Genomic DNA, 72,089 nt, shown 5'->3' with positions numbered 1-72,089 from the left:
CGCCTGATAAGGTGGGTGTGTATGATAGATGGTTGTGGAGATTGAGATATGTAACAGGATGTATGTCACATGTTTGGAGCAGCGCAGGCGTTGCTCAATTAGACTGCAAAACAAATACCCTGAATGAATGATGCACTTCTGACTCCCAAGTATTCTTCCCCCTTACATCTTGAACAGTACAAGACCAGAGAATAAAAGTCTAAATGATCAAGATCCACAGCAACCATCACAAATCCCATACGTATTCCCTGTCAATCACCAATCGTCGAGGGTTCTACAATTTCATCCCACTCCAATGCATCAGGTACGTTTTATGTACCTTTTGTTATCAAAAATAGACCACATTTTTTTCTATAAATACATCCTACTGATCCAATGACCTAATCCCTGCCCACATAAGTCCCTCTGCTAAGTAGACCTGTAAGACTGTCTCTGGTAAATGTAAGGTCTCTTTCTAATAAGTCATCTTATTACCTAATCCAATATAGACTGTTAAATCTTTACTGAGACCTTGTTGTCTCCTGGTGACCAAACCCAGTTGCTTGAGCTTTGTCCATCCAACTATGAATATCCAAGCACTCCCAGGGACAATAGCTGAGGGGGCCATAGCTGTTGTTATTAAAAAAATGCTTCTCATTACAATAATTCATTCTACATATATTATCATTGATGTATTGTTTTTTGATAGCCTAAAGAAGGTTAAATCAGTGAGGAAATGAGGTGATGCTGGTGAAGTTTCTGAGCTGTAATGTGTCAATGCATCCTCTCTCTCTCTCTCTCTCTCTCTCTCTCTCTCTCTCTCTCTCTCTCTCTCTCTCTCTCTTTTTCCACAGGGCTGTCTAAGCTCTTTGGGTATTTCTCTCTGATTTCCATCTTTGCATCATCTGACAATGCAAGCCTGTCTCAGACACTGGGATCAGCTTAGTTCTCCACTTCACAGGCAACTCTGTCAGTGTGTATGTGAACCACTAATGTATACACATTTAGAATATGAACACAAAGATACACACATGTATTAAGTCACCCCTGGAGCTTCACAGCAAGTTACTGCTCTGAAAATGTGAGATGTATGACCACAAAGTCACTCACAGAGCAGAGGGAGACATTAAAGAGACAGAAAAGAAAGTAAGAGAGAAAAAAAGAATCACGCCAGAGTGTGTGATAGAAAAATGGTCCATTAGAACACAAATTCTTAACCTGGGGGTCCAAACCCCACAGGGGTCGCATAATATAGTTTTGGGGGGTTGTCAGATGCTTGTGCAGAAAATAATTTATATCATATAGTCATATTGAAATTACAGATTTTAGTTTGGGAATTGTTTTGAAATAAAAAGTCTGCACTGGATTACAATAGAATGGATGTTATTGAGTTGTTTGTTAGAGTTTAAGTTTGTGTCTGACTTGTATTATGCTCCATAATTATATATCGCCCAATTCACACCGTGTCTGGTGTCTGTTTCTCCCTCTTGGAAGGAGTTTTTTATGCTTCTATTCTGCAGTTGCCTTGAGATCATACATGTTGTGATTTGTCACACTACAAATTAAATTGAAATGAATTGATAATTGGCATATGAATTCAGCTGAGCTGAGGGTTTCATTTGGAGAGATTTTTTAAAGAGATGGTTTAGTGGTGGGACTGCTATAGTGTGAGCGGAAGCAGAAAATATCCCTGTGCTTTGTTGGTAATGTAATACAATGTGCAGAGTTGCTGCAGAGAGCTGGGTACTGTGAGACATTCTTTACATTTGCTCCCCTCTAGGTGAGCTAAAATTATATATCAGTAAAATGTACACATTTCCCATTAATTCAGGATGTTTCCTAGCAATGGAAATGATCAGAATGTCTTCAGGACAAAGGGCATTGAAAATATGATTGTTTTTTAAAAAGTGGTCTTGTGTCTCACTTTACCCCAGCTTAGGGGTAAGTGAGACTAACCAGAGAAATCAAGGGGCTAAAGTGATCCACTTACTTTTTCCACTTTAAAACTACCATAACAACACATGTTGTAATAGTTAAAATCCTGGCAGCTAGATTGACAACCACACATTCCAAAACTAATATCGGACTATAGGGCTGCTCGATTAATCGAAATTTAATCCAGATTACGATTATTGGGTCAAACGATCTCTAAACCTCTACTATAATCGAGTTGAAGCGATTATTTGGCTTTTTTTTTTTTTAAAAGACGCGCATGCACAACTCAGTCCTTCCCCCAAAGCATTCAGGGGCCCACCTGACTGGCACTCACTCTCTACGTATTCAAATGCCAGTCCACGGCACTTAACTGGAGCAAGGCCATGGAACTGGTCAGCTAGTTGTTTCAAGTGTTTGGCAAGCTCCTCCTCCATCTCATCTGAATATTCTCTTTACCTCAGCTACTGCATCCCTGGCTACTGATTTTACTTTCCCTTTCTCTTTTTTCTTTATGAATCTTTTGAGGGTTGTCTTGTCAATATTTCTATCCCTTCCAGCTTTTCTTAAGGACTTCTTTCCTTGCATGACCTCAGCGGCTGCACTCTCCATCTCTGCGAGGGGTGTTTGGCCCCAGGTTGTCTTCCTGGTGTAGTTTCTTGGCATGATGGCTTTTCTACAATGTTTATGACATTAAATATAAAACATATGTAATGCAATAGTACACTAAAATATGTTTAAGGTTAAACTTAACTTTTGCTTCATGTCTCACTTTACCCCACAGCATTTGTCTCACTTTAACCCACAGCCACCATTCTAGATAAAACAACATCTCTTAGCAATTCAGGCTAATCTTCAGCTAGCATCAATCACATGGTTTTATATGTTGGAAGTTCATCAACGTGTATGATATATGTTTTGACACAGTTGATTAAGTTCAAAGCAAGAAAATTTACTTTTACATGCAAAAACAATTTTTTTGTGAAAAAACATTCTAACCACAGCACCAGCACCAACTTCTCCTTCATGGCAAGGGGGGAATGGGAGGGGCTTGAAACCATAATGATCACATAACCACAAATGTGTTCCGTTGCCTAGATACAGGGGGTGTCTCAAATTACCCGATATCTCACATAACCCCGCTCTCCCCTAAGACTGTTTGTATTAAATCTGGGTTAAGGAACAAAGTAAAAAATGAAGCTAACAAACTTACCCTCGGTTTGGTCCTTTGGGGATACACAACGGAACTATTCTTAAAAAAAATTGTCCAAAACAGAGTAAACACGGACATGGTGATCACGAAACTTGGTGGTGTTTGGTTTGATGAGCCAAACCAGTCGAGCATAATAGCAGACTTTTAGGCTAAAAACATGGTGTAAATGATGCCTTTTCGATTAGAATTTGAATGGGGGTATACAGACACTTGGATGACACCACAGGAGCAGTATGCAGGCATGTTTTTTTTTTTCTGTTGTTTTTTTTACGTGTGAAGAAGGACTGCCCAGATACTTCTATTGTATTGGATTTGCCTGAAACACCGTTTGAGTCTGGTTCTGCCAGTTGTTTCTTCCGGTTAATGAGGGAGTTTTTTCTATCCACTATGTAAAGTGCCTTTAGAAATTTAATATTATGATTTTGCGCACACACACACACACACACACGTCACACCCATGTAAATAGTTGTAGAGTTGCACTTGTTGCAGCATACGTACATACAGAAAACTCTATCTGTAAAAAGAGCCATATTATTCTTGCTTCTGTATTGTCTGATGGATTTGTGCATGTTAACAGACCATTTAAACATCTTTCAGAAAATGTTAATCTCATAATACACACACTAACTGCACTTTCTAAAAGTCGCTGTAGGCAATGTTTTGCCTTCTGCAGGAGGATGGGGAAATAAAAGGAACATTAGTAAACACTGAGCAACAGCTTACAGATACAGCACTGGACATCTAATAAAGGTAAGAATAGTAAAACCAATTATGAAGCAATCTCAGTTTGAAAAAACAACAAAAACGCTTCACTGGACCACAAGGTTGATAATCTCATTCATTTGACACCTATATCTTCAGATTGCAAATAACCAATGTAAACGTTAACAATGTGATAATGAGATAGAGCTATGCTAATATTTTACCTCTGTCTTAAATCTAATTTTTGATTTACTTGCTACCAAAGTATTCATATGCTGGTCACTGAACTACTACATCTGCCAAGTTGTATGGCTGAATCTGGACCGGGTCAGGATCCACCCATTGGTTCTGCAGTGAGCAGCCTCTCCTTCTCTTATGAACTGAAAACACACCAAACCTGCATCCTCTTGAGCAGATCTCCTGCAGGCTATCAGCCTCCTCCATCATCTGCAGAGCTGAAACATACGTCTTCTGAACCAAATATTCTTCCACCAGAAGTGAAGGGAAAAAATTGAAATACAGCCTGAAATGGACTAGGGAACTGGCATGCCTGACAACACTCTGATCTTAATAGCGAATCCAAATCAGAGAGCGCAGAAGATTTTCCGCATCACCTTTGAAATACTTTGAAGAAAAAACGGAGCTCAAACTTTGTGAAGCCACACAGAGATACACCGTCTCCTCCAGGCAAGCTTTACATTGCTGTCAGGTACAAACCTCATATCTTTGGGACCTTGTTTTCGCTTGAGGCCAATGCATTTATGATATTATCCAATGAATTTTGAAATGGTCTCAGCCTTGGGCAGTGGAAAATGATGTGAGTTTGTGAAAGAATATCTAAACCTGTGAGTTAGTTTGACAGCATGAAATGTACTAGGAGATACAGTGGTTTTATGAGAAGGACCTGACCTCTTTTAAAGTGATCAAATGTATGTTATTATTCTGGCCTTATTATAATGCACAAACTCTTGCAAATCCAGTGTGTTGTGTTATTTACACTGTGATACTGAGCAAATGTAGCCAGAGTAACTAAATCTTACCAACTCAAGACACAGTTGGCAGTGGAAGGTGAAAAAGATCTGTGTCTGTGTCTGCTTTCCTCCACTAAGTTGATGTTCAGCCCAGTGATTTATGACCAGAGCATATATCCTGTTTAACCGCAGAACACCAGGTCAATAGAAAGGCCTCCAAATGATCAAGTATGGGCTCTGAATGTGTGTGTGGCACGAATACAGTCTAACCCAGTTATGTTAAGTGTTAGCCAGATTTGCGTAAGTGTGTGTGTGTGTGTGTGTGTTCTCTACCACAATTCCCCTCCCCTCTGCTGCTCCTATGATCAAGCTGATTATAAAGATGGAGTGATCCCAGTGATCTATGGGTCCACCACACCAAATGAGGTAGTCCTGTCCCATTGTGTGTGTGTGTGTGTGTGTGTGTGTGTGTGTGTGTGTGTGTGTGTGTGTGTGTGTGTGTGTGTGTGTGTGTGTGTGTGTGTGTGTGTGTGTGTGTGTGTGCATGCATGCATAGAGTTTATCCCAGTGCACACAGGTTGATTTGTTTACATGACCACACAGTAACACACAAGACTTGATCCCTCCTGGCAATTCAAAAATTGACACGGTTGCTGATGGGTGGTTTATCCGGAAAACTAATATAAACTAATGCAATTGCAGTTGGTGGAGCTGCTCTGACCTGCCCAGCCTCTCCTTTTCTAATAATCCCCCGATCACTCATGGCACTGTCAGACAGCAGACTTACATATGACACAGGTTAACTCTGCACACTTTCAAGCCATGTTGATGCAGCTGTCATCCTGCTGCTCGCTGTCAGTCTGAAAGTAGTCTGCAGTGTAGTTTCAAATGTTTCACTGACAAACCTGAAGCGGAACTACAAAGAGAGATATTTACTAGATGTGAATAACTTTTCAGTTTGACCTCTCTGTCAGTCCCTCTGCAGGCTCTCTCCAATCGAATTGCCCCTTGTGTGCATTACTTTTCTCACCTGACTTAAGCCCAAACTCGGTTATGAAGAACGTTGTATTCCTCATTTAACATGGGTCACTATTTAGAACTGATTGGGGTATCAGTGTCCTTTACTCTGTTTATGTTGTATTAGCTTGTCTTAGCATAGTGAGTCGTAACTCCGCATTTTTGGACTTGTTTTACACAATAGTTTTTAATTGGAGTTAAACAGTTAACAAACTTTGGGAAAAACTATTTTATATGTACTCTGACTTTTTGTTTTGGTCCATGTCCCATCTATTAACATGGAGGAAGTGGGGTTGATTGTGTATACTGCAGCCAGCATCCAGGTGAAGATCAAGATGATTTGGGTACATTTTCAGCAGCAGACATGTCGTCCATCTTCTTAAACAGTCTATGGGCAGGGCAAATCTAAAGTGTCAAGAGTCCTCACGTCTTACATCCTTTGGCACTATATTGGCAATTAATGGTACATCTTGTGACACTGGACAGCAGAATAATACATTTTCCATTCACAAATTAACAGATCATGTTTATTGTGTTTATTATTCACAAATTGACACAAACAGTCTTATTTTTGGTGTGTGCCCAAAAATAAGACTTTAATTTTGTTCTGGATATACTTTTACATTCTTCATATAATAATAACACAATAAATTGGGTTTCCAATAAAGCATGTTTTTTAAAATTATTTAATTTGTTTCTTCAAATCAGTTTTTTTATAAACTGCCACATAAAGTGAAGTACTGTTTCACATGTGCTTTGTTTGTTTCATTCAGACTCTTTTCACATCTTCTGTGATTTTGCATATTATCAGGCTCTCAGTGTGACTGCTGAGGCAGAGCTCTGGGGGGCTCAGGAAGGATCTTCATCTCTCCTGAGGGTGGATGATGCCCTCAATCCAAAGCTTCCACTCAAAGGACCAAATATCCTCTTGGCTCCTGCTTAGCCCAGCCCAGCACTGCAAATGTCCCTCGACTATGCAGCTTCAATTTCTTTGTCCCATTTGTTGTGGTTCTTAAGGCCGTCTCACAGTTAAAAACTCAATTCCGCACAAATGTGTCCATTCAGTCATTCATAAACATCTTTTATAATTTGCTATCAAAAACTTAAAAGCTCACCCAGATTATTTGATAATTATAAAAAGAAATGTGTCAAAAACCCGGTTCAGACCTGGTATTAGCATCTATCTCTGGTGATCCGGAGGTGGTCTGAGACGCATGTTGTCACATTCTTTCAGTAGTGTGGACGTGGATGTGTCCTGGGCCACATTTTAAGAACGCCCACTCAGCTGATGCTCTCTGACACCACTCCACTTTCATAATGAACTTCTCAGTGTTTCACATCCATTGATATTTCTGTGGCCACCACCCATTGCTTCCATATTCTTTCTTTTTATTAGATTTGAATGCTGTTTTTCCCTTTGCCTGAACAATTCCATAAACCATTGTATACATGGGTTTCTTCACAGTCACAGTGTCTGCTCATTGTGGGAGCTGTTGGTTTCCTCTATGGTTTTCAAGGTCCTAACCTGAATATGTGAAATGTCTTGAGATAATATATGTCATGATTCGGCGCTTTACATATAAAATGTAATTGAATTTCACTTTCAAATGTTTCCAGGCAGGCAAGCTGTTGCTCTGGTGGCAGCTGACACACATATGATGTATCAAAGGTATCATATTATTTTTTTTAATATATTACACCCTCCATATAGCATGTTTCATTAATCCTGTTCTTCAACCCCCATCTGCGCAAGTCTGACCTCTCTTTGAAACCCATCTGTCAGCAGTGTGGTGACAGTTACCCTGAAGCTGCACGGCTCTGGAGATATCCTACTCAACATCCATCTTTTGACTTTTAATCTTCAATTCAACAAGAAAGTAAATGGGTGAGTGAGGAGATGACTTTTTTTTTTTTATTAGTGATATCGTATAAAAATTTGAGAATAGGTTTTACCGAGAACTTGTTACTAAAATGCTTTTGTTTTTGATGTCCCTGATGTTAGTAGTGCATCTTCTATTTCGACTCGGCTAAGCAAACACACTGATGTACTCTCTCTTCCTGTTTCAACCTCATTCACTCTTCCATTGCCTTGTTGGACTTGGTGTCCAAACACTTGTTCTTGTCATGTGTAGGTTATACTGTATGTATGACTGATGTGCTGGAGTCAGATTGTATGCTATCTCTACTCCAAGGCATGACTGCATGGTGTTGTTTGGTCATTAGTTAGAATAACGGATGGGTGTAATGTACAGTGCGAGTATCATGGAGGCCATCATTATTCACAACAAGCAGATTAATGCCAGTGTGTGCTGACAGGACTAATGAACAGTGGGTGGAGAGGCGTTCAAATCCGAAAACAATGAGAAGCTGCCTGAGGAGCTAGAATGAATTAAGAAAGGGAGGGAGACAGAGAGATGCCAAAGAAACAGCCTCAAACAAACAAAAAAAAAGATTGATGGAACAAGTGTCTACTTAAAATTCCTAGACGGAGAGTCTCAAACTCAAACAAGCCCAGGCTCAGAGGCAGAACATTCGTTGTAGCTCCTTTTTTATCTTTCAACTCTTCTCGTTTTCTGTGCCTGCTTTGATTTTTTAGCCAATTAATATGAGACAAGAAGCGAGCTTTGCCAAGCAACATTCAGGGGAGAGAAGCGACAGCAGTCATTGAGAAAATATTGAAATCCGTGGATCACATCAAAACTTGATCAAACTTGTCTGATGTCTTGCTGGCAGCGCATTAGTCACTAGGGGAATCCAATCAGCCAAACAAATGAGCCTGGTGTGTTTTTGTGTTTCTTCTTGTTTGAGTCACATAACCACAAAGACACACACTTGCTCTACAAGCAGCTCACAGGGAAAGTGATAGAGCCTGAGAAAACGTCGGCACATTGCTGAACACAGCAGAGTCCACATGCAACATGCTAAAAGCAAAGCAGGCCTCATTTCCGCCGGCAGTTATCAAGGTGACAGAAAATTAACTTTTATGAAATTAGAACTAACAGATGATTTGATGATTTCCACTTTCTAGGTTTTATGTGTATGTAAAGTATGTCATGTTAGTAGCTTTTAGATACAGTGTAGCTGAATATTCCTTGAACAAAGTGAACAAAACGAGCAGCTCCCTGGTGATGAGCAGTGACTAAAGTCTACTTCAGACTAATGTATTCAAACCTTTGGCTGCCTGATTAACAATATTGTCATGAACCGGCTTTAGAGAGATGACAAAACTTTAGGAAACTCTGAATGAAGGCAAATGATAAGTTAGTTAAAATAGAGTGAAGATTGTTTTTGGGTTTGATCATCAGTAACCTCAGTACCTTGGGTGCGTGTCATGTTAGGGCTGGGAGGGTACGAATAAATAAATGAACTTAAAATAATTAAAATTATCTGCTTTTTAAATGTGAGATCAAAAGTGAGAGCACAGATTTTCGACCAAACCAGGTCGCAACAATGGCAGAATTTATTCCCCATCTTATCTTTTTAGTGAGGCATCAACATGGTAAAAAAGGAACTTTTTGCTTCTGTGCTGCCCAGCTAAGTCTAGATAGGTTACATTTAGCAGACACCAGAAAAAGACAAACTTTGTTTCACATTGTAATTGATCTATTCCTCCATCTGAGATCCACAACAAAGGACACAGCACTGCTGCATCTTACCAGAGCTTGGACCTGGAAACAGATCACATGCAACACTTAACAACTGACTAGGACAGCTGCACCGGGTCCAGGTGATTCAAAACATCATGAAAAAGACTCTTGGCCTCCAGACGCCTGCTGCATAATGGAAAGAAAAAACATTATAACATGCTGCTTAGAAACCGAACACAAAATCAAAAACAGGCTAAAAGACATCGGAATCTGCATGCATGTGTAAACAATTGTACAAAAAATTATAACGTTTATTCAGATTATATATTTTCAGATTTTTGATCAGCTCTTCAAATGTTACTTATACACTGGTCAGAGGCAATGAAGCAAAATGAGAAAAAGAAGCAGGTTAACACTCAGTAATGCAGGGAGTTTGGTACGCAAGAATAGGTACAATAGCGGCAATGAAGGTCAAACAAGATGGAGAAGTTTCGACATTTCTGTTCCACACAAACCTTTTAATTAAAAAATATATTAAACAACTTACAGCTAATTACATTCAGATTCCATTAAACAGCGGAGTTACGGAGCCGATTCATTAATAGGTTTTGATAATATCTTCTAACACTGTGCGTGTATCATCAAATCACTGCAGTGAACGTGTCTGTGCCATCAGGCGCACAGAGTGCACAGAGCGCACTGGAGATCACCTAAAAGAAATGAAGAAACTTTCCAAATAGTATCCCAGAGTGGAGATGAAGATCTACTGATGTGAGGGAATCGCTCCGATGCTCTAAATAAATAAATACTGCTGTGACACTGATGTGATTCTGCGTGATGTGTGCATGTGAATGGAAGGTTGAGGAAGAAGAGAGGGTTCAGCGATGTCTGATCAGCTGATATAGATTCTATTGATCTGTGATCTTTGTGCCAAACTGAGTCCAGTATCAAACAGATCGACCGACTGGACCAAACCATCCCATTACAAACATTAGCATATAATAAAAAGTCTGTTAAATTCTATAGATTGAGGACATCACAGCTGTCTCTGAATCTAATAATCCTGCAGTTTAGGATGATTGAAATACGAACAGACAATACAAAAAGTTCACTCATATACTGAGAGGGTGTTTTTTTTTTGCCTCCACCTTTGAATTGGATATTTTTTCATTTCAGGCTTTGTTCTTTCTATTGTACTCTCACCACTTTATTAGTGACCTCACTGCTGTTCCATAAAGTCGCTCTTCACCTCCACCTCACTAACAAACAGATCATTGTCAGTTTTTAGAAAGTTACGCTTCCTCTTCTCATCGCTTGATGCCATGACTCTTTACATTGACCATTTAGGGTTGAAAGTGTGCGTGTGGTGGGCGGATTTGGAGTCAGATCCACGTACAAACTTTTCCAGGTGGACTGTGATTTATAAAGTGAACATTGTGTTCAGGTGTGCGTGCGCAAGGTTTTATAAATCAGAACTTTCTTTTGCGTACGCCATTTACCTCAAGAATACTTCACACCTCCATTTGGCAGAACAGGTGCATTGGAGAGAGACGAGTAGTTTAAAAACCAGGAAAAATGTGACTCCTGCACAAAGTCCAACTTGCAATCAGGGATTTATTTTGCTACCATGTTTTATTCTTAGTCTTCTTGTAATTTTGTACTTGCCATAAATGCATCTTTGCAGTTTCACCTGCACTGAAACCTGCAAAAAAAGTAATGGGATTGTGTGGCTGACCTTTGGCCACTCCCTATTTAAGATGGCTGTAACATCACAAATTGTTTACCTTATGAAGGTCTAGTAACAAAACGTTGCTGCAAAATAAATCACTGAATGCAAGTTGGTCAGTGCTAGTAACATTTTCAGAGACACAGCCTCATAAGTGCACCTATGAGGCTCAAAATAATAATAATTATAATAATCTTTATGTATAGAGCACTTTTGAAAACCTATGTTACAAAGTGCTTTACAAAGGCAGCATAAAAACAAACAGGTCATAAAACATCAGGTTTAGAAAACACAGTTGGAATACATTCACGTATAAATACAAGTGCTGTGTAAGATGCTCAGTATAAGTTATAAAGATGTCAGTTATAAAGAAAGTTAAGAAGGTTCACTGAGTCAACTGACTCTCATAAGGCAGGTTGTTCCAGAGCCTCGGGGCCCGGACTGCAAATGCACTGTCCCTCCTAATTTTTAGGCGGGCCTCTGGAACATATAATCATCAATCAATAAATCAAATTTTATTTGTATAGCCCATATTCACAAATTACGGGGAAGGGGGATAGGGATGGAGAAGGGGAAGGAGAAGCTGGAAAAAGAAGCTCCGTGTGTCATGTGTCATAAAATAGAACAAGTAACCTTCTGCTGCACTAATTAGCTCTAACTATAAGCTTTATCAAAAAGGAAGGTTTTGTTATATAAGAGACCTCTCGCCGAAGATCTCAACATGCGTACTGGTTTGTATGATTCTAAAAGGTCAGCGATGTAGCAGGGAGAAAGGCCATGAAAGGCCTTAAAAGTGATCAATAAAATCTTTAAATCAATTCTAAAACATACAGGAATGATCTGATCATGTTTTTTAGTTCTGGTTAAAAGCCTGGCAGCTGAGTTCTGGACAGTATGGCAGATGGCAGTAATTGTTTTGCCATTTGCTGGGACCCATGACCAGAAATTCTGAGACATCCAGTTTTTTATTTCATAGAGGCAGTTAGTGAGTAAACTCAGAATGCCGGTTCTTTGTGTCTAACTGTAAAGCTGTGTATCGTCAGGATAAAAACGTAATGAGACACCAAGTATGGTACAATAAAAGTATACACAATAAAAATGAAATGGGCCCCAAGACTGATCCCTGCCGTACATCGTACTTTACGTAAAAATTATGAGAAATAGTTATTAACAGACACACAGAACTTCCTGTTCGACAGGTACGAAGCAAACCTCTCCAGTGCTGTGCCAGATATCCCCACCCAGTGCTCTAGTCTGTTTACGAAATGCTATTGTCCACTGTGTCAAATGCTGCTCTGAGGTCCAGAAGTACCAGGATTGAGCACATGCCGTCATCAGCAGCCATTAGGAGGTCGTTGATAACCCTGAGGAGGGCAGTCCCAGTGCTGTGGTACTTATGGAATTTTCAAAGATTTTTTTGTTTTCTAGTACAGACAGTACTTGGATGACACCATCTTTTAAAAAAATTACAAAAAAAAGGTAAAGCACTTTTCTGTATTTGCAGCACGTTTCTGTAATGTGTTGTGCGTAATGTATTGTGTTGTGTTGTCAAATCAATGAAGATGTTTTCTTTCTTTGCTTGTTTTTTGTCGACTTGCATGTGTTTACTTAAGTTGAAGTGTGTTGAGCTCTCAGAGCCACCGTACCTTAGTCTCCCCCCCTTCTGTGTCTGCATGGTTACTAACTGCTACTGTTTGCAGAGCAAGAAAGGGAGGTTATTATTCCATCTACCTGTGTCCTGCCACTTCACTGGTGTGTCGCTCCCTTTTCACTTACAATACCTGGCTGATTAGGGAGGTTGCCGAAGAGAGGAGAGGTCTTAGTTCCCCTTCAGAGCCTCTCTGTATCAGACCCTCATTAAAGACCACCATCAACGTACAGACCATTCTGGGTTGTCCAGGAGATGCTGTTATATCTTGTCTCGTGCTTTGTACATCACCTGTTTAATTTTTTGGTGCTTAGGAATAATAATGTCAATCTCTTTGGCTGTGCTCAGTTTCTGTTAAAGGCTTTGTCTCATCAGCCGGTCTGACTATTAGAACTGAGACCCATATACTAACACAATCATAGCACTGTTTGGTTGTGTGTTTGTCTTCCAGTGCAGCCTCAGACCCCCTTTCCTACACATTTACAGAGGCATAAAGCTTGCAGAGTTCTTCAGAGCAAGCTTTCATTCATCCAACTCTACTTCGGAGATAATAACATACACAGAGGCAGGCTTGTCACATCATATTTTGGTGACAATTTTAACCTTGTGGGTAGACCCTACCTTCTTGTGGGGTTCTGCTACTTCCTGTTAAAGGGGGCAACCCTTTGCTTGAGGAATCAGCCCCATCCTCCCACTGAGTTGAGTTGAGTCACAGCCTCAGTGTAGCAAAGTCAAACACACATGCACACATTCATGAAAACAAGAATTCCTTATAGGTTTGACCTCTTCAATGCCTCTTAACTAACTGTCTGTTAGTGGTGACCTTTGACCTCGCCATCAGGCTCATTTTGCCAATGAATACCTCACTTGTTGCACCAGGCTAGCTATTTCATTCTTTCTGCTCATTCAGACTGGACTGACTTATTGCAAAGACTGAATAAATAAATTATTCACTTCTGTGTTAGCATTATGAGATCCAGTAATGATTTGGCCTACAAGTTATCCAGTTAATTAAACAATTATTGGACAAAGAACTCATTCATTATATACAGTAAAAACACAATAATTAAGTTATTTTCCAGTAACAGCTACTATAATAGTGTAGAGCTACTCCAAAACTGCAAAAATGTTGTCACTAAAGAGTTTCTTCAATATCTCCAAATCTAATACAAAGGTAAATGTAATGTAATTTAATGTAATGTAAAATATAAAATTACAGCAATGCAAAGGTTTATTTTAAAACAATGAAAAATATCAATTAGGCTCCTGAACTTGAAGAACACAAGGGCAATGGGCCATATTCACTTCAAATGTTCTTAAAGGGATAGTTGAGTGTAAAATCTTAATTCACTCATTATTCACTCACCACTAAGCTGATGGAGGGGCGGGTGAAGTGTCTGAGTGTACAAAACACCTCTGAAGTCTGAGGGGTAAGCAGCGTTGCAGTCATACCCAATACAATTGAAGTAAATTAGAACCCCTTCTTCAGACGTAGAATTACAGAACATACTTCCATCCAAGTGTTCGCAAGCAATTTATATTTGACAGCATATTTTAAGCCTAAAAGAAACCTACGAAGTAGCGATGCTAGCGGACGTAGTGATGCTAATGTGGACGTGGCGATGTTAACACGCACCTCGCGCTTTCCGTTGGGCATGAATGTGTGCGGGGTCGGACCTCCCAGACAATTTGATGACACATAAATTAAGAATACATAAGCTTTTCAGGTAATGTGGCTCGGCTCAGCTCTGTCTCTTCTCCAGTCTCTTCTCCATATGTCAGTCTCCTTCATGTGTCTCTCTCATGTGGCTGATCTCTGCTGCCTTCATATCCAGGGAATTAATCAGCCAACAGCTATCAGCTGTACAGCTGGAGGTGCCTCTTGAGCGCCAATCAGCATGAAATCTTATAAAAATTGAACCTGCTCGAGTGGGGGTTAAGTGAGAAGCTTCTCACTGCAGAGTGCAATTTGGGGCAGTGCTCGGTGTGGTCAGGGCCAAACATTTGTTATGTGGAGTTCAACCAGTTCACCCAGAAGGGGCACTGATGCATTTACGTAAATGGTTTTGGTAAATGGTTTTGTATTTGTATATTATTGCTTTACAGTACAGTTTTGCATTCACCCATTCACACACACATTCATACAGCGCATCTAATCGCAGCACTTTTGTTGTTCTATGAGGGCCAAATCAGGGTACAGCATCTTGCCCAAGGACACTTCGGCATGCAGATGGGGAAGACTAGGGATTGAACTGCCGACCTTCAGGTTGGAGGACGACTGCTCTACCCCTCAGCCACAGCCGCCCATGTTGCTGCAAAGCTGCACTAAGATCCAAAAGGACGAGTATAGAGACAAGTCCATTGTCCGATGCCTTGTAAAGATCATTGGTAACTTTTAACAGTGCTGTGTTTGTGCTGTGATGGATTCTAAATCCTGACTGAAAGTTTTGTAACAAACCATTACTATCTAAGTTATCAAATAGCTGGTTAGCAACAGCTTTTTCAAGGATTTTAGAAATGAAGGGCAGATTTAATATGGGTCTATAATTAGCTAAAACCTCTGGATCAAGAGTGGGCTTTTTAAGCAGAGGTTTAATTACAGCTACCTTAAAAGCTTGTGGTACGTAGCCAGTTAACAAAGACACATTAATCAGATTTTATATGGAGCTGTCAATAAGGGGGAACACTTCCTTTAAAAATTCTAGTTTGGCAAGAGCTTAATAGACAAGTTGATGGTTTAGATAATGGAACTAGTGACATCAATTCAGAAAGAGCAGTCGAATAAAAGTGGTTCAATTATAGATCTGGTGCAACAGATAGATAAATCCAATTTAGAGATTGCTACAACCCCTTCCACCTCCGCCTCGGCTTCAAGGACTACGAGTATTAATATCGGTGGGGGGGCGTTGATTCATTTAAACGTACATATTCACCATTTTGCAGCCAGGTTTCTGTTAGAAATAGCATATCGATCTGATTATGATAAATGGTTTTGTATTTATACAGCGCTTTTCTAGTCTTGATGACCACTCAAAGCTCTTTACAGTACAGTTTTACATTCACCCATTCACACACACATTCATACAGTGCATCTATTCGCAGCACTTTGATATTCTAGGGGGGGCCATTCAGGGTCCAGCATCTTGCCCAAGGACACTTCGGCATGCAGATGGGTCAGACTGGGGATCGAACTGCCGACCTTCAGGTCGGAGGACGAACACTCTACCCCTCAGCCACAGCCGCCCTAGATTATCAGTAATCAGAACATTAATAAATAGGGATTTTGGATTGAGAGACCGGATGTGTACATGTTCACACACTGAATCAATATGGATTTTTGTGACCTCCGACTGCTGGTTTGTGGTCATTACTACCGACGTGAATAATAATCTTACTGTATTTACCAAGGGTAATCCCTTAGCCAGCAGTTTTAAATATGACTCTGGCCCGCTCTGGCCCGCTCTGGGCCGCTCTGGCCCCAGGAAAACATTTAGCTGTGGTTGCTGGTGTCGCTAACTTCACGTTTCTCAGAATAGAGTCGCCAATAACCAGTCTTTGTTCTTTAGCAGGTGTGTTGCTGAGTGGGGGAAATTTATTAGAGACGTGAACAGGTTGGTTACCGGGGGCTTCACTTTAGGACCACGCTTCTTCTTTCACACAGTTCGCCCTGCTAGTTTTAAGGGGTTGGATTCATAATGTGTGTTTTGTTGCATAGTTATGATTGGATTCTGGGTGTTAGCTGTGGGTGTGGATATTACGGTGAAGGAAGTTCTAACAGATGGTGATTATGATGTGGATGTGAGTGTGGGTGTTAACATTGATGAGCTCTAGGCAGGCAATGACAGTAATGTGATGATAGTTGCTGAACGCCACTTTTTGAGAAGGTGCTGCACTGTCTGTTCAGTATGTGGTAGAACGGGTGGTGAAGGTGATGATAAACAGTTTGTTCAGTGTCCTCCTCTGCACCACTGGCTCCAGTGCTGCTTCCGCAGCCGACCACAGCATAAAACAGTGCAGTGGCCACAACAGACTGATAGAACATCTCCTACATCCTGCCGCACACGTTGAAGCTTCCTTAGGAAATAGAATCAGCTCACTTCCTTCTTGAATACAGACAGACTCTTGATCTTTCAGTTCATTCCTTTTTTTCGATGTAAACACCACACTTCATTGCTTGGTCTTTCCTTCCTAAATTTGAAGAGGCAACAGATAAAGAGAAAATTACACTGATATTCATCATCAATCAATCAATCAATAAAATGTTATTTGTATAGCCCATATTTACAAATCACAATTCGTCTCATCGGGCTTTAACAGGGTGTGACATCCTCTGTCCTTAACCCTCAGCAAGAGTAAGGAAAAACTACTAAAAACCCTTTTAACAGGGTAAAAATACGTAGAAACCTCAGAGAGAGCCACATGTGAGGGATCCCTCTCCCAGGACGGACAGAAGTGCAATAGATGCCACGTGTAAGAAAACATCATCCAGATTAAAGTCTTCAAGATTAAAGATTAAAGTCTCTAGCAGCATTGATGAGGGTAAACATCATGAAGGACAACCCCAACATGACATGCCAAGCAGTCCCGCTGCAATCACAGTCCATGGTCAGCAACCAGTAGGACCACAATCCACCATCCAGACCGGACCACGATCCACCATCCAGACCAGACGCCACTCCAGACCTCAGTCACCATCCACCGCCTCCCACCAGGACCCACCGCGGTCCTGGTCCACCGCCCGTACCCAATGCCAATGCGACACAGGGTCCGCCACCAGCACCACGATCAGCCCACATGACACAGAATCCGCCACACTGGATCAACCACCGCAATCCATGGTGCGGCCACAGAGGCCCTGGATCTGCGGGTGATAAAGCAAAGGGATTCCGGGGAAGGGGGATAGGGATGGAGAAGAGGAAGGAGAAGCTGGAAAAAAGAAGCTCTGTGTGTCATGTGTCATAAAATAGAACAAGTTACGTTCTGCCGCACTAATTAGCTCTAACTATAAGCTTTATCAAAAAGGAAAGTTTTGAGCCTACTCTTAAACGAACAGATGTTGTCTGCCTCCCGAACTGAAAGTGGTAGATTATTCCACAGCCGAGGAGCTTGATGGCTAAAAGCTCTGGCTCCTACTCTACTTTTAGAGACTTTAGGGACGACAAGTAGGCCTGAATTCTGGGAGCGGAGGTCATCTCTGTGTAAGATCTGCAGTTTTCTGGGGTAGAACCAGAGTACCCCCATAACTTATCGATATTTAAGATTAATGACAGAGGATATTTCACATTGTTAAGCCCTATGAAACAAATTGAGATTTGTGAATATGGGCTATACAAATGAAATTTTATTGATGAATTTGATTTATATTGTGTTTCCCCATACCAAATCAACACTCGTAATGAGCCCAGCTTGGGAAAACAAGTTTGTGTTTATTTCTGTTTCATATTGCAATTGTATAAAGTTTTTAACTCGTCTCTCAAACCTGTTCTGCCAAATGGAGGAGGGAATCATTGTTTAGTTTTTGAGTTATACAATGCCACCAGAAATGAAAGCTAAGTCAACACAAGTAACCAAAGGCACATCACACTCCAAAACTTGTACCAATATAACAGAGTCAGTACTGATTTTGTTGGTATTCTATCTTTATCATTACAAAGACAACTGACAGCAATCAGGACTTGGATGAAATGTTGCTGTTGGAGAGTGATAAGAGGAGAATAAGGAGAAACTGAAGAAAAGGACATTAATGACACATAAATGTCACATTCAGCCTCTCTGCCACCGTCTTTCTGTTTTCATCCTTGACTTGAAAATAACCCATCTTTCAAAGATTATGTAACCTTGTTTGCAAGAAGCATGAGACCCTTTTCTGTCATTTCATCCTGCACCACTGAATGTCTGAAACTGTTTCCCATTGTCTAGTGGAGAAAAGCTTCTTGCGTCATTGACAAACTGAATCACAGCTTAAACCACTGCAGGTCATTATTTGATGTTTTTTTCATTCTAATGTTAATTAGAGTGTACATGTAGTTAAGCATTCAATGAAAGGATTTCAGTTTATTGTGTTTCCATGTTCCTCCTTTGTTGTGACAAACAAATCAAAATTCCTGCCTCAGTTAAACTCTAGTGGGACAATACCTTCATGCTGTCTTCATTTTTTACTTTAGGTGTTTCTCATTGCTTCGTACCGTTCAATGCAATTAAAGGAGGAAAATATATAGGAAATGTCCAGCATGTTACGAAGCACTGCAGCACCTCCATGTGGCTGTCCAGGGTTATTTCAGGAAAATAGGAGGTTTTTGTATGTGTGTTTGCGTGTGTGTGCGCATGCGTATGTGTCTGCCTTTCTCTGTGTTTGTGTTTGTGTGAGTGCATGAGTGGGCCTTTCGTAATACAATGAAAGGCAAGGCAGTCATGAAAGTGGAGGCAAAAAGAGAAGAAAACAGAAAAGTAGAGGAGGAAAATCACCCTAGAACAGTGGTTCCCAAACTTTTTACAGTCCTGTACCCTTCAGACATTCAATCTCCAGCTCTCCCCGCGTACCCCTTGAACCACTTCAGGGGGTACGCGTACCCCAGTTTGGGAACCGATGCCCTAGAATATAAGAATGAATCCAGCCAATGGACAACCAATGTAATGTAATTCAAAAATACAATACTATTTACTTCCTGTGCATTGTTGTTTGTAGCGATATTAAATAAATGTAGGACATTTTCGAACTGTTCATTCACTGTGCAACATGGCAAAAATGAAAAACAAAATGAAAAAAAATGAACCTTGGAGTGTGGTTGGAGTCACAAGGACTGACAGGTGAATAGTTGCATGTCATCAGGCAATTGGTCAGTTTTGGAGGAGTTACACCGTGAGCCCATGGACATTCCTATGATGTCCTGTTAGTGTTTCAATCAACATGATTTTGGAAGATGTCGTATTTTGGATGATTTGTTCACTGCCCAAATGTAACTGAGATGTTTTACCTTCATGTTTTAGCTTCATCTCGTTGCAACTTAAATAAAGGACAGTGAGATATTCATACAGTGCATCATGATGGCTTCTGTTAAACCTCCTGCATGTGTCAGAACAAACGCAGTACGACCCCTCTCTGAGTCTACCTTATACAGGTGTCCATATAAACTCTCTTCAGCAGGTCACAGTCTTTACTCAACTATAGAACAGAGAATTTTAGATAGTTATCCTGTACTGTGCTACAATTATAGGCTACGTTGATCGGGTCCTCCGAAGATGCGGCCGCTGAATTGAGACACAGCTAGTGTTTGCCGAGGATAGTGTATAGAAATAACTGTTTCCAAATTAATTGGGTTAGGGTTAGGGTTAGGCATATTGTACAGGAAGACAAGTTATAATATGTCTTCCTGTACATTATCTTCATGTTTTTTCCATTAAGCATTGTACCTCAAGAAAATAAGGTTTCTCATCTCTGTGAACAAAGTCTATCTAAACAAAATATTTTGCTTTATCAGGGAAATCATCTCAAGTTCTGTGCTTTACTCTATGACAGGTCATAGAGAGAGTGAAGACGCCGCCAAGTGGTGCTGGATAGAACGAGCTAGACACGCAGTACAATAAGAAAAGCTTGTCCACAGCACCTGCAACCCTTCATCCAGAGAAATTATACTTTGGTGTTAGCAACAATGACGTCCTGCCTGCTTGTGCGCCTCAGATCACTGATGCATATCAAGTGGAGTAACTGAGGTATGGATGTTGCCACAGGACCAGTGATGTAATAGGTGTTCCATGCTGAGAGACAGAAACAAAAATGTTGAAGTCAAGTGATCAAATATATTCTTTGAATAAATCCAGCCTGAATGTGTCCGAATACAAACCATAGAAAAAACAATCAGGTGAGCTCTGCAGATCTCAGTGTTTCAGACTGCTAGAGAGAGCAGGTATGTAAGCAACATAGTCAGTGTAATCTGAAAATAAAAAACTAAATGTAACATTCATTTAATATATAAAATATATAATATACACGATTATAGACAAAAACAATTCTGAAGTAACTTTAATGTAGTTACTTCAGAATTGCTGTCTCTGGAACATTGTTAAATGTGGACTGTCGCCTCCTTTAAAACAATTTGTCATCTGACAAAGCAGAAGAAAATTTTGCAGTCAAAATGGCTGCTAAAGACTCACATTACTCACAAGTTTCAATTCTGTTACCATATGTGTCATATTTAAAATAAATTAGCTGAGTTTTTTTATCAATTGAAGTGGATGATCACTGTAACCATGGTCACTAAAAACTGTTTCCTCTGGGAAATTAAAGCAATCTCCATAGGTCTCATTCTACACCATCATCAATGAGCACAGTACATTTCATTTAGCAGGAAGTGTCATCTGATAAGTTTCACCCGGTGGAGGCCAACATTTTTTTGTTAAAGGGGACATATTATGCCCATTTTACCACAGTTGATATGGTTCCTTGGGGTCTTAATGAAATGTCTAACATATTTGGTCAAAATACCACAAGGATAATTTAAAACAGCACCTTTTTACCCTGTCTAAAACAGCCCCCCTCAGATTGACCTGTTTTGAGTGCCCCGCCCCCCTAACCCCCGGTGAGCCTGGCTGCGAGAGCCACGGCTCCCCAGCACAGCCCTGCAGTGGGAGCAGTGGGAGCTTGAGCTGGCGCAGCAGCAGCATCCTTCCACACTGTTGAGTCAACGTTTAGAGGTGTCCCGGGGGTCCCTTGTTTATGCGGCCCCTTAAATGTCTGACGGGTAGCAGCAGCGAGCTAACGCTAGCGAGCCCGGCTCCCCGGCTAGAGTTATCTCGCGAGCTAACCGGGCTGGTCGAGCCCGGCTAGCGTTAGCTCGCTCGTCCAAGGCCATGTAGTGAGACTCCCTACATGGGCATGGTGTGACTATAACGTTTATTTCGGTCGTAATCCCATTCGACGCACTCTAGCGTATCGTTTCTGACATAGAGGAACCACAACAGTTCAACAAGAGTTGTTTTTTTCCAGAGTTTTTGGGACGGTAGACATGCCAGATACCCAAATTAACGTGTGTAGAAGCACTACAAACGTGGAATTTTCATAATTTGTCCCCTTTAAAATAACAGAAGTAAAATGTAAAAAGTATTTCAAATACATTTGTGAACTTTTACTTATTGTAAATACAGAATAAGGAGACCTTTTAATATGTATATATTAATTTCTGGCACACTCAAGGCTTCATAATCATTTCCCGAATTGGAGGGGTTTATCTTTTGAGAAAATGGCGCTCAGTCTTCTCTTTAATGGCCCTGGACAGAGAGGACGGCAGCCACTGATTTGAGCATGGGAATGATATTGTCCTCCACTCTTTGTTAATGGGGTCTCACACAGAGGAGACAAAAATAGAGTAATCCATCTATCAAATATGGAAGTCTAATATCACAAATGTATTCAGGAAAAATAAGTGATGCTGAAGTAGAATTTTGTTTGCAGTAGGGCGATTGTGTGAAATGAAACACAAACTGGTGACTCAGGTGTATTGTACAAGTGTACTTTGCCATATGTTCATCTAGATTGAGATAAAGAAATGGACCCTTTAAAATGGTCAAGCAATGTAGGCTCCATCTGTGTCTCCTTGTCTCTGTGACGTCACCACACAATCTTACAATAATACGTTCAGATGTTGAATAAAAGATGCTTAAAAATGGCCACAATCCACTGCAGATGCAGATGTCACCATATCAGGGAAAATTGATAGCTTATAATTTTTTCGTGTAAGGTTTCATTTTTTCTCTTATAAATAAACAGTTAAGAAATTATGTTACATTTAAATTCAGTATTTTTACCAAAATAACTTATCAGAGAACTCCAGTGAACCTAAAGAATTTGATTTGAAAGAAATTAATATCAAATCAATCAAAGATCCTTGTATTCTTTTGAAAATATTCTTACATTAAGTTAATATCAATTCCTTTTGTGACAAAGACAGTGTACGCATGGGGTATATATCCTTTTCTTGCTGTCACTCCTAAATCACACATGATTGGTTGAACAAGAAAGTAATTAATCTGCTAACACATTTCTCATGAAAATGGAAGAATATTGTATAATATTCGTTATAAAAAGTTATATTTTAGAGGACGAACAAGTTAGACAAGCCTGAATTTACTCACCACTCCAGGTCTCACATAGCACAGTTACATATGTTCTGCACTACAGAGCATCTGCAGATCACTGAGCAGATTCACTCTGTTGTTGAGTTCAGCTTGAGAGCAGAAGCTCAAGTGTCGTATACTGTAGGGATATTCCCTTGACTGCTCATATTCATCCTGCTGAACTGAAAATAACATCACATCCTGACAATGTTCAGCATGCTGTTGTGCTGCTGCTTATTGGCTAATTCTCATTAGATTTCAGATTCATTCTGTCAATTAATGAAATAAACATTTAAAATGTAAAACATTTCAGATATATACATGAAGATGTCCTGTGGCGCATGAGAGATTGATTTAACCAAAACAAAAATATTTGAGACTCATGAAATGAAAATTACAGTTTGTAGGTTCAATCCTGTGTCCTAGTGTTAAATGTTCATTTATCAATTGTAATCAAACCAACATCACATTATTTTACATCTCACTCTTTTCTCTCCCTGCGAAATACTTTCAACTGTTGGATGATTCATCCTGCACTCAAGGGCGTTATTTACTTTGCGTCCAACAACAATGCTCTAAGTTTTTTATTCAGTGCACAGGGACCTTAAATCCACAGACTAAAACACACTAAAACACAAATCAAAATCCAGGACAGTTCCCTCCATAGCTTTAAACCAACATGTGATGCAGGTCTTTAAGTGTGACAGCATCCTTGTGTCTTTGTTTGGAGGACTTGAACACTGAGCAGATTGAGTAGGTTAAAGCTGGGGCAGGAAGTCTGTAAACTCTAATCAATGATAACATCGGCTAGTTTGTTTGAGTTATAACTTTACCATCCACCTTTCTTTACGTCTTATGTCTGATCTCTAATCCACCTGAGTTCTTTTTCTGTATCTACCAGTAACTGAGAAAAAAATTAAATAGGCTCAAAGTAGAAAGCAGAATGATAATTTTGAAGCTCAACTAAATGTGTATGAAATGTGATAAACAAACTATCAGCTATTTCTGTTGTGTCTCAGTTGGACACCTCAGTTATAGCACATGCTGGCCAACTTCACTGTGAATGCAGGTTGGTGTGTTTTCTCAGATGTCTCTCTCTCTCTCTCTCTCTGTCTCTCTGTCTGTCTGTCTGTCTGTCTGTTTCTCTCTCTCTAACTCTCTCTCGTTCTTTCTTTCTATGTCTGTCAACCATGGCCTTCAGTATTGTGTCAACTCCACCCTCTCCGTGTGTGTGCGTGAATGTAGCTTTTAAACAGCTGCAACAACGTTCCTACATGCACACACCCACACACATATGTGAATTGACACGTAAGTAAGGCCTTATATTAAAACGTGTTTGCACAAGGAACATACTTCTTCAGAGTGTCATGCACAGCATTGAGGAAAAGGCTTACATTAGTAGTGACACATAATCTGGCTTGTGTCTATTCACCAATTTTCAACTCTGACCTTTGCCTCCTTGCTACTTAACCTGTCACGCCCTCAGAATAGAAAGATGATTAATATGCCTATCCATTCACTCTTTTATGAGTCATGAACAATCTCAACTGGTGTAGATGAAAAAAAACTAAGAAATTGTATGATGTGGTGTCCAACCTCTTTGGAAATCAGAAGCATATACCTGGTCCTAATGGTTACACTCAAATGTGTGGTGAAAAGCTGGCTGTCATGGAGATGGTCAGAAAGGGAATATTGTTTGAAAATGAGGAGAATGACGAACGTGTCCAGACATACTCTCCAATTATTGCACCTGGTTGCATGAATACATACAGTATGACACAAATGCAAAAACAAGAGCTGGAGAGAAGTTAGAGCCCAGTGCTGCTGTGGGTGGTGAGAAGGGTCATGAGAGGGGCCCCCGCTGGGGAGGGAGAAATCTTATAATCCCACACAGGGATACAGAAGATCCTGCTATGTTTCATGAATCAATCAAAGCCCATACAGAGAACCAGGGCCCAAAAGGCAGTGCAGGTGGTTCATTGGGGGTCCTGGAGCTCACTGACTCAGGCCCTGGGCTCCAGACCCACTACCCGGCCCAGAATGACCAGAGCTAGAGCTACATAACAAAATATCATAACATAATACAAATATTTAAAAAAAAACATTAAAAAAATGTATAAAAAGAATAACCTCTGAACAGAACCAGTTGCTCGTCCACGGTCACTTCGGGCCCCGGGTTGTAGAGCCGTGACAGGTGCGCCACCCAAACATCCCAGACCTCTCACAAGTCTGCCAATTTGACCATGGCTTTTAGGGGCATCGTGGCACAAAATATCACCCGGACGCTTTTGGCGTCCCACAGGCCCGCTAAGACGTAGGCGCGCAGGTCGGTCTTGTCCATCCCTTTCCAGCCGTTGATTCGTCATCTCGAGGATGATGTTCTCTACCGTGGCCTTGATGAACAGGTGGAACGTCAAGGCTAGGTCACCGGTGCGGGACGTCGCGTGCATCGTGGGGCCCGGGGGGAACACAATGGCCTTAGCAGCAGTGCTTTGACCCGCAGCAGAGGAGGAGGAGGGGTCGTACGCCCTCGAGGACCATGCTATTTCTTTGTTTCTTGACAGGAAGGTCTCTCTTTCCACGAGTCCAGTGGTGGTGCCGTGGTCTTCTTCTTCTTGCTGTTCTTCCTCCAAGGATGACAAATCTGCAGCAGCATCACCCAATGGGTCGTGGTCTTCGTCAACGTCGTCATCTTCGTGGTCGCCATCGTCATCTCCGTCATCACTTGGTCTAGTTCTCCGTCCATTTCTCGATCTTGTTCTTGCGAGTCCTCTTTGGGATAAGAGGATTGTTGCTGGGAGAATAGCTGTTCGAGAACCTGTTCTCTGGCGAAACGCTCTTGACCTGACATTGTGACCTGGTCAGGGAAAACAGCACACGGAGAAACACACCGGCTAATTGACCCCTCCAAGTATACAATTGGAATCAGCTGTGGGCCTAAATGACCCGCAGAGACAAACTCAGGGTCCATCCGACCCAGGAAAAACACGAGGCGTAGTGAAATGAAAATATTGTGGAATGCTTCTTAAAAGCTCATTTGAACTGGTTGATGCTCAAGTAATTCCTGAGCAGTTGCAGCCTATAAGCCATCAGCAGAGTGTGGAGATCCATATGCCTGCACTACAGGCAAAGCTAACTTATGTGCGGCTGTGGCTGAGGGGTAGAGCAGTTGTCCTCTACCCAGAAGGTGGGTAGTTTGATCCCAGGCTTCTCCATCTGCATGCCGAAGTGTCCTTGGGCAAGATGCTGAACCCCCAAATGGCCCCTCATAGAAAGAAGTGCTGTTCATAGATGCACTGTATGAATGTGTGTGTGAAAGCACCTTGAGTGTTCATCAAGACTAGAAAAGCGCTATATAAATACTGACCATTTCCCATTTAATGCTCATTGAGTGTAAGCCAGCTTTGTTATGGTTCCACACTAAAGTGTTTTGTCTCCATCCTCTCCTCAGCAGTAAAAGCCCTCACTTCACAGGACACAGAGCTGTGCCACTGGGCAGTGTTTCACAGACAGATGACCTGCCCAGGGGGGAGGAGGGCAGATTGGATTCAAGGACTATATAAATTGTAAAAATCCACACAAAATGCAGAACTAACTGCAGATGCTCCACGAATCATAGATGGTGCTTTATGATCCTCATCAATTTATTTCAATGGATTAACTTGGCAGATAAAGAACCACAGACACTGAAGATGATGTGTTTTAAGGGACTACATAAAATTCTACTAGACCTTAAAAAAATGTCAGAGCTGCATCAAATTGCACAAATTACACTCATAGATTCTAGTCCCCTAAATAGGTCTCATAGCTTACACCAAGATCAGTCATCATCATTTCTTGTAAAATCTGTAAACATGTAGAAAACCATCTTGTCTCCCATGTGCTAAGTGATACGTTTTTTTTATTTGATTTCATTAATTGCAATAAGTTATATTTGGTGCTTTAGCAGCAGCTAAAAGACCCTTGCCCAGAAAATAGCAGGCATCAATGACAACACATGGCCACAACACATTTATTAGGTCAACTTCAGTATGAAAATTAGGTGCTGGGGTTGCAAATTGGCTTAATTAGAACACAGGATGGGATCAACTGAGTCCCAAAAAAGCAGGTGACCATATGTTAATGTTTAAATTAAAGAGTTAAATGAAGACTTAGGTCCGTAGGTAAGCCGGTTATTGCAGAGAAATGCTTGTGGCTCAGTTATTGATCACATAAGATGGTGTTTTAATTTGAAAACATGATCTTTATTTCACAGTGTCTGGTATTTGACCCACCTAGAGTGAACTATACTACATACAACACATTTGTGTGTGAGTACTTCAAGGAAACTCCAAAGTGATAAAATGGGACATATATTTCTACAAAGATTCCATAGAGTTTATAAACCCTGTTAGTTCAGTCAGTGTTTGTATCATGTGCAGTGACTTGCTGTATCGACACACAGCTATTGTTGTTCATTAAGAAGAATATGATGATGAGAAATTCATTCCCCTGCTGAGAATAATCACAGTGTTAAAGATGTATGATCGACATTAACAGTAGTATATATTTTTTCTTTTATTTCCTAAGTCTTTATTCTTCAAAAAAAGGATAACATTTAAAATCACATCCAGCAGTAACATACTTCACTTTCAACCCTACAGAAGTATGTTGAGTTGACACCAGTTTTGCTTTTACAAATGTCAGCATATAAGCTATTTATCATTGGAAGTAGGGTATAGTGTTTTAAGTGGTGTTATTGCTCAGCAGGGGCAACTTCCAGGATGATCTGCAAGCTTCTGTTGAAGGAATCTGAGGAAAGAGAAAAGAACATTATAATGTAATTTCTAGACTTGAATAAGGTAGCTTGTATATATATATATTACGTATAGGTTGTGCATATTTTGGAACATATGTAAGGTGGCAATAATAGGCTTCTACAAATGTGCTTTTATATGTATAATTTTTTTTTTTTTTACTATTGAAGTTAAATTTTGGCTAATATGGGTAGAACCCAACAATTTACAATGGGAACATCAGACCTGTCAAGGGGATGTGCAAAGTTCTGCAAATGACAAATATTCCACACAGCCTCTACCTTAAAAATAATTATTGAATGGAGACAAGCTAGTATTTGTCCAACCCTCTGAGGCGTTCGAAGTTGTGACTAATTCCAACATAAGCTTTACTCATATGCACTGTATATATATATATGCAAATAATTGATTTGATTCTGTGTCACATGTCGCTGATGGTTCCAGATAAACTTGTATGTCAAACAATTTCTCCATTATTATTTAATCTGTCTTTTTGATTGAGTTACTTCATTGTTATAAAAGTTGAGTAAAGTCAGTGGACTACCCAATCTTCATCATCTTTCACATATGCGGATGAATATGAAGAGCCATTATATAAGATGTTGTCAGCTATCCTTTAGATTACCTAAAGCCCTCTGAAGCCACTTTGGTCTCTGATCGAAGTAGATGAAGATGTAGTATGCTGGGATGCCAGTGAGGGAAATGGCAAATCCAATCCCTGTGTTAACTGGGTCCGAGTACAGAGACAGAAAGACCATGAAGAAACTTGCAAGGCAGAATACCACTGGAATGAAGATCGGGACCTATGGACAAGTATGGAGAGATTTCTGTTAAGACTCATTCACTGTATATAGAGTAATTTCAGAAAGTATGCACACCCCATTTACACTTGTGAAATGGAAGACATTTGGAACCAGCAGTACTAGAGTTTCAAGAGCTGGCAATCAACCTATCAGATTGAGAACCCATCAAGGAGAGCTTTTGTCAGGGAGGTGACCCAGGACCCACAGTTACATTAACATAGCTTCAGACATCCTGAAGTGATGAGAGAACTTGCGGAAGGGCCACACCCAAGGATAAGCGGGCCAATTTTAGACCCAATTTGCCTCTTCTGACAACAGCGGGGGCCTTCCCGATTATCTGTCTAAATAGGGGTTATAAAATAATGTTTGATATTTACGATTTGATATATTAGGCTCCGGCAGCATACTGAGATAACCCGCTATAGCCAGCGAGAGCGAACTTAGCAGGGAGCGCTACCAACCGGATGTTGCTAACTTGTATACACACGTGGACAAAATTGTTGGTACCCTTCCGTTAAAGAAAGAAAAAACCACAATGGTCACTGAAATAACTTGAAACTGACAAAAGTTATAATAGATACAAATTTACTGAAAATTAACTAATGGAAATCAGACATTGCTTTTGATTTGTAGTTCAACAGTATAATTTACAAAAACGGAAGGGTACCAACATTTTTGTCCACGTGTGTAGCTGCAACTAAAAGCAACGGTACATTCTAACTCACCTCCAGCTCGCTCTGCGAAAGCTAATTCTGCCTTCTCAGCCATGAAATAATTATTTGTATTTCGCTAAAATGCAAAACACAGGCAAGTGCAGTGAGCTGACAACGTCCTCCTCCATGTTTATTTTTCTTTGAAAATCACCTTTGATCACACAAGTTTCTGTGAGATCTGAAGTCTCCCTTCAGATGACTCCCTCATTTCCTACAAACAGCAAGTTTGATCTTAAGTTCTGACCAAAAGTCTTGTTCGTGCGTTCTGGAAATTATTTCATCGCTCTTCAAAGTTTTTAAAATTGTTCAAGAGTAGAAAGTCCTTTGAGCACTAGCCCTAAGGCAGAGATTCTCTGGCAAAGATTATCTGGTGCGCCAAGCATTTTACTCCAGTTACTGCTCATCACCAGGTTAATACCATCCCTACAGTGAAGCATTGTGGCCACATCATGCTATCAAGGCTTCTAAGCAGTAGGGACAGGGAGAATGATCAGGACTGAGGGAAGGAGGCATGCAACCAAATACTAAGAGGTCCTTGAATAAATCCTGCTGCAGAGGAGATTAAACCTGAAACTGGAGGGACAATGTTTCAAAGCATACAGCCAAGACAACGCTGGAGCAGCTTCAGGGCAAATCTCAGTCCTTTCATATTCCCTGGCTGGTAGAGACTTGCCCAAGAAGACACAGAGCTGAAACTGCTCCCAAACTGACATCTACAACATACAAAATACGGGTTTGAAAACTGTTGTAAATCTACAACAGCAAAAAGTTCACAAGTGACGAGGTGTGATTACTTTCTGACATTAGTACACAGATAGATTTGTCTGTTTAAAGAGTATTTGAGTTTGTGGGGAAGGATGCATTTCACATTTATTTATAATCACAAATATCTGAGCTAAATCACAGGTTTAACAGGTATGAGACCAAGGTGAAATACTCTGGAAAACAGTGACAATGAGTGAGCTCTGTTAGACTTGATGTTGTTGCATAGGATTTAGTACAGACGTTAGGAAACTGACCTTAAAGGGGCGGGGGAGGTCAGGTTTCTTATACCTGAGGTAGATTAAACCCAGCACCACCACACCAATGAACAGCCACCGCAGGAAGCTCATGAAGTTCAGCAGGCTGTAGATGTCCCCCACAAACAGCTGGAGCATGGTCATAGGGTACTGTACACATGATAGTATTAGGGATATTTCATTTTGTCAGTGTTGTCTAATGAGCAGTTATTTATTCATTACATTGTTGTCGTGGTTGCAGTAAACTAACCATTATAAGAACAGCAGTCAGGGGAGTGTGTCTGCGGACGTGGATCATTGACAAAACTTCGGGGAGTTGTCCTTCACGTGATGCCACATAGAACATTCTGGTGAGCACAAATAGAGAAACCAGAAATTACAGGAGTTAATATTGAACTGACTGTAACTAAAAGTACTGAGTACATTACATACAGTTATAAATTCTTCTCCTTTATAGGTCATTTTGCAGTTCTAATTAAATTAGATTTTGCCAAACACTACAATTCTACTTATTTAATCTTGAAATCTGTACCACTCAGTATGCTACTCAATCCACCATCACACCACTGACTGAGTATTAGGAAAATGAGCACATGAAGGATCAGGCCATAATCTTAGAGTGCAAGTCTGTAATGAGCTACAGGCTACTTTGGTTAACCATGTGGTCAATCATGTTCTGACAGTGAGCTAAAACTTGAGCTACTTTACCTTGGCTTCAATCATCATCATCACAGAAATGAGAATAGGTAAGAAATCCAGGCTGCCGGTATGGAGAACGACAAGTTAAATCTGTCTGTGAATGTTTATTGGATTTACCAAACCATGAACCCTAATGTGGCTGCAGAGGAGCCTCAGAAACCGGTGACTGATGCTAACCTGATGTCAGCTAGTGATAACATGATAATGGAAGTTGCCAGTATATATAGAATAGAGGTAACTGTAGTCTCTATACTAATACATCATATGGCCACAATATAGACAAGACTGTCACAGCAGTGGACCTCTTTGAAAGCTACCTGCAGGTTGATACACTGTAGGTATGCCTAACAAGTCACTACAGGTTGAGTTGAAAGATTTTGAGGGCTGCTTGCACAGGCTAAATATAAGAGTGTCAGCAAAGATTTGTTATTGGTTGAGTAGGTTTGTTATTTCCTGTAAATGTACACATTTGTGAGACGAAAACCAGCAAAGAGAAATCATCTATACCTTGACAAGGCAAAGATGCAGCCATTCATAGAGCCATAGCAGGACAGAGCCACAAACACCGGAACAGCTATTGAGAATTTCCCCAGCAACTTCTCTGCAAACGCCTGTGACAGGTACAAACACAGGGAGAGAAAAGAACGTGAGCATTGGATGCCACATGGATGCATTAAGTGACCAGCATTTGCTAAATAACTATCTATGTTTAAACATTCCAAAACACAAACTGGTTATCTAGTTAGTTTCATGATACAGCACTATTGCACCAGTGACCTGTCCGGGGTGCCTTTGCCTCATGTCAGTTGGGATTGGCTCCAGCTTCCCCCACGACTCTCAAAAGTATAAGCGGTATACTGTAGATAATGAATGGATGGAGAGATATATATTATTATTCACTGAAACTTTCTTTTTCAGTATCAAGATAGCCTATCAGCTGAAAAAGGTTATATCTCAGAAGGTTTTTAATAATGGACTGTTAAAACACTTATTTGTAGAAAGTGCCCACAAAATCCCAAGTTGTGTTAGTTAGAGGCACGAAAGTGTTGGTAGGTGTAATTGTGAACTTGTGACAGGCTAGCTGTTTCCCCTGCCTCCAGTCTTTATGTTCAATCGTGTTAATATCAATTATTTATAGATTTAGCCTCAGTGCTGAGACAAAATGTCCATGTTAGTTTTTGTCATCCCTGGTCTCATTAGCCTTGAATGTTTTATGAATAGCCCCAAAACTATGAATCTTCTGATCTCATCCTGTTGATCAATATGATACAAGTCTGGTCCTCGGTGTATCATTCAATCAACCAATTTAGCTCTCACCTCTTGGGACTTAGATTTGTGTGACAATGTGTTACTTGACACCAGGCAGGTAACTAACAAGCCAAGTCATTGAGGCAAGCCCCAAAGGATAGGGATGTAAGAAGCTTTTTCAAAAGAAAAAGGCTAAATTATGTTTTGTCACAAGTAAATAGTAAATGGTTTTGTATTTATATAGCACTTTTCTAGTCTTGATGACCAATCAAAGCGCTTTACAGTACAGTTTTACATTCACCCATTCACACACACATTCATACAGTGCATCTATTTGCAGCACTTTGTTATTCTATGAGGGGCCATTCAGGGTTCACCATCTTGCCCAAGGACACTTCGGCATGTAGATGGGTCAGACTGGGGATCAAACTGCCCACCTTCAGGTTGGAGGACGACCACTCTACCCCTCAGCCATAGCCGCCCAGGTGCAACTTTAAATATATTTATTTGTACTGTGATTAATTAATACAAAATTAAACTCTTTCCAAGGTTCACCGGACTAAAATAGAAGAGAGACACCCACAATGTTTAGGAATTCAATAGGAGAGAGAATTTGAAAGATCCCAAAGAGGAAGGGTTGAGGTTAGATAATGTTATGGAAGATAGATGTTATTGAAATTCAGAATCCACTTATTACACTGCAGCAAGTCATACATAGCAGCGGAGACCTGATTGCATTGAATTTTGGCTTGTATCTGGCATCTAGTTGTGTTGCTGCGTTGTGTGTCAGCCCATATAGATTATTGAGCCTTGATCCGTATGGGATAGAGTAATGCTTTAATAATGTAGTTGAATAATCAGATATTTGTTGGTGGTTTCAAATAACTGATTAAGCGTATGTATAAAATAAATCTATAAATTAGATATGACTTAGAATTTTGTTGGGACAATTGTGATTTCATCCTGTTTAAGAGTAGATCAGGAGAGATGAGAAGAGAACCGGAGGATAGAGGAGATGAGGAGAGAGACAGAGACACTAAAGAAATAGGGAGATAGATAGTGCATAGGTGAAGAAGAGGGACAGTGTTGTCACAGTTTAAAATGAACACAGTCTCTCCCCTCTTATATTTATCATACTCTGATAAACCTGGTGAAAATCTGTAGACGTCTAAGTTGAGATGATTATCTGATCTTTTATGATCCTACAACACCGCTCCTCATAATTTTTGGTCCACCTCATCCTTTTTAGTTTTAGTCAGTTTTAGTTGCCTAAGTAAAGAATTTAGTCTAATAAAAAATACTAGCTGACAGCAGGGATTTCAAAAACAAGACGAGCATGTCAGTCAAACTTCAGCAAACTGCTTTGAAATTTGATTTCATCCAATTAGGCTGAAAGAAAAAATGCAAATAAGCCACAAGGGTGTTTGGTCTGATGTTATTAATTTAAGGAACACATTCAGATTTGAAAGAGAATAAAACAACAAAGTCTCCAGTGCAATATAACTTTTACAACATGAGCCAGTCAATCATTGAACTTTCTGTATAATAACACAAACCCTGAGTAAGAGAAAACTTTCAGAATGATGCGCTGCTATTAATCCTGACCTTCTAAACTTCAGTTTTGTCACCACTGTGCCAGTTGATTTTGTCTGTAATTTTTGTAAAGGCTGCAGGTGTAATAGCCTGTTTATGTCACTGCCACTTTATTACACTTGTAAAGTAGTTATTTCTAGTTGGATTATTTTAGCTTGAAAAACAACTTGACTCATCAGTATCTAACCTCAATTTCTTTGTGATCTTAAATGTGTCTCTTCAGGTTGTTGGTTGTTATAACAAGATTTTCTTTGGCCCCATTGCTTCCCCTTTGCAAAACGGTAAATTTGTCCTACGTTGTCATGAAAATAAGCACAAATACCACCTTGATTTCTTTCTCCAAAGCCCTGTTGTTATAAATGTCATCTACTGGTAACTTACTCCAAGTCCATACAAGGCTAATTGTGCAGCACAGGAAACCAAGCTGCTGCATTGTAAAATAAAGTCTCTTTTATTTCAAATATAAAAATGAAGAGTTTATTCTTTGACTTTTAAATCTGCATTATTTCTGTCTTTTTTAAATCCACCATAGGTTAGATAAGATAAGAGTGTTTTTTTTTTTATGTGGAGTTCTTCCTTGAAGGTTAAGGACAGAGGATGTTGCACCTTGTTAGCACTTTGAGGACAATTCTGATCTGTGAATATGGGCTATACAAATAAAACTTGATTGATTGATTGAAAAGATAATTCTATAATATCTTGTAGATACTGCATGTTGTTAAAGTCATCATCATTATCTTAACCTAATTCTATCCCTTAAACCAAGCCTTGACCCATAAAACTAGCATTTTAACATGTGGAGAAGAGGTGAGAGAAAAGAGTGAGCTGACATGAGTGAGCTTACCCCCTCACACCAACACATACACACACACACACACACACACACAAGACCATCAAATCTATTTTATCTTTTCATTTCAGCAATTTGTATTTCCCAAAATGTTAGAAAAGGAAGGCTCTCCCGACCTATGAGTCTACATACTTGTGGTTTGTGTTATTTTTTTTCCTGTTGTTACTTAGCTAGAATTAGAGCAGTCTAAAGGGCTGCTGGTAAAAACTGTCATAAATGGGTCATGCAGAGGTGGGAGCAAAAGCTGCTCATTATTCATGAAGCCCTTCAGTGCTGATTAGTCGCGGCCCATGCTTGTTTGAACAAGCACAGTCTGAGAGGGAATAATTCTGACTTTGTAATATGCGTCTGTAAATGTATACAAATGGACACGGAAATTATGTTGTCACTTAGGATCCATTCTAGGTAACGATGCAATGAATCCTGTTTCAACAGGTTAAATATTCACAATACTGCGATGAGTTTATAAGAGAACATTTTCTGAAGACATTTATCACAAACCCAATTGGTCTTTATGCAATGGCTTGAAGGATTAATCACTAAAACACATAAAGATTAAAATGTGTGCAGTTATGACCAGGGAGCTCTACACAGAAAGAGGTCTCTATGAAACTGAAGAAGGGAGTTGTTTTTGTTGTCTTGGTGAGGTTAGAGTTTATTTACAAATTAGCTTTTACAATGATATTTTTGAAGGCAGTCGAGCATGTGGAAATGATCTGGAACACCACTAAGGAAGCATTCAGTCTTATCACATACCACCAGAGGTCAATCACTGAGTGATGCACTGGCTTCCATTGTAGCCACAGAGGCATAAAACATGTTTTAGAGGTTCAAAAGATACCAGTGTGTGGACCAACTGCACAAAGCAACTACACTTATCTTATGTCTCATGTACAACTCCAATATATAGGGCGGCCTCCTCAAGACAAGTGCTAAACATGAGTTAAAGTATGTAATCAAGTTTGAGAAGTTTTGCCTATGAGAAGAACAGAGTAGAATTCCTTTATAGCAGCACAGACGTCTAAGAACACTTGCTCTTAACACCTTTCTTAAGGCGCTCCTATCACTCATCTTGCACAGGGCAATAAAACTAAGTGCATTAGCAAAGATCAGAGATCTCTCAGTGAATGAGTCTTCCTTTGCTATAGGTTTACAATCGCACTGATAGCAGCCTTTAATCTAATAAGCAATGGTGGCTGTTATTAGGGTATGTCTGTGATGTGATTAGCAGTATCACGGCTGGAACAATCCCATTAACAGCTGCTGGAAGCCGAGCTGTCAGAGACACTCTGCTGATAATGACATTTTAAGTGCAGGAAGGAAACCATGGTGCTCGGTATAGGACCAAACATCACTAACAGCAGAGAGGTGAGACCTCAGCCACAGATAACGCAGTCTGTAACCTTTCATACCACCAATAAAAAGAACAGGATTATCATAGGAATATCATCCGTGTTATCCAGGTATTGTTAAAAATGTGATGACAAAGTTCAAAACACTGGAACTTTTCAATTTGTGTAATTATAATAATAATAATGATGATAATAATAGTCATATCTCATGAATCTTTCATCTAATTGACTTCACACTTGCCATGTGTATTCTTAGTGGTCATGGGAAGGGGAGTGCCAAGTTTAGTGCAATTTGGACATGGTTCAAGTTTAATATTAACCCTTTCATGCATGAATTATGACAGCCTCTGTCTGTGCTTTTATTCCTTTTTAGGCATATAGGATAAAAAAATGTTTAACTCAACAATATAAAACGATGTGAAAACTAATCTAAAAAAAGAATAATACAGCTGAAATCACTGCAAACATATCAAAAACACATCTTAGGATACTCTGTTAATACATAAGAAATCTATTGGTTCTTTTCTCTCAACATTCACAAGTCTCCCTCAATGAAAACTGAATAAACAAGCAACCAGCGCTCTGTGGCAGTCAGTGCATGTGCAGTTATGTATTATTTCTTCTCTTTGTTTGTTTTCATTTATTCACTTAAATCTTCCACAAACTCCATCATTGTGTTGTTATGAATAGGGTCCTAACAAGACCCCAGCAGGGCATTATGGTTCACTTATACACACCACTACACAACATCATCAGTCTCTGCTGCTCTGCTGGAGAGAAAAAAACGATGTTGTGTTTAGAGTTTCTCAGGATGATGCACATTGAGGAGTTTTGGCAGCACATGATGTCTGTACTAAGCAAGCCAACCTTTGGCAGATGCTCAGCTTGCAAACCTTTCCTGTAGCATGTAAGAGTTTTTCTACATGTTGGAATTTACAGTCAACTTTTTCACATCTGAGATATTTTAAAAGCTTAAGTTTGTTTGTGTTGAAGCAGTTCAAGATCACTGCCTTGTTGTTGCAGTATAAGTTTTTTTTAAGGGGTTTGCTTTGTTGTCTGTGTTCCTCTTGACATTTTCACCCTGAATTTGATGATGCAAATTTTATTTCAACAGTTGGAAGGTTTTTCCCCAAAACACTTGGAGTTAACCAAATGTCACTTTGCAGATGTTGACTTTTGTGACAGGGTTGCAGGTTTAATTCACATGGCCCTGATGCACATGGCTGCGTGTACATCCGTGCTGCACAGTAGAATAGTGCTCCACCAAATCCACACGTCAGTTAGACATTCTTGCAGTTACATGGGGGGGTTTAGTTTTGCCTCATCCCAGCAGAAAGGCAGTTTTCCTGAAAGCTTCCTTGGTCTTCATCAAAATCCCTTTAACTGACATCTCTTTCAGATTTCAAGCAGGAAGTTTTATCCATTCCACTGCTTTGATCATTTATTCTTTTAGCATCCTCTGTCAGTTGCTCAGAGGAGCCCATGATGTTTAGTGTATCCAGAAGGTTTGTGGAGTAAGAGCTTTGCTAATGAGCTGACATTTCCAAATGGTAGGTGTTGACCTACCTTACAAGTCCCATTGAGGGAATTAGGAAAGGTCTTAGACTTTATGAGTAAAAGTGGCCAAGGTGTTGCAATTATTTTTAGTTCTAAAACATGATTAATCAGCTTCAAACTTCTACACACAACTGGATAACTGTAACTTTTTAAACAATTTTTATACTTAAAAATGTATTTTCAGGTTGATATTAATTTAGAGTGTCATTTTGTATTGTCACCTCTGGTTTGAGGGGAGACTGTCCTTTTTGTCTTTGCATTCAAATATATAAGAAAGAGCACCTGACCACGACCCTGAGAGTTGAAATGTTAAAACCAAGCCAGTGAATTCAAATTATTATTATTTATTTTTGTCTTGTTTTTTGTATGCTTGTGTTTAATACATTTTGTATTACTTACCACAGCAACCGCATCAGACGCCAGTATCTCCTCTGCTGACATCACTGTGTAGTAGGCCACGTTAGTGAGCACATAGCAGGAGGTCACAATGAACATGGAGATACAGATAGCTAACGGAAGTGTCCTGAGGATAGGAGGGATAATGACAGTAGCACAAGGTCAGTCACCTTTATTTCACTTTGTGTGACCGACACTTCTTGTCTAACAACCATCGATGCCCTGAGTAAACACATTTTCTGAGGATAAGTTGTGAAAGCTGCTTTTCAAATAATAACACACACAAGTAAAGTTGAATACTGTTACATATTAAAGTCATTATAACATCGACTTCAACTGCACAACAACAGTTAGGTCATACTCTGTTGCTGTCCCTTTCTCTTTTAGCAATGAATGCTGTTTTCATTAACTAATTTCTCCTCACTTCTGTTTGTTGTAACTGGAATGTTAAGTTACTGATAACTGAACTCTATTGTGTATGAAAACATGAACCAGGTGCAGCATCCTCTTGTTACATTAGGCTCTGGATACACGCACAATAAGAAAATTCATTCTTACAAACATCTCTGCTTCTACTGGAGCAGTCACCCTAAACCCCATAAATTGTTTCTGCTCTATGACAACTTAAATTAATTAAATCAACTGTTAACAGACAAATAAGATAACTACTGTTAATTTAACAAAAATAGGATATAACATTTTTAATTTGAACTATTAAATATGAAGTTACTTTAATCTAAATCTGTCATAGTCAATGATCTCGCTGATCATTAGTTTGATTTACAACATGACGGGCTTTTGAATAAATCAACACTCCGCTCTGTTCTCTCTCTCTTTTACCTCTATTTTGGTCACTAACAACTCCTGAGGTTAATCAATATCTTTCCAATTTGTTAACCAGCTGGTCTCTAATTGTTTCTACTCACTGTTTATTGCTGAGCAGGTATATATAATAAGTTTTCGGAGCACTTTCACTGAAAATAGCTGACCAAATAAGTTAAGGTTTGACTAAATGAGTTGAAAGATGCTTAAACAGTCTACAGAGTTCCTTTATCACTTAGGCCAACACCTTTCACACACATGATCAGATCACCCTGTGGTGGGCCTAACTCGGAACATAATAGAAGATTAGTCCCTAACCTCCACTGGTGGTCACCAACATCTACTGGTGATTCCTGACATCTACTGGTGGATGGCCACTAAACAAGTGTGGAACACCTTTATCCTGGTTCTAAATAAGGTGAGCCAATATAAAACATTTGTGATAAACACTTTTCATGTGCCTCGATTCACTTTTGTGCAACTATTGAAAAAATTACATATTTCTTTGGGGTTTCAAATTCAGCAAGTCAACTTGATCAATATACGATGAGTACAACAGAGTTAACTCACTTCTCAGGTTGCTCGAGTTCTTCTGTCACAAAGTTCAGATAGAACCTGGAAAAAGGAAGCAATTGTTGTAAAACCTCCACTGATTAAAAGGATGATGAAGAGATATAAATGTCTGACTGAAACTTTACACAGGTACAAACAGTATGTGTGTATTCATATGTATGTTGGAGGACCATACCTACCACCCAGCGTATGCATACATCCCAGAGTAGAAGGCCAGTGGCATTCCAGACAGCTTCATGTTGTCAAACTGAAAGGCATTCTCAAAGTTCTTGGTCTCCCCTGCAAACCCCCCCCCCCCCCCCCCCCCCCCACACACACACACACACACACACACACACACACACACACACACACACACACACACACACACACACACACATACACACACACACACAAGACAGGGGGAGAGAGAGAATATTTGTCTTATTTTTTGCATCATAATTGTGGAATAATGTGATGAGGATGTGACGAGCTTTCAAAAAAAGGGTTAAATTGTTAAGAATACAATGCAGGTATTTCAGGGAGATTAAAAAGTCTCATTATTAATAAGTGCCCTGCTTTATGTAGATCAAATATAAGAAAAATGTCTGCCTACAAACAGAAAAAACATACTTGCATACAATGGAATAATAATGCTGCAGTTTTGAGTTTTGATATGATTTGATTTCACATTGAATTAAATATATTTATATATAATGTTAAAACAAAGTGATTTGAAGTGTATGGTTTCTTCAGAGCTCACCAGGTATGAAGTACAGTTTATTTATTTTTTGTGAATGACAAAATTACTCATTGCCTCAAATAAATTAAAGATATCTAATATTATTATTTCATTAACTATATATAAATTTTTCATATGATTAACTAGAACTACAGTATTTAATGGTCATAGATTCTCAAAAAAAAAAAGATATTTGTATATTATATTAAATTTTCTTTTATAGGTGTATTTGAGTGCGAAATATAAAAATAAATCCATTTACAATATATACTGCAAATCTTTAAGGGGGCGAGCACATTAGTCGAGAGGCAGGGTACACAGTGGCCAGGCTGCCACCATATCATAGGGCTGACGTGGAGAGACAAACAACCCTTCACACTAATAGTCTGTAAAGAATATGTGAAGAGCTGAGTTGCAAACCAGTAAACAACTGGTCCAGAGCTTCAGCCATTCAAAGATTAACTGTGTATCAATGATCCTCCAGTAATTTGATAATTTACTAATTTGTTTTGTTACATGTTTGACTCAAACAGGAAAAAATCCCTGATATGATGCGGTTTTTGGTAGATAGTGTCATTAAGTTAACTTTAAATATATTTCAGCTTAAGACGAAATGTGTGTTTAGTTATCACTATCTGATAAACAGCACAGGAATATTGGTTGTTTCCTGGAAAAATGTGAATTTGCAATTTGCAATTGACAAACTGTGATCTGGGATAATAAGATGAAAATTTGAGCAGCATTATTATCATGTATGGAACGTAATAACAACTCCACTTAGACATTTATCATTTTGCAGCTGAAGACGTCATCCTCCAGTATTGTCTGATCCTCAGGTCCCTTTGAACTCTGGTTGTTGCTGTGAGAACATTGTGAAATGCTCATACTGTGAGCAGCTGTGTGTTGTGGCCTGAAAGGCTTCAAGGTCATATTTATAGTGCATGTTGATGTGAGACAAAGGAAGCTGTGTTAATTGTTGCAGCTGCTCTGTGTGAACTCTGGAAAACCATCCTGAAACACAAAGAAACACTACATTGCCCTGGACTTGAGAGGCTGATGGAGCTCCAATGTGATACTGACAGTGGCTATTTGATGTCTTACCTTTAAATAGCTGATACAACCCTGGCACTATGATGATGGCGATGGCCAGCAGCTTGCTGAAGGTGAGGAAGATCTGGATCCTGGCTGACCAGGTCACACTCATACTGTTTAGGTACATGACAGACGCTACAGATAGAGAGATTCATATCATGCATTATTTGGTGGCCATATTGGAAGCCCATTAGTCATCAGTGGCTGTTGCTTATTGTGTTTCTAAACTAGAAGTTGGTAATTCAGTCTCATTACTTTCAGTTTAAGAGCACTTCTGTGCGGTTTTAAAGTGGAATCTTATTTCTATCCATGGTACACTCTGTGTTCCATAAAATAGTATTAGAACACTAAAATAGCTAATTTAAACATCTACCACATCTACATCTTCTATATATATGAAAAATATCTAAAAGAAAAAAAAATTGGGTAAACTTTGAAATTTTACCAAAGACTGACTCTTCTCAGTCTAATCGACAATCATTTTCAAAGCTAATTTGACAAGCTTTTGAGTTTTCCTCTGTCCCAAACTTCACATGTTTAATACGTGTCCTTGTCTGAAGACATCTAAAGGCACATATTCAGGTAAAGTCATAGCTCCACCTTCTGGTAACAGGAAGTAAGCCTGACAAGCAACATTGGGTTTACATAACTATGTTATGGTCTGGTCTAAACAACAACAAAATGTGTGTTTCGCACATTTTCTCCAGCACCACATAGAAGAGACAGCAAATATTGTCAAATGTGCAAAACATGCCACCATGTACCTCAAGCAGGAAAGGGCATCTTACATGTTAGTGCAGTGTGCAATGATCACAGAATTGCACATAAATGCCATCCCCAAGGTCCAAGACATTGTGGAAGCCTTTCTCCAGCCTCTAAAGGCCGAATTATAGTCGGGTTGTACGCACACACGCATGCACGCAAGACATGCAACACGCCTCTTTCGTGCTCTCTGGCGGCTTGCGTGCGTCCGCCAATTTTTCTAACTACACGACAAAGCGACGCAAGCCTCACGCAGCCCGCAAGGCTTGTGATTGGTCTGCTTACTACATCCCGTCCGGAGTCTAGTTTCCGGTTTCATACCCCATAATACGCAGAAATCACGGAAGATTTAGAAGAACGAATATGGACCAAATAGAAGAGCACTTGGCAGAAGAGATCCGAAAGTATGACCACTTGTATAACCCGTCACTGACTGGCCGATTTGTCCGCCAGAAATAGGCAATGAGGAGCCGGAGTGGCGATGTAAATAAACAGTCGACGAAGAAGAAGACATCTCTTCTTTGTGTGTTTTGTCTTCGACAAACAAAATTACTCCGCTTAAGCCTGAAACATGCTTCTGCGACTGTGTCTGCGTCTTTTCACGCCGCTGTGGCGCAAGACTCGTTGTCATTCATGCTTCCCCAACCGTTGCGCGTCTTACAAAGCAATTCCGCGCCAGAACACTAGGCGGAGTAATGCTTTTTGTCGAAGACGACCTGAGAGACGCCTTCTTTCTTCTTCATCGATTGTTTATTTACATAGCTACTGCGGCTCCTTGTAGCCTTTTTCAGGCGGACAAATACGCCAGTCAGTGACGGGTTACACAAGTGGACATACTTTCGGATCTCTTCTGCCAAACGCTCTTCTAATTGGTCCATATTCATTCTTCTAAATCTCCCGTTGTTTCTGCCTGTATTATGTGGCATGAAACCGGAAATGCAGCTCCAGAAGGGATGTAGAGCAGACCAATCACAGCCTTGCGCGCTGAGTGAGCTTGCGGAGCTTTGCCGTAAATTTTAGAAAAGGGGGTCGACACCCGTCAGCACGTAAGGAGGGATACATAAGCACGTAAGGGACCCGGAAGGGCTCTTGCGCTTACGGGCCCGTGAAAACGCAGAAGCATGTTTCAGGCTTTAGTGTTCAGGCTGTGAATTGCGTTGCAACACGCGCAACATGTTAGAAAAGCATAAATCAAAACGAGTCCGTCGATGCAACGGCGTGGCCTTCCGCGATTGCAGTTGCAGGACTATAATTCGGCCTTTACTGCATAGTTTAATTATTGTTATCATGTGTGCTTACATCTCCTGTCAGTCATAGAGCAGGTTATAACAGGTTAAACAGAAAACACTACCCTGACATATTGTCACTCTGAAGTGTTCATTCAACAGCAGTCAATGTACTTACTTATGCCGATTGCAGTGGCCAGTTTGACAGCCACAGGGGGGATAGCACAAGGCATGAACAGAGGCTCCAGGATGTACTGACCAAAGGCAAGAGAGATGACTGCCATCCCTGCAGGCCTGCAAAACACACACACACACACACACACACACACACACACACACACACACACACACACACACACACACACACACACACACACACACACACAGGTTTGGAATAAACTAATACCACATTTTCTAAGAATTAACAGTTCCTTCTTTTGTTTTGTGTTTTATACTGAAACTAATTGCAACTCTGTTTCATCATGAAACCTTGCAAAAAGCTACAATAACGGTCATTGAATTTCCTTCACTGATGTGAAAGCTTGCGTTAACTTGACACAGGTTGAAATAGTATAAATAATGTGCATGAAACAAACCTGCTTTCACCTGTGTGAAATCATCTTACATATGTACAATTTGTTTTTGTTTTTTATCGGAGAACGGGTTCTTCATATTTAAACACTCTATATCTACATCAGGAGCGTGTCCTCTCTATGGGGGCCGCCATGTTTTTTACAGTATCCCTGACTGGACAAACTGAACACCTTTTACGTTTTAATGACAACTGAAGTCTATCACAGGTTCTCTTTTATGTTTGGAAGGGGAGGGTGAGGTGAGGGGTATTCAGCTGCAACTTGCAACATCACCACTAGATGTCACTAAAGTATACACAATGAACCTTTATTAGGATATACTTGTCACCACGCGAAAAACATGTCTGCCAAGATATTAGCTTGGCTGACACGACAAATGAGCAAAACCCAGTTTACCATAGGACATCACACAAAAGGGCAGACACGAATAGATATCCAACTTAATATTAAATACAAAAGCCATTTATGAGACTTGGATCAAATGTAGTGACGGCAACAAGCTTTGGTTAGTTCAATGAAATGGTTTAAAAAATGTAGATTCAATACAATATTGAAAGTGAACATAGTGAAGTAAATGGAGGAGTCATCAAGAAGCCCTACAGAGGATCTATCATAACAATAACAGTCAAACCCTCAGTGGATTATATCTATAGTAGATTATATCTATAGTAGTTTGAAGATTGTCATGTCCTCTGCTTTGTTTGTATTGCTCACCAGTGGCTATAGGGTCCGGTCAATGAGTCCTGACTCTGTTTAGATTAATAAGAGCAAACACAAAAGAGGATATAATCCGCAGGATGAAGCGTACCCTTTTGAACTGCACACTTCACCACAGAGTCATAGAAATGACTGACGATAGACTCTTTTCACAGCAGCCATTTGACATAAAATAGTAGGTAACACAGGTTTTACTTATCACATTCAAAAGAAGTTGTATTAATGTGAATGGTAGCTTTTTTTCTCAAATGAACAGATACAGCGTGTGTGTGTGTGTGTGTGTGTGTTTGTGTGTGTGTGTGTGTGTGTGTGTGTGTGTGTGTGTGTGTGTGTGTGTGTGTGTGTGTGTGTGTGTGTGTGTGTGTGTGTGTGCGTGAGTGTGTAGGGGTGTGTGATATGTTAAGGGAGGATTACATCCAACCTTTTCCCATAATGGCCTCATGTGGTGGACTTGTGCTTGGCTTCAATAAGAATCAAATAAGGTTGACTGGTCCCACTGGCTCATCTTATAGCTTGTCAGTATTCCCCTCTTCATTTCCCACAACAGACACTGAGCTGCTGCAGCCTGGGAAATCTCTCTTTCGCTCTTGTTTTCATTCTCTACCTCTGTCTATGTTCATTTCCCATGGTTTCCATTCAGTCCTGCTAGCCCGAGGCCAGCATAAAATCGGGCGGCTCAGGATAGCCACTGGACTGTTTATACTGCTTCGCCTCGGCTGTGTACACACACAACTTCACATGGAGCTTTTTTCTCCCCACACTGCTTTGAACTTGCCAGGTGTGGTGGTCTCCCCAGCAAAGTTTTACACATTTCCTGAAATGCAGATAATGTTAAGGAAACAAACCACATTGAGACAATGGACTGCATTATGTGTATATCGTGTAATATACCGAACTTTCTCTTTCTTCTCAATGGAGTATGGCAACTTCAATGTGAGTTCATATGGATTTCACAATTGATTCCAGATTACAGGTCAAAAGATAAAATTATACGTATATATAAACTCCTGAACCCCTCCAAGAATTCCGGCTTACTTGTCGTCCCTAAAGTCTCAAAAAGCAGAGTAGGAGCCAGAGCTTTCATCTATCAAGCTCCTCTCTGGTGGATTCATCGCTTTAAAAGAAGGCTTTAAATCTTCCTTTTTGATAAAGCTTAGTCAGAGCTGGTTCAGGTCAGTTTTTCGGCTATAGGCCCACATTGTCATCAGACACTTGACACATGGAGCTTCTCCCTCCTCTTCTCACTTTTCGTCACATTAATGTCTCATCAATACATGTTACTGACTTGACTTCTTCCACAGAGTCCTTTTGCTTTATCGTTGCAGATCCAAGATCACAGCTGCAGCCACACCGTGGATCATGATCATAGATCATGGTGGCAGACATGTGATCATGTGATCATTGATCGTGGTGGCAGCTGATCATTGATTATTATGACAATTAGATTGCGTAGATATACGATATGCCTTTACTCACATATGATACCATTATTGGCAATACCGCTTTCATTACAAATGTTATTACTGCTCCCTTCATCTCTGTCAGACTTTTTACTTTTGTACAAATACTTTAAACATTGATACACCTCTCCATTTACGTTGGTCATTATGTGGTCTTAATTGCACCTCGGACTCCAGCTGTGGCTCAAGGCTTAGTGCGTTTGTCCTCCAACCAGAGTGTCAGTGGTTAGATCCCAGTCTTCCCTATTCCACATGCCGAAGTGTCCTTGGGCAAGCTGCTGAATCTCAAATTGGCCCCTTCTCATAGAGAGAGTGTTGCAATTAGATGCACTGTGTGAGCGGGTGAATGTAAAACCCTCGTGTAAAGTGCTTTGAGTTGTCATCAAGAATAGAATGGTGTAATATAAATACAGATCCTTTTTCTTCAGTCGGTCCTGGGTTCAATTAAACACCACTGACTTGCAAATTAACCACTAAACACACTTTTACTGGCAGAGGGTTGGAACCATGAGCAGGCGACAATTCAACACAGCATCGTTTTCGATAAACTAAATGATTTTAGAACATGCTGAACAAAAGGCTCGACCTAAGAGAAGGTATGCAGGCTGGTGCATTTGTTGGAAAGGTTTATATTCACATATATTTTCCTCTTTTCTTTTTTATATTTTTCAATATCTTATACTGTTTTCCATTTGAACTAATCATATCAAGATCCTGTTCTTTGTGAAAGAGCAAACACTTGAGAACCGTTCAAGCTACAGGTGGAAATGGTTTGGAAATTAATTAATGTATTTGCTTTTAAGGTATTTGCTTATCACATTGAGTAAAGATTCACTCAGAAAAGTAAGTGGGTCAGAAAATGTCATTGTCACATCCTGACAAAAGGTGGTGCAGAAAGATTTAAGAGCCAATGAATTGAACTTGAGACAGGGACGTTTTGAAGAGTAGGTCAGTGGCCTTGTTGTATTTCTTTTTGGGGGGTTTAGTTCAGTTTACTTCAATAGAACTGTGTTATATAAAAGTGATCGTGTGTCATAGATATGGTTACTCACTTCATTTGGGAATCCAGGGCTCTGTTCCCTCCCTTTCAAAGTTTGAGGGTTTGAACAAAGGTCAATGTGGATGTACTCACCTCTCCCACTCTTTGCACCGATTCTACTGAAATTAATGGCATTTCTCATATTTAACTTATAATGTGACAAGGTCAAAAGATTAAACAATGTTCAAGCAGGCCAAAACGGTTAGAGCAGCATTCACATATTTGTGGCCACTTTGAGGCAAAGGAACAATCTCGTACAATCATGTTACAAAATAGTTTGTGTTAACATGTAAGCAAACAGTTACCTAATTACACATAAGAACATAGTCATTATTTGAGGTCATGGTTATGAAGTCCAATAATCCCTCTTTTCAGCTCTGTTGGGTCACCACCAACTCCTACGGGAAATATCTGACTCTGTACCTGCTCCTCTACTAAGTTCACCAAATATTTGTCTTGGTTTGTATTTTAGCCACTATGTGAGAAGCCACAAACTAGGAGCTGCGCTGCTCCTCAATCAGTCTTGTCTGTTGTCTTTGAGTGCCGCCTGTGGTTCACAGCAAATTTGAGGGTGAAAATTCTCTTTCACCACAGTTTCAATGTCCATCTGTTGAATATGTCACAAACAGAACTACTTGAATCCTTTACTGTACCTGTTTCAAGTTAACAACACTCTAGCGTTTCAGACAACTGAATCCACTCGTTTGTTTTGACAATGTTTTTATGTGTATTGCAGGACCGTTGTGTCCTGGTATTTAATGAGTACATAGGCTACAGGTGTCTGTGGCTAACCAGATGGTCGGCAGTTCAATGCCAGTCTTCCCCATCTGCAAGCCGAAGTGTCCTTGGGCAAGATAGCGAACCCCACATTGCCCCAACATTGCCCACGTATCTTGCTCGGCATGCAGAATGAGGAAGATTGAAGCTAACGTGCTGCACACGGCTGGTTATGCCCCAGGCCTCAATGTCTGCCAGCTGTTAGGTGCTGATACGGTAGTGTAAAGTAGGTTTATCAGAGTGTTATCACTGAAAACAGCAGCTGCCCAAAGAGTTTAGGCAGCCCGAATTATAGTCGGGTTGCACGCACGCACGCATGCACGCAAGACACGCAACACGCCCCTTTCGTGCCCTCTGGCAGCTTGCGTGCGTCCGCCAATTTTTCTAACTACACGGCAAAGCGACGCGAGCCTCACGCAGCCCGCAGGGCTTGTGATTGGTCTGCTTACTACATCCCGCCCGGAGTCTAGTTTCCGGTTTCATGCCCCACAAAATGCGGAAATCACGGAAGATTTAGAAGAACGAATATGGACCAAATAGAAGAGCCCTATTGGAAGAGCCCTAGTGAATAATATAATTGATTAGTGCAGTTTTAAGTTTAAGGTTAGGTTCAATAAACATGCATGAAGGAGGCAGGCATTACCTTATTGCAATAAGATCAACCCACAGCCTTATGAAAGCCATCTGAGGTCCAAAGATTTCCATTATGTATGTGTAATGTCCACCAGACTTCTTAATACAAGTCCCCAGCTCAGCATAGGACAGGGCTCCTGTAGTGACAGAGGTGACAGATTAGCTTTGGCTCTGAAACAATAAGGTAAGCAGAGAATAGACCCAGGGCTATTAACTTGTTTTAGCCTCATCTGAAGAAATGTACTGTCCCTCTCTGGGCCCCATGATCACCTACATATATCTCTGAGGGGAGCGTTCCAATGTCTCAACCCATAATTTAAGACAGACAGATTAAGGGGGATGCATTTTAATTACAAGGTTAGGGAATAGAAATTAGGGGATTCAGGAAAGGGGGGTTTAGGAAGAGAATTCAAGGATAATGTGCTTGGGCATTTTATTACAGTATAAAAACTCAAGGCTTTAAGAATGCCTCAACAATATATGTTGCAATACACAAATATGCACAATAGTGCTTTAGCACTGTCTCCTGCAATTCGGGTTATTCAAACCTTCTAGATATTACATTTATATATTACTATTATAACATTTTGCTATGTTGTTGAAAGCAACTGCTGCCTAAATGTTGTCTGTTTAGTATTTTGAGTTGATGAGATGTGACAGTTATAAACTGCACAAGAGTTGCTGTGGAGGGATTCAGGTCCCTGTTGTTTGTTTAGCTAATCTTGACCTCCTGTCTGTGGTTAAGCCACAAAAGCCAGGGGAAAATGTTGGTGAAAGGTGGTTTTGGTTAACATTGTGTTCTGTATTAAACCATACCACAATCCTTCCAAAACCTTGAGCAAGTGCTAACAGCACCGGAACATAATTAAAGCAGGTTGAATAATATACTAAAATGTGTTCTGCAAGATGGTTGCTAGACGACCACTCTCCCTCTGGAGCCTGCTCCAAGAATAATAATGATAATTCACGTTATCATGATTTATATTTTTGTTTCAGATCATGAGCATGAGCACCAAAGGCATGGCACAGCTGCAGTATTACTGTTACCTACAATTAAGCTGTTTGAGGGACCCTAGGGTAAAGTGCTGGCTTTGGCCCCTGCTGTGCTCAAGTACATCCCACATAACATTTAACAAATGGCGACTTCATTGTAGAGACAACAACTACTACACCTATGTTTTAATCTCTCTGCCCATGCTTTTTAAGGGTTTTTAATAAAACAGAACTATGTAAAGAAAACGCACCATAAAAGAATGATGTAAACTGATATTACTCTTTGAACCAGGTTTTCACTATTGCATGCCAAGCCCAATCCCACTATAGCTGTGCATAATCCAATAAACTTTGCAAATAAGCAAATGACAAAAAATCTTTCACAGAGGCTATTTACTGATAATGTAAATAGCACATTAAAACTGAGCTTCTCTTTTTGCAGTCGAGTATGATATGAAATACAACTTTTTAAATAACGTTTTTAATCAAATAGATTATGTGCATTGGTGGCACAATTTGTTGTTCATAGAAGATGGATATTTACATACATCACAAATCGTTTCACAACTCAATCATAGCACTGTTTGTAAATAAGCTGCACAACTGCAATAATCCAAGTAATGTGTACTTTTGTATTTGTATCATAACTTGTTCTTTCGCATAAACATTACACATACACATACAAATAGGCTTAAACTAAGTTTAGTCATCAAAGAGTATTTTAGCAGTATGTTGTCACAGTTTTTCTGTGTAGTTTGCTGTGAAATTATTTTATATAATTAAAAGTTGTTTTTGATTTCCTGGTCGGAACCCCTCTCCAAGGAGAAGGGATTTCTTGTGATCTCACATTTTCATAGCTATTAATTCTCATTCATTGTTCTGAGGACTTATTTATTCTTTGTACAGTCAGTAAATGCATATCCCCCAATGAAACAAAAGTCAAAAGATTTTCAAGATTTTCAAAGAAGTTGAAAACTCCTCTATCCCTAAAACAGTTATGAAAGACTCACCAAAGAGTGACAGCACACCACAGCCAATCCATACGATTAGGGACATTCCTATACTGCCAGAGTATTTCAGGATACCCTTTGGAGAGATGAAGATCCCGGCCCCGATGATGGTTCCGATGATGATGGAAATCCCTCGAAGCAGAGTAACCTTCTTCCCCAATCCCACCTTCCTGTCATCTTCATCCTGCAGTTTCCCATTGGAATCTGAAGTCCCATTTTCAGAAAACTTGTGTCCATTTGTTGTAACTCCTCCAGTAGATGTAGACCTTTTGGTCATATTTTAACACTGTCTAACACAATCTCTCCTCAAAGTAATGAACTGAAGTGGTTGAGCCTCCACCCACTTAGTGGTTTGTGCAGGCAAAGTTACACAACTAGTAGTACAACTAAGTTCCATTGAGCAAAGACCTCCTCACTCTCTTTGTCTCGCTCTCGCTCTCTCTCTCTCTCTCTCTCTCTCTCTCTCTCTCTCTCTCTCTCTCTCTCTCTCTCTCTCTCGCTCTCTGTCTCTCTCACACACACACACTCTCTCTCTTTATTTGTCATTCCTGCCCTGCTCACTCATCTCTCACTAGTGCCTGCCCCTTAACTCTTCTTTCTATCACCGTTACCAAAGTTTTTTAGGGCCGTAGAGCTGATGCTTCCTGGGCTGGAATTAAGGTGCAATAAACTTTTTATTGGGTTTATTAAGATTCTAACCCAAAATAACTTGTAACTCTTGGGAATAGTAACACCCTACTATTTGTGTATATAGTATATTACCAGGGTACCAAACCCAGGGGCTTAAAGTTAATGAAAGGTTTAACAGATTTTTAATCGTATAATCTTCAGAACACACAGTCAACGATTTGGCCAGATCATAAAATGAAAGACTTGCTATTTGTATGACAATGTCACAGTGTCAATTCCTGAGACTTTGGCCCTGTCCCAATTCCTCTCCCTTAGCCTTATCCATACATGAATTCCCCCCCTGCTGGGCAGTGACTCCCTCCAATGGAGCCACAAAAGAGATGGATAAAAAATCTCCCCCTAGGCATTGGGACACATTGGTCCTGAATATACTGCGGTTTAAGGTGTGTTTGACGGGCCAGATGGTAACTACCGCTACATCAGATACAGAAATGGGACAACACTACCCTCATGTAGTCGAAGATAACTATTGACACTAAGTAACACAAGAGCTTTCATTGTGTGGGTCAAGAATAAAATCTTCAAGGAAAATATGCAAAGCTTCTGTCACAGCTTCTGTCACAGTGCAACATATATATGCACGACTTCCACAGCCAAAATTAGACAGTTAAGTAAAATCTATGCCAAAGAGATGTCATTAAGACGGATCAATGTGGACAATTTGGAAGGCCTCTGAAATAGCTACATGACCTGGATTCGATTAATTTGATTGCAATATTCACTGTCGCATAATGAAGAGAAAAGTGGACAGGAGGGAGGAGAATGTTAACGCTAGCCATGATGATGAATCTTTTGTCAGCTGAAGGCAGAGGGAGTCACAATGGCCTCAATTACCACAGGTTGAACAGGAGAATGCTTGCAAAGTCACCTTGCAGAGATCAGTTATCTTGAGAACCAAGATCCAAACCATTTAGATTTGTATCTTAACCTGGGTGAAATGTTGCTGAAGGAATGTAAGGCTTACCAGGCAGAGGTGCAGGGATATCAAAGGTCAGAGAATTAGGGTAAGCGCCCGGGGCTCACCACTTCAGTCAAAATCCTTTAGAGGTGGGGTTTGGTGAGCAGAGCGGATGCAGCAGAATAGGGGGAGATAAGCAGATGCCATGCAAAAGGCAACACAGCTTCATGCAATGTCCAATGCTGAATGACTGGAGAAATTGAAAGTTTCACAGCTCACAAGCGATTGGCAAAAGGCAAGCAGGTCAGAAAGGAGCTGATGAAGCTGAGCAATTACAGGAGACAATACTTGTGACTTAGGAGGCATGCACAACAAGACAGTTAGACTTTTGTGAAGCTTCATTTATATTACTCATAATTAATAATATAAATAATTAATAAAACAAAATCTCTCATGAATAAATGTTAAATTATATTTATTTAAATAGAGATTTTCTAGTCCTGATAACCACTTGAAGTGCTTTACAGTACAGTTTTACATTAACCCATTCAGACATGTCTCTATGTTCAGCACTTTCTCTATTTGAAGGGGCATTATGGGGACGACTGGGATTGAACTACCGACTGCTTAGAGGATCACTGCTCTAAACACTGAGCAACAGCTGCCACAGAAGCAACTGTACTATAGCCAAATTGAGACAGTGCCTGGCATTGACTGTGATAAAGGCACCACACGTAATGGTCTAATATCCACATCAAAGGTCTCTCAGTTAAATCAAAAAAGACAGCACTCTTAACAACTGGCCTCTTGTTATTATGCTCTAATCAGTGGGGATTCAAAATCTATTAACCTGCCACATCAATAGATTGACGGGATAAGAAAGGAAACAAGAAAACAAATGTGAGAATGTTCAAGTCTGCAGCTTGTTTGCTGCCAGCATCAGGCCCCCTTTTGTATTATTGTCTATTAATTCAACACTCTCTGTTAAGAGTGTGCTTATTCCTGAGGTGAGGCCTGCTGGCACCACTTTCACTATCCACCATACTTTCCCCTATTCATGGAGAGGGGCTATGAAATATAGATCAGTGCTGTGGGTTTCACACAGAGGCCTGGCTTAATTTGCTCCACGGCCAAGCAGGAAGGAAGACCATGGCTTTGATCTGGAATGAGGCAACATAGTGTTCAGCCAACACAGTCATACAATTCAGTCAACTTGGCATGTTGAAACACAGTTAGCATTATTTTCCTTCGGAATGAAAGAGGTGAGAGATGTTTTCACATGTTTTCTCATAAGATGGTTCTCTCACTTTAAACTACAGCCAGGGAAACAAACAATATACACACTGAAAGTCTGTTCTTAATTAAAGAAGCCTCTTGTGTCCACTTGTTCGATGTTCTTTTTCCAAATGGGAGCAGTGGCTGCACTTTAGCAGAGCAGTTATTTGCCTGGGTCATAAGACATGGCAAACAGATTGTGGGTAAAGTATTATTCATCATTAAAGGTTAAAGTTGACTTCCACAAATATAGTAAATTTTTTAAATTCTATACTTTCAGGATGGCATCAGTATACTCAATTTATTTTATTATAATGTGACTAAAATATAATGATAAGAAAAAATTAAAATAATCTAATCAAGTCATTAAAAAGCAAAGGAACCTTCTAACTGAATGAAATGACCCTGAAGTATTTCAGCAGGAGCTTTGTTGCATCCCTACTTTATCTCCTGAAACACTGGACCACTGATTATGCCACCCCATAATTCTTTGCGGCAGCAACATTTAAAGCAACGCAACCTTATAGATGACCTGGGCAGACCCACGTAAATATTATAAAAACAGAGCAGCTGTTTTATTCTTGTCACATCTGTTCAGTCAGGAATCACAGTTAACACCAAGCTCATTGAAATAAATACAACCCCCTGATTGTGGAATGCAAACAACGAATTCTCTACAATTAAATAAGGTTTTCTGTGTTCTTTATTTTATAATATTTCAACATTTCTGTCTGCTTTTATTTCAAATTAAATCAGTTTTGTTGTTTTTTCCCCTGAGTAACTAATAATTAAATATTCCCTCTGTAAAAACAGAAAAAAAAAATTTCTCAGGACGTGTCATTCTGTTTTGGACAGGAAACTTTATTATAACGCTTGATTCACAGCACAGTACAGTCTGTGTATCATCTGTTATGTCTCCATTTCTTACTCCTTACGATTTCCTGCTTCACATCGTTTCTTGACCTTGTGACGTTTTCTATCTGGGTCTAGGACTAGTGGTTAGGAAAGGAGATTTTATGGACTGCTAATAAACAAAGGACTGCTCATAAACAAGGTGTGAGTATGGGGGAGTGGGGAGGGAACTTCCAGGAGGTGCAGCATGATAAAAAAAATAATTGTAAACATCTGGTTAGTTAAGTTCATCTATATGGGAGTATGGGGTAGGGGGTGTGGAGAGCAGAAAACAAAGAATGTTTGACAATTGTTATTTAAAGGTTGAATTTTCAAGGTTTGGTGTGTCTGCGGGGTAGAGTGGTCGTCCTCCAACCTGAAGGTCGGCTGTTTGATCCCCAGTCTGACCCATCTGCATGTCGAAGTGTCCTTGGGCAAGATGCTGAACCCCGAATGGCCCCCCATAGAATAACTAAATGCAGCGAATAGCTGCACTGTATGAATGTGTGTGTGAATGGGTGAATGTAGAACTGTACTGTAAAGCGCTTTGAGTGGTCATAAAGACTAGAAAAGCGCTATATAAATACAAAACCATTTACCATTTACTTCAGTATGAGAACAAGTCACAGAAGTTTGTTGATTAAAAAGTAAAGAAAGTGTGGTCACAGAATAAAACAGTGATATTCAGCAGTGTTAATATGAATAGAACCAAAGCATATTTGTTCACTAATGTTGAGCGAGGCCGCTGCAGTTAGGTTAAATTTGATCCAGAAGGACTGTATTCATGCGAGCCCTTTCCTCCCAGTTCAGCTGGCAAGAACATTTACTCAGCTAATGGAAGAAATCGGCAAGGCTTTGAATAAATATATACTATACTTTACATGTCTAATGTCAAACAAACAAACAAACAGACTCTTTGCATTGCCTGGACTATGCAGTGTTTGTCTTCTAACCTGTTAGCTTTTGTTGTACTGCATGTTACATTATCTTGCTGGTTAACACCCCTGGTGAATTTCTGAACTGGAATGCAGTGTACAGAACCCTGTAAACAGCACAAAAAAAAGCTCCATCTTGCCAAACTCAAACTGCTTAACTACTCTGCTTTGGGACTCCATTTGGCTGGAACTTGGCACATGTCCACTTGACTCACAGACCCAAATATACAAATAACAGGTAAAGACACAGTCCCATCCAAACTTTGGCTAATCACAAAAAGACAGGAACTCTTTCACCTTTATAGTGTACTAAATGTTTACACTAGAATTAGTTTTCATTTAGTTCCAGATCTGTAGACAGTCATGTCATAGTGGAGTTCAGTTCAATGATAGCTCTTTGATAAAAATGTTTTTGAGCCTGGAAGTGCTGGCCTTTAAGTCTCTCACCTACATGTGATGTGAGTGGGATCCATCTTTCATATATTTTCTAAAGTCACACAGACTTTTACAGTTTACATTGATTATTGAATATGTATCATTGTTGTAATGGTACTTTTATAGTCGTTGTACTTACCTAAAGGATCTGTATACTTTTACTCGATACTTCTTAAGTTCCACTAGCAAATCATACATTCTCTAATGTATTTAAAATCCCTGACTGAATTCCTTTTATTTGGTCAAAAGGACAAAGCTCTGTCTCAGAGAACCTGTGATCACTTCAACTACACATTGCCCATACACATACATACTTCTCTGCCTATTTGTGTACTATACTTGCAGGCACTAAAAATCATTGCTTCTATTGAGGACCTTTGTACATTAAGGTCTGGGACCACAAAGCTTTATCATGTCTTTGTGGTCTTGAAATCTCCTCAGACGGTCTGGAAAAAGACACTTTCAAGAACCCCATTTTGATGCACATGATAATCCCATTCTGAATTTCCTTTCACCCGGTTTCACTCTGTCATACTTTTTTATACTATTTTCGAGCAAATGACCCTTCTCTGACCATTCTCCAGCACTACACTTATAAGCGAGAGAGGCCACAGAAAATTATTCAAGTGTTTCAGCGGGTGTACCGACCGGATGCACTGATTCGGGTTCTTGTTCAAGTTAGTGTGTGATGTCCTCCTGAGTCCAGCTAATCTGGGCCTGGTGGATTCGCCTGCTTTTCAACTCTGCCAGATGAAGGGCTCAGGAGACTGAAGGTATAGGTGGCAATATGACAAGTAAGCTAATGCTTACTCCATCTGCACTGGCATCAACAACAGTAAGGAGCAGCCCCAATTAACCGTGCCATCAATTTTGTGCGAGCGGGGTTGAAGCCTTTGCCACAGCCAGAGAACCAGGGTGGATTGGCAACTGCTAGGGGAACAGCTGAAGTTCAAGGGCATCATTGCAGTCACCACACTTAGGCCAGACATGGCCCTGATGCCAAGGTTAACCAAGAATGTGGTGTTGCTTGAGCTGACTGTCTCTTAGGAAGACAAGATGGAGGAAGTCCAAGAAAGAAAACGAGCCAAGTATGCCAACCTCAGCTTAGTGCCAGAGGAATGGGTGGAAAGCGTGTTGTTAACCAGTGAAAGTGGAATGTTGGCGCTTTGAGCGTCGGTCTCTACATCAGGTCCTGGGGCTCCTCGGTGTCTGTGGGCTGCAATGGAAGAGACCCATTAGAAACATCCTAAAATCCACAGTGAGGTCCTGCTGCTGGCTGTGGTTGAAGCGGGGGCATTAGTGGAGTAGTGTGCTACCTTGACACAAGTCAGGACTTGATAATCTATGGCTGGGTTGCCATGGATTATCAGGTCTGATGTACCTCAAGATGTATTACAGCACTAAACTCAGAGACATTTTCTGTCTCTCTTTCACTATTTGACTCTGAGTTTAAGGTCATCTAAAATTCTGGTTGCCTTGTATATTTTGAGCCACTCTACTCCATGGTAGAGATGTAAAGGAAAGATTCTCTACTTACAGATCAAAAGCAAAAGAAGAAAAAATAATAGAAAATACGAATGTGGAATATATATCAACACAGTAGCAATGGATATACTGACTGGCAAGACGCTGTTCGGTCTCCTGTAGTAATCATAGCTGGATCATTGACAACACTATCACATATTCAATGTGACAATGGTGAGTCTGTTGGGTTTCATTTTGATTGTGAGTTTAAACAAGTGGTGGCTTGTGGGTTTCTCACCCTACTTAAAGCTGATTCAACTTGTGGCCTGCAGGCTGGTTGCGCCTTTGTTGTATGGCCCTCAAGACTATACCTGCCAATCCGCTTGGCATGTGTGTGTGATGTTTCAACTTGCACTAATCACATGATCCGAGGGGGGTGCTTGTCTCTCAATATCATTGTTGTTGGAAAGCCCTGTCTCAGCTACTTCAATGACAGCTATTGAGTCTCAGAGGGACAACAATCGGGTTGATACTGTTAAATTATATTCATTTTGCTTTCTACATTAGGGGATGTAGACCTGTCAGAAAAAATAAAGTGTTTTGGGGGATGCAATAAAACCTTTTGCAGTTTTGTATCAAGCCTTGTATCATAGCTTATCTACTTTTCTATATGAACTGGCTGCTTTGTGGAATTGACTACTTTAATCCAAGTTGTATTATATCTACTGATGAGAGAGTTATCTGTAGACATTAGCTGACAAATGTTCTCTGTGGCCCACCAACACCCTGTGATTTTCCTATTGGGCCAACTTGTTGTAGAGGTTGAATAATCCTGCCCTACTCGTTCTCACCCTCTTTGTTGTTCCTGCCCCCGTTTCTGTATCAAACTTGAACAGATGTTACTCTATGTAGTAGAGCAGATGGATTCTATTTCTCAGAGCTCTGTTAAAAAATGGTGTCATACAATCTAGTAAACAGTCTCTGATCATTCACAATTATCACTTCTTAATGCTTGGACTCTGTGGCCATAAGCAAAACAGATCCATCATGTCCCAAAAGACATGACTCACCATTGAAACTTCCTGTACACAATCGGAACTATGTGTAAACTCACCTGGTTTCTTGCTCAATGTGATTGACGCAGATCTTTGTGTGATCTTACAGTTCTTTTCTAAACCTTAAGTGGCCAAGAACAGCCAACACCCTTCTGGCCATGCTGTGGAGTTGTAAACACTCCAGGTTCCTCTCTCTAATTTATCAGCCAGTACTGAGCAAATGGTTAAATCCAAATTATGCGTCATTATAATTTAGACATGATTCCGTCAAGAGCAACACAGGAAAACATGAATGAAGGGAATGAAAATGCTTTGTCCTGTTGGAATCCTGTTTGTAATTGAAGTTCATTGATAAAGAACATTTTTTTTTTAGACAAAACTCTCTCTCTCTCTCTCTCTCTCTCTCTCTCTCTCTCTCTCTCTCTCTCTCTCTCTCTCTCTCCACACCCATTGTGGGAATTGTTTGTTTTTCTGTAACTTTAAGGTCTTGACCTTAACCCTTGTGTGGTGTTCATGGTTTGGTCACCCAGCAAATGTTCGTGGGTCTGGTGGACCCACCGCATTATTCGGTCTTTCAATCAATACAGCTACAACAATATATGTAAAGATACTTAACAGATGTTAACTTTATCCCAATAACAAGCAATATAAACAGCATATATGGCTAATATTTATGTTAAATCGCATTCATGAATAAAAGCTAGGGATGCACCGATATGGAAATTCTTGGCCGATACCGATATTTAAAATAACAATCTGGCCGATTACCGATACCGATATTTGTTTATTTTCTTTTTGTTGTTATTCATTCACCCTTTTGTGCCAGAAAAATAATTAAATCATTATTAAAAAAGCACTATTCATCACTCTTATCTTTTAATGAGCACAAATTGAATCAGATTTATGAAACAATCTCTGATTTAACTAAACTTTATTTAACAGAGACATATTAGGCCCATTTTACCGCAAGTTGAAATGGTTCCTTGGGATCTTAATGAAATGTCTGTAACATATTTTGGTCAAAATACCACAAGGATAATTTAAAACAGCACCTTTTTACCCTGTCTAAAACAGCCCTGTTACAGTATCATTATAGAGAACGCTCTTCTCATTGATTTACGGTAGCAGTATTGCCCGTTTATTAGATGTGTTACGGCTTCTGTGTGTATAACGTATGTTGTCAGTTCCCTTGTTACCTGTGCATGAGACGGATGAATAGAGCCGGTGCACATGAGAATAAAGTACTTAAACAGACGCTACGCTCATACTTTTTACGCCAAGTTACACTGCGTGAGTCAAGATAACTTAACAAGCCCTCCTCAGTTTTACCTGTTTTGAGTGTCGGGCAGAAATCACATCGCGTCAACACCCACCGTGGCCCTTCGCGATGCTTGTTTTAATTAAACAGTCGGATTCCCCTGGTCCGCACCAGTTCTCAGTCAGCTGCTAGGCGCCAGCCGGAGGGTTCCCCCAGCGGTCGCCGTAGCTGAGGTGATCCGCGAGAAGGGCCCGACACGCGTCCAGAGTGGCCGCCGCTGACCGCGTACCCAGTCCCCTCCAACGGCCCGCCTTCCGCGCCGGCACCGTGAGGTGCCGCCGGATGAGGACCTCCCGGTGCCGCACATTGAGGGCGGCACGGAGAGGAGGGCGATGGAGCGTCTGCTCCCCCAGCCGCGGCACGTGCCCAGCGGTTTTACCACAAATATGAACATCGGCCAATGATATCGGTGAAAGTCAAGTTTATTACCGATAAGCCGATATTAGTAAACGAGGCGAATATCGGCCGCTACCGATGTTCGGCCGATATATCGGTGCATCCCTAATAAAAGCGCTTTTCGTTTTTTGTGATAAAATGCAATAAACAAAGAAACATCAATTACAATCAAGATATGATTGGAAAAAACAAATATGAAACAAGGTTTTCATCAGTTGACGTTTATTTATTGAACTTAATTAGAAATTGAACACACTCATGTCAGTCTACACACGAGCCCCAATGAACAGATACAGTATCTAGAAATTATTTTTGAAGAGAGAAAATCTTTGGAAGACAACGAAGGGGAAGAGTTTAGAGAATCTGAAGATCATGTTTCTGTCAATTCAGAGTCTGACAGTGAGTTTGGGTTAGAAGAGGATGAGATTGACCATCAGCCAGCTACGTAAAAAGTTAATCTGCAGCCAGTCCCAAATCCAGGCCAGGCCATCAGCAGCCAACATATGGATGACAAAAAATTATGACAATTTAATGGTCTTTTTGCACTTTAGCCACCCCGCATGGCTACCAATGTAATCAATCATCAATCAATCAAATTTTATTTGTATAGCCCATATTCACAAATTACAATTCGTCTCATAGGGCTTTAACATGGTGTGACATCCTCTGTCCTTAACCCTCAGCAAGAGTAAGGAAAAACTACTAAAAACCCTTTTAACAGGGTAAAAATACGTAGAAACCTCAGAGAGAGCCACATGTGAGGGATCCCTCTCCCAGGACGGACAGAAGTGCAATAGATGACACGTGCAGGAAAACATCATCAATATTAAAGTCTTCAAGTGTGAAGTCAAACTAACGCGATAATTAAGAAACTCACATCGCAAGCTGGAATGGAACCTTTCGGCAGTCCGAGTTTGCCGCACGGACTATAAAGGAGGCGGCACAACATCTACATAAGAAAGTGAAGAGAGAAGACGCAAACTGAAGCGTGCTTAGTATCTGATCCCGTGCAAACAAATATCTACAAACGCCAGAGAGGCAGCCGGTAAGACACCGAGCCCATCAGGAGAGACTGCGGACCCCAAATGAAATGTTTGTTCGTTCGATAGCCGCTAGTGTTAGCCACGGGGCCGAACCGGCAGTGCCGTGGTTAACCCTGTAAATGCCAGTGTTTGTCAAGTTTGATTCTCATTCATAATTTAATGATGTCATGATTGTTTAAATTAGGAACATGATTGTTGAGTGAGCTTATATGTTGCAGATTAATAAGTTAAAATGATTATGATGAAATTATATTATTATGATGACATTTAAAAATTAGGTAAATGTAAATTATTTAAAATCTGTAATAGTAACTTAATAAAATCCCTAGATACATTAATAATGATAAAAGTGGGAGAATTTAGGTTGCAATTTGTTTAATTTAAGAGGGAAAAGGCAATAATTGTTGAAATGTATATTTTCCAGAACATTGTAGAAACAACCTTTTTCTTGTTTATTGTTTTAAAAGGTTTTTCACCTAACTGCTACCTGCTTACTAGCAAACGACCTACTTGCCTGAAACCTTAAAATCACAAAATAAAAGAAGATAAAAAGGAAAAGAAAAGTGTGGTTATTGAGTGAAGCCCAGCAACTCTGCGTAGATTTCCAACTCCTTCAAGTGGAGTCTGCACAAAGAAAGGGAGTAACTTGACATCAAGATTAAAGATTAAAGTCTCTAGCAGCATTTGATGAGGGTAAACATCCCGAAGGACAACCCCAACATGACATGCCAAGCAGTCCCGCTACAATCACAATCCATGGTCAGCAACCAGCAGGACCACGATCCACCATCCAGACTAGGGCTGCACGATATGGGCAAAATATGATATCCCGATATTTTTTGGCTGAATGGCGATATACGATATATATCTCGATATTTTCTATAGAGTGGGTTAGATGGTTTTTTTTAAGTCAAAAGCCACATGTGAGACGTTGCAAGCACTTTTAATAAAACACAGATCAGTATGACTGCAACATATATCAACATGTGATTTTGTATAGTCATTTTCACCAGAATGGAACATGGAACTCTGGCTGGCACATGTGCCAAGTGCAAGAAAGGTAAATTGAATGAACACATGAACAGAACAGTTTTTATGCTTCTTAACAAAATAAATAAAATCTTTAAATCTCTTTGACAAATTATGTGGTGCCAACATCTAACATTGTGTGAAATAACAAATATATTAAATAGTTTTAATTAAATGAAAAGGGTTAAGATTTTTCTTCTCCTACAGCTGTGCAAAGAACAAGAATGTAAATAGAACAAAATTACCAACAGAACAGGCCAAAAAAACGTTTCTCATTTGCAGTGCTCTTATATTTTACAGGTTTTGTGCAAGGAAAACTAGTCTATCAACCGCCTCAGGCTTCAGGGATGCCCTGTGACAGTTGACAATGTTGCCGCTGCAACTGAAAACCCTTTCAGAAGGGGAACTGGTTGCTGGTGCGCAAAGGTACTTTTTTGCCAGGAGGCTCAGTGCTGGAAAAATATCGGCATGCATCTTCCACCATTGGAGAGGATCTGTGTCGTGGTCGATGATAGCTGACTGTAAGTAGCTTGTAAGCTCACTTTCAATCGCCTCCCTCTGTGTCAGCCTGGTGTTGGTGGCTGTGCTCTGCTTGAAGAAGCTGGCCAGTGACTTCTTCTTTGTGGATGGTGGTGGCATTCCTGGTTCCTCTGGCACAGGGCCAGCCGGGTCCGGCTTACCGCCGCCCAAATCAGCCTGCAAGGCCTCCACCTCCAACACAGCTCTGTGTTTCAGTGCCTCAACTCTTTCACCTGGGATGTATTGGACCCTGAAACGTGGATCCGCAAGTGATGCCATATCCAAAAGGTCACTTGTGTCTGGGTCAGCATACTTGGCATTAAGGTAATCCAAGATTCTGGTCTTGATCGACCTACACAGCTCACTATCATCCTCTTCCCGTATTAGGAGACTTGAGTTGAAGAGGTGTAGCACAGGCCTGACGTAGGAGAGGGTGACATACTCTTCACCGGAGAGAGCGTCTGTGAAGTCATGAAGGGGCTTCAGGACTTTCTGGACTGCCTGCAGGACCTCTACGTCCTGCCAGTTAAGGACAAGATGTCTCGACTTCTTGTCAGCAAACAGGACTTTGGAGAGGGCTGCCTCTTGCTCCAGGACCCTGCTGATCATCTGCTGTCTCGATCCCCAACGTGTGGCTGACTCTGTGATGAGCTGGTGAGTCGGTAGACCCAGCTGAATCTGCACCTCAGCCAATTCTCTCCTCCGTTTCCAGCTATAGGAAAAGCTGCTGACCATTTTCTTGCACAGCGCAATGCACCTTGTGATGCGGTGATCATCCATGCCATGTCCTGAAATAAAATTGTTAAATATTTTAAATCATTTACTTTTTCATTTAACCTTTTAATTTAAACAATGTCTTAGAAACCTGTTAAGTAGAGTACGCCGTGTTATTTTATTTTGTTTTTGTATTCACTTTTTCAATTGTGTGTTCATGTTCTTTAATAGAAAACATTTAAAATAAAAGTATTTAAAAAATGTAATTCTTCTTTGATTTTTATTATCTAAAAAAGGAAGATCACCTGTGTTTAAGAGGGAGGTGTGTGATTTAGATTTTATGTCAAATTCAAACACCATTTAACTGTGTGAAAAAGTTGTTATGGCAAACAACCGTTTTAAAGCATGCACACATTTTCTCTTCCCTGTAACTATTACTTTGCCATTGTACTCACCAATGGCCAAATGAAGTCGGTGACCAAAGCATTGCATCCTCAGCCATTTTAGCAGTTGGGCCGCTTTAACAACGTTGCTCCCGTTGTCGGTGGTTATGGCCACCAGCCGCTATTCCTCCAGCTTCCAGTTTGAGAGCGCATCCTGCAGGGCTTCAGCGATGTGCTCTCCGGTGTGATCTTGAGGAAAGTAGCTGGTTTGGAGGCACACCGACTCCATTCTCCAGTCCTCGATAAAATGAACTGTCAATGACATATACGGCTCGCAGGTCCTACTGGACCACATGTCGGTAGTGACCGCAAAATATTTTACTGTTGCGAGCCGGGCTGTCAGCTTTTGCCTGAGAGTGGTGTACATCTCTGGCAGCACTTCTTCAGAGAAATAGTTTCGATTTGGCAAATTGTACCTTGGGTCCATTGTTCGGAGCAACTTTTTGAAACCATCCTGGGCGACCGTTGCGACCGGGACCATGTCTTTTGCAATGTGGTAGGCTACCGCTTTAGTGATCTCACGCCACTTTGCGGTTTTCTTGTCATATGGCTCACCACGAGTGAAGGATTCTTGCAATATACATTGTTTTGGGGCAGCCGCAGAAGATGCTTTCGCGGTCGGTGATGCAGCAGCAGCAGCACAGCCACGGAGTTTCACACATTCCTCGTATTGCACTTTGTGCCGCTGCTGCAAATGGTGGAAAAGATTGGTCGTGCTTCCACTTTTGGACGCAACTGTTTTGTTGCATTCCCTACAGATGACCTGCAGCTGCTGCTCATCTTTTTTTTTAAAACCAAACCATTTCCATATGATGGAGCCGTTGTTTCTCCTTTTAGAAACAATTTCGTCTCGCTCCGCCGTCTCGTTTTTTTTATTGCGATCCTCCATGCTTGATTTGTTGTGAGGGGGTGGTGGGGGCGGGAAAGACGCGTCTTTGCAATTGGCACGTTCGGAACGACAGAGTGGGAGGGGTCGCGGTTGCGCTCACAGTCTCCCAAGGCAAACGCAGACGCTTGAGGCGAAACTGACCATTTTAACGCATATATCGATATAAACGATATTGTCAAATCTTGTATCCCCGTGGAAATTATATTGATATATCGTACATAGCCGATATATCCTGCAGCCCTAATCCAGACCAGAACGCCACTCCAGTCCTCAGTCACCGTCCACCGCCACACTCCACGAACTGCGGCAGCGGTCATGGTCCAATGCCCGTACCCGATGCCAACGCGACACAGAGTCCGCCACCACCACCACGATCAGTCCACACGACACAGAATCCGCCACACTGGGTCCACCACCACGACCCCCGGTGCGCGATCAACAAACCGCAATCCATATTATTCCACAGCAGAGGAGCTTGATGGCTAAAAGCTCTGGCTCCTACTCTACTTTTAGAGACGTAATAAGGTGCAATCAGGGCCGACACGGATAGCAGTGACTCATGTGCAGGACATCAAGCCTTCTTACGAACCTTTCATTACGAAAATTATTCTGGATTGAACTAATTTGGAGGGACAGGATGTTTCCGAAAAGAGGAGAAAAAAAACAGGAGAGGCGGTGGACTAGTTCTTTTAGCAAACATTGAAAACGGGTCCCACAAACCCGAACACCATACAAGGGTTAAGCGTGGCTGTTGCTCCTCAATAACAAGAACTGGCAAACTGAGCTGAAGAAGCCGCTGTGCAGAGTTTGAATGAAGTGTCAAAGTATGAAGGAGATTGAAAAAAAATATATATTTAAAAGCCCATTGTGCAACTTCTGCGCAGAAGCCCATTGCGCACATTCTGCGCAGAAGACCATTGCACACATGCTGAGCCGTAAACAAACAACTCCACTCCTGCAGTGTCAGTGTTCAACGATCAAAGGAATCTTTATATCTGGCAAAGTTGACGTCTCTTTCTCTCTCTCAGAATTGGACATTTCCTCAAATCTTGTAAACATTGAGGTACGGCGAAGGTTCATCCGTCGCCAGAGGAGACGATGTTGTCATAACTTCACTGTGCATTGTCCTATCACCACCAAACTTCTGTCTCATCAGAGTCCAAGCCTGAACAGCTCTTTGCCTCATCTCTGGTATTTGGATATTTATCTTTATCTTTTATTGTTTACCTGCCTTTGGTGTTTCCTCATCTCAAATTGACGAGATTTTTGAAAGCCTTTGCTTGTTATTTAATTGTTTTATTTTTTAATTTACATTTAATTTAGCAGTATGTACATATACATATATATATTTTTTTAATTTGTGTTTTTACTTGAAAATCTTTAGAAAACACGTGACTTTCCTCATCCTGTCCTTTGCTGCAGCTCCTCTCTTCAGCCTATGTCTGAAACACATGGTCTTAGCTCCTGTCTCTTTAATGCCCCCACCAAACGAGGCCCAGTCTGCTCTGATTGGTCAACTGGCCTACTCTGATGTGATTGGTCAAATGCTTACAGGGCGTCTAGAGAATGTCGCTTTGCTTGGCTTTACATATTATATCTACGATCATCATTTTCCACGACGTGTTCATTTGTTATAATATCAACCTTTAATTTCAAACTTTTTGTGTCCGCCCTATATCTTTTTTTTCTTCATTCAGCTTAAAAATGACGATGAAAACATACAAAACAGAAACGTACATTTTAGATGACCTTTATTTTGAAAATAAGTATTTCGGAGCTGCTCAGGGTCTTTTCAGCTCTTTGAAAGGGAAGTGAGAGAGGAAACTAAAAACGAGTTAAAACAGTCAAACCACCGGAGGTTGCCGATGGTGGAGTCTGTGAAGTCAGTTGTTTTTCTAGTGAAGCATCCATTTCACATAAATAAAAAAACACTAAACAACAACCTTTACAACCACATACATGTACAGTACAAGCATAATATCATACATTCTTGAATATCAGCACAGTCACATTACAATTTTACCAATAGTCAAAGCCTGAGAGTCAGTGAGGTGGGTGGTGACAGAAACGTAAAGTTATCGAGTACAAACGAGTACATGTCTTATGAATTCCATAGGTTAACATGTTAACTTATATACATTTTAAATTTTGTACACTTCAGTGTAAAAGTCCTACATGTGAGAAAACCCTCCCTCCCCTGCTGTTTGGTGCTCGGTAGTAGCTGCTCTCCTTCAGCAGCTCCTCTATGATCCCCTGTGAAGAAACAGTTGAACAGGAAATCGTGACCATGAAGTGGAAATGAAAGGATGTTTACAGAATGATACACAGAAGTGAAACAACCAGTATATTGTCTAAATCACATATTTTTAATATAAGTACTAGTTTGGCAAATTAGCACATGTCCCAAACAGTTCCTTTAATAAATTGGCATAAATGGAAATGGATTTTTTGAATGACAGCAAAATGACCTGCATCTGCTGATAGGTCACTCCCTCTTTGAGGCTCCCATCACCTGAAAACAGAACAAACACTGGAATATTTCTAGGCATTTAAAAAAGGAATTTGCCATATTTGAGATCAGGGGTCACTCTCCTCTGCAGCTCTAACATGACTGTGGCCCTACCTGCGCTGTCAGCAGTGATGGGGTCTCCTGTGTAGTGGTGGACCAGAGACCACCAGTCTGAACTGGTTGAGCCTAATTCCATCAGCTCTGTAGAGGCCTGGAGGAGCTGCAGGGAACAAACGGGGAGATTCTTATTTTGCTCACACAGGTTGAGGTACAAATGAAAACGGTGAGGAGTTGGGTTCCCGGTCGAACACAGTCCCATATTATCTGAACCTTCATGGATTGATGATTTCATCATTGAAATGCCTACCACCATTTGATGTATACCTACCTTTTGGAGAGACCTATTTTACGAGTGAAGATGTGCCGGAGGTAGCTGGAGTTGAGCATAGAGGGCAGGGTGGATCTTCTTTCATGCTGTAGGTTTTTTGGGTGGGAGAAGGACGTCACAGGTTGCTCTAAGCAGGAAGCTAATCCTGCTTGCTTCCATTCCCCACAGGTCCTTCCAGCTGATCCTACCTTTTCTAGATGCTCTCCCGTTTCATCCACTGCTCCTGTTTTGCTTAAGTGACAGCCTTTGCACCTCTTGCTGCCTTTTCCTGATGCCGGATTTCCAGGACTACACATTTTTGCCGCTCTGAAGGAGTTGTCTTGTTCCATAGGAGTCGACTCTGACCTAGGCCCAAACTACTGTATGTCCTCCATGTTGAAGGTGGATCACAAGTGCAGGTTTTACCTGTTGAGTTGCTTATTTAGGATTTTATTACCTTCCTGTTGCCAGTGATGGTCAAACAGCCTGTATACATGTGTCTCAGGACTCTGAGAGGGTCTCAGTCTTGTCTTGGGACCTTTAAACTCCTCTACAAGACTTGAGGATGATGCTTCCATACATATAGGAGTTGATCATTTTCTCCATGTTCTCAACTCTTGTGAGGGGAAGTCAGACTCCTGTGAGTCAGTCAGGGTAGCAGGCCAAACTGTAAGCACCAGAGCTTTAAGCCTGCCAGGAAACGTGGACTGGTCGATGTTCTTAAGGCCGCTGCTGACATCCTGCTTCTGTTGCTGGACCTGCTCGCAGTCTTTGAGGCAAAGAGCAGAACTGTATCTGAAAAATGAGCCAAGTTGTGTTGTTCTTATTCCCTTTGGTTGACATGCGTTAGCAACCAATCTACGTGTATTACCGCCATCTACTGGACTTCTTCTTTGATCAAGAGCCACATTTTGTGTGTGTGCAGGGTTCAAGAGAAACATCTGAGAGTGATGACATCACAGTGTGCCTTTAATAGAACAGAAGAAGAGAGGTCACCATACATACGGTTGGTGGATACAAAGTTTTATCACAGCGAATTCAATCATAAGCAAGTCAAGTTTTTCTCTTTTAAAAGATAAAGCAATTGACAGTGATGGATACGGGGAACGTTTTTATGGTGGAAGAGCTGGACTTTCTGAGAGGCTGAGAAGGAGATTGAGTGCTTTAACCTCCAGGAGATAGAGAAGGGGATAAAGGACCAATTATGAGGAGGTAAGTGTGTATGTAGGTTCACACCCTATACACAAAATATTTGTAATAATAATTACATCTTGTGTAATATCTAATATTTTAACTATTATTGACTCCCTTTCAGTAATTGACTGCATTTTTTATAATTCATTAATTATTATAAATGAATAATTAATTTTGTTTGGCTACATAAGCATATGAGTATAAAACATGTCAATAGGCAGATAAATGAATGAACAACAAACCAATAATTGTTCTATGTTTCACAGTTTGAAGAATCAAGTTCTTATGATGGACTGCACAGAGACCTCCAAAAGGACAAAGCTCCCAAAGCTGCTCTTGAAGAGAAGTTGAGAACAATAAGAGCGGAAACTGAAATAAAAGAATCCCAGAGGAGAAAGCGAAAAGAGAACCATGCTATTTCAAAATTTTCGAAGAAGGGCAAGTTGAAAAAGATCAAACAGCTCATCCTTGGCGATCAGAGAAAGACCAGGAGCACAGATATGCAAAGCCTCAAAAGCAAAAAAGCAAAATGACGGCTGATCTCAAAGAGAAAGATGAGCTGGTAGAGAAATTCAAAGCTGAGCTGAAGGGGAATTGTGAGGTAATCTTTCAAGGACAGAAAACAATTAAGGAACTCAAACAGGCATATGAGGATCTTTCTATGATGAAACGGAAATTCCTTGAACAAGACAATGACATAAAATCCCTTCACATCAGGATCGAAACTCTTCAGAACAGTTCCGAAGCCAAGAGCAATACTATTTCCATGCTGCAAGATAGAGTTGACCAGTGGGCCTCTGGTCTCAAAGAGGAGCGGGCAAATCACTACAAACTACAGAGGGATTATGAGGCTGCCCTCTCCCAACAGCAGAGGGACAAAGAAGAGCTGATCCATCTGACTTGTAAGAATCAGCAACTGGCTTTGGAGCAAAAGAGGGCACAAGGTGAACCTAAGGATGACCACAAGAAACAGCGGGCTCAAGATAACCAGTCGACCGCGAAATTCAAACAGGAGCAAGGCAAAAACAATAAACTCCAAAAGGATTTGGAAGTTGCCCTCTCCCAGCAGCACAAAGACAAAGAAGAGCTGATGCTTCTGACGTCTAAAAATCTGATACTGGCTTTGGAGCTAAAGAGGCTCCGAGGTGAACTTAAGGATGACCACAAGAGACAGCTCAAGATAACCAGTGGACCTTGAAATTCAAACAGGAGCAAGGTAGATGCAATAAACTCCAGAACGATTTGGAAGTTGCTCTCTCCCAGCAGCAGAAGGACAGAGAAAAGCTGATGCTTATGCCTTATACAAATCTGAATCTGCAGAAATTGGAGCAAAAGAGGCTCAGAGGTGAACTTAAGGATGACCCCAAGAGAGCTTGCTCTAGATCAGTGGTTCTCAACCTTTTTTCAGTTACGTACCCCCTTTGAAAAAAACCAGCGCAAAGCATTTTTGGTTGAAAGAAAGATGTAATGTGATTTATTAATCCTTGTAACTAGACACATTCAAATTGTAAACTCCATCAATGTCCATAACATTGCTCATTTGTAGTGGTCTCTCTTGAACTATTTGGAAATAAAAAGATATAAAAATAACTAAAGACTTTTATTATTATCTCAATATAAATAAAGATTTGTGCACATCAAAATAATTTTCAACTTAAAGTGACCTCTTTTGGGATCATAATAAATATATGTTCTCAAACTGAACTCATGAATTTAATTGTAGCTAAACACTTCTTCCCAAAATATAAATCATTAACTTAGTTTTAAATAGAAGATTAGCTCAAAACATATTTTTTAAATATTTATCATCTTAAAATATCTTCTTTAAGGATCGAAAATAATACTGACAGGTAGCTTGTTTCCGTTTGCTTCTGGGAGGCTTTTCGCATCGTGTCTTGAGATGACCTGAATTCCGAAAGTTTCCTCTTAAAAAACTCCTCTTACAATTTCATTTCCGCTTTTGTATTACATGCTTTTATTTTGAAAGGGTACTGGTAGAGACGCGGACTTCTTGTTATGAATCATTAACTTCACAACGGAAAACTTTTACGTTTTAGCGACCCCCCGAAGAGGCACAAGCTCTCACGGTGTTGTTTAGGGAAGGCTCTCTGCTCTGGTTTCGCCTTCTTTGGTACTTGTCCCTCCGTGTTTCAGCAGCATTGCTGCTGCACTTCAACTCGACTCCATTGTTGAAGTTTTCAAAGCAGGTGATGACAGGTGATGACAGGTGGCGTGTGCCAGGTTGGGTCAAACCATCGGTATGGGGGAGACTTTTAGGATAATTAAATTGAAAAGCCTACTGAATATAAAATTAATTCATGAACTTACACTTGTATTTTTTTGAATATTTGTTAAATAACAATTTTTCAAGGATTTTTGAATGGATGCTAATTTTAAATATATTTAAAAAAAATCTCAAATACACCCTGGAGTACCTTCAAGTACCCCCAGGGGTACGCGTACCCCCATTTGAGAATCACTGCTCTAGATAACCAGTGGGCCTTGAAACTCACACAGGAGTAAGGCAAATACAACAAACTCCAGAAGGATTATGAGGCTGCCCTCTCCCAGCAGCAGAATGACAGAGGAGCTGATGCTTCTGACTTGTAAAAATCACCAACTGGCTTTGGATAAAAATAGGCTGCAAGGTGAACTGGAAGATGTCCAACTCAAGAGAGAGCTTCTCTAATCCAGCTCCAGAAGGACCGAGACACTTGCAACATGCTTGAAGAGAAACTCCAGAAGTACAAAGCCCGCTTATTGAGAGAAATAAAACAAAACGAGCAGCAAAAGAAAGCCTCAACAGCCACAGAGAGTAAGATGAACGACATGCACACACCAAGGATGGAGAATGAGGACATCATGGCTAAATTTGAGGCTAAGGATCGGTCAGAGAGCACAACAACACTGGCCCAACTTGAAGATGCCCTGCATAAGGAAACAGTACAAAGGTCAATCTTGGAGGACAGAACCATTCAGATTGCATCTGCTCTTGAAAGAGAACGGGAGAGAGCCAATAAACTGTTCTCTGCTCTTGAAAGAGAACGGGAGAGAGCCAATCAATCTTCCTCTGCTCTTGAAAGAGAACGGGAGAAAGCCTGTCAATCTTCCTCTGCTCTTGTAAAAGAAAGGGCCACAGGCGATAAGTACTGTGTTGAGCTCAAGGAAGGTTTGACGAAGCAGAAAAAAAGCAGACAAAAGTTCAGCTCCGACAGCCCGATGAGCTCAGGCTGAATGAGCAGCAACGTGCACAACACAACCCGCAGAGGCAACACACAGATCTTGGGAGGAAGCATAAACAAATTAATTCTAATTTCCATGAGCTGCGTATACCCCCCACCAACCTCCAGAACAACCAAGAGCTGCTCAGCTCTGCAAAAGGGAAGCCCCGCCCACCTCTCAGTCGGTCTCAGCCGAACCCAGAAAGGAGCGCACTCATTTTAACCCTCCCCAACCCTTATCCCTGCGCTAAACTTAAACCTAAACCCTGCCCTAAAAGCCCAACCCCGACTCCAACCCGTCAACATATCATATCACATCATTAACATGTAAAGTGCCTTGGCTCAAAAGGTAGAGCGGGTTGTCCACTAACCAGAAGGTCTGTGATTTGATACCAGACTCCTCCAGTCCGCCGAAGTGTCCTTGGGCAATACCGAGAACCCCAAATTGTCCCTCTTCTGGCAGTCTATGAATGG

The 72,089-nt window shown here is 40.6% G+C and overlaps 3 protein-coding genes across 5 annotated transcripts; 1 reads left to right on the top strand and 2 right to left on the bottom strand.

Annotated features, from left to right (window-relative positions):
- Positions 1 to 27,082: 27,082 nt before the first annotated feature.
- Positions 27,083 to 52,057, bottom strand: slc7a11 (solute carrier family 7 member 11). 2 transcript variants are annotated; one of them, XM_053429255.1, is made up of 13 exons: positions 51,985 to 52,057; positions 50,331 to 50,534; positions 48,338 to 48,464; positions 43,287 to 43,402; positions 41,130 to 41,255; positions 39,487 to 39,586; positions 39,305 to 39,349; positions 37,916 to 38,039; positions 31,424 to 31,527; positions 30,468 to 30,564; positions 30,218 to 30,367; positions 28,308 to 28,485; positions 27,083 to 27,677 (listed from the first exon to the last, which is right to left on the bottom strand). In XM_053429255.1, exons 2-13 carry the CDS (start codon positions 50,374 to 50,376, stop codon positions 27,622 to 27,624), a joined length of 1,269 nt encoding a protein of 422 aa, XP_053285230.1. In that variant the 5' UTR covers positions 50,377 to 50,534; positions 51,985 to 52,057; the 3' UTR covers positions 27,083 to 27,621. The 2 variants fall into 2 exon arrangements, with proteins under 2 accessions (XP_053285230.1, XP_053285229.1); XM_053429254.1 differs by lacking the exon at positions 51,985 to 52,057 and having other exon boundaries at positions 27,087 to 27,677; positions 50,331 to 50,788.
- An 8,477-nt stretch (positions 52,058 to 60,534) lies between these two features.
- On the top strand, positions 60,535 to 70,878 carry LOC128446258 (cingulin-like protein 1). 2 transcript variants are annotated; one of them, XM_053429259.1, is made up of 4 exons: positions 60,535 to 60,732; positions 65,353 to 65,515; positions 68,126 to 68,206; positions 68,661 to 70,878. In XM_053429259.1, the coding sequence occupies exon 4, from the start codon at positions 68,924 to 68,926 to the stop codon at positions 69,590 to 69,592; it is 669 nt and encodes a 222-aa protein (XP_053285234.1). In that variant the 5' UTR covers positions 60,535 to 60,732; positions 65,353 to 65,515; positions 68,126 to 68,206; positions 68,661 to 68,923; the 3' UTR covers positions 69,593 to 70,878. The 2 variants fall into 2 exon arrangements, with proteins under 2 accessions (XP_053285234.1, XP_053285235.1); XM_053429260.1 differs by having other exon boundaries at positions 68,126 to 68,412.
- On the bottom strand, positions 62,005 to 63,540 carry LOC128446257 (E3 SUMO-protein ligase ZBED1-like). The gene is made up of 2 exons (XM_053429258.1): positions 63,448 to 63,540; positions 62,005 to 63,066 (listed from the first exon to the last, which is right to left on the bottom strand). Exons 1-2 carry the CDS (start codon positions 63,482 to 63,484, stop codon positions 62,054 to 62,056), a joined length of 1,050 nt encoding a protein of 349 aa, XP_053285233.1. The 5' UTR covers positions 63,485 to 63,540; the 3' UTR covers positions 62,005 to 62,053.
- Positions 70,879 to 72,089: the final 1,211 nt, after the last annotated feature.

Source organism: Pleuronectes platessa, chromosome 8 (genome assembly GCF_947347685.1).
Source record: "Pleuronectes platessa chromosome 8, fPlePla1.1, whole genome shotgun sequence".
In the NCBI taxonomy this organism is placed as follows: domain Eukaryota; kingdom Metazoa; phylum Chordata; class Actinopteri; order Pleuronectiformes; family Pleuronectidae; genus Pleuronectes; species Pleuronectes platessa.
The sequence above is the reverse complement of the archived record's forward strand: the minus strand, read 5'-3'. Positions and strand labels throughout refer to the sequence as shown.

Excerpts from the sequence above, each read along its gene's own strand:
- slc7a11 (XM_053429254.1), bottom strand. The coding sequence starts at position 50,607 with ATGACCAAAAGGTCTACATCTACTGGAGGAGTTACAACAAATGGACAC. Across the intron at positions 41,256-43,286 it reads GGCCACTGCAATCGGCATAA|CGTCTGTCATGTACCTAAAC; the intron begins GTAAGTACATTG and ends CTCTATCTGTAG. Across the intron at positions 38,040-39,304 it reads GAACTCGAGCAACCTGAGAA|GACACTTCCGTTAGCTATCT; the intron begins GTGAGTTAACTC and ends TCCTATCCTCAG.
- LOC128446258 (XM_053429259.1), top strand. The coding sequence starts at position 68,924 with ATGACGGCTGATCTCAAAGAGAAAGATGAGCTGGTAGAGAAATTCAAA.
- LOC128446257 (XM_053429258.1), bottom strand. The coding sequence starts at position 63,484 with ATGCAATGCTTTGGTCACCGACTTCATTTGGCCATTG. Across the intron at positions 63,067-63,447 it reads CCGACTTCATTTGGCCATTG|GACATGGCATGGATGATCAC; the intron begins GTGAGTACAATG and ends ATTTTATTTCAG.